The sequence below is a fragment of the Tauraco erythrolophus genome, chromosome 1, assembly GCF_009769465.1.
Source record: "Tauraco erythrolophus isolate bTauEry1 chromosome 1, bTauEry1.pri, whole genome shotgun sequence".
Classification (NCBI taxonomy): domain Eukaryota; kingdom Metazoa; phylum Chordata; class Aves; order Musophagiformes; family Musophagidae; genus Tauraco; species Tauraco erythrolophus.
In genome coordinates this window covers 201842-271100 of record NC_141465.1, presented here as the reverse complement: position 1 = coordinate 271100, position 69259 = coordinate 201842, and the positions used below count along the sequence as shown (strand labels likewise).

General features: G+C 48.9%; 4 protein-coding genes across 7 annotated transcripts; 2 read left to right on the top strand and 2 right to left on the bottom strand.

Moving 5' to 3' along the window:
* Positions 1 to 2256: 2256 nt before the first annotated feature.
* On the bottom strand, positions 2257 to 3447 carry TENT5C (terminal nucleotidyltransferase 5C). Its single transcript, XM_009977540.2, has one exon. It carries the CDS (start codon positions 3427 to 3429, stop codon positions 2257 to 2259), a length of 1173 nt encoding a protein of 390 aa, XP_009975842.1. The 5' UTR covers positions 3430 to 3447.
* Positions 3448 to 10675: 7228 nt separating this feature from the next.
* DUSP12 (dual specificity phosphatase 12) lies at positions 10676 to 14496 on the top strand. Its single transcript, XM_086631968.1, has 6 exons — positions 10676 to 10950; positions 11045 to 11158; positions 11232 to 11350; positions 12198 to 12294; positions 12994 to 13174; positions 14161 to 14496. The coding sequence occupies exons 1-6, from the start codon at positions 10676 to 10678 to the stop codon at positions 14320 to 14322; spliced, it is 948 nt and encodes a 315-aa protein (XP_086488094.1). The 3' UTR covers positions 14323 to 14496.
* Positions 14497 to 15147: 651 nt separating this feature from the next.
* ATP6V1A (ATPase H+ transporting V1 subunit A) lies at positions 15148 to 36393 on the bottom strand. Of its 3 annotated transcripts, XM_086616556.1 has the most exons (15): positions 36356 to 36393; positions 32861 to 32955; positions 31037 to 31165; positions 29306 to 29520; positions 28436 to 28573; positions 27771 to 27922; positions 26783 to 26945; positions 25495 to 25603; positions 24585 to 24707; positions 24382 to 24496; positions 23174 to 23237; positions 22230 to 22433; positions 20213 to 20307; positions 18819 to 18990; positions 15148 to 17096 (listed from the first exon to the last, which is right to left on the bottom strand). In XM_086616556.1, the coding sequence occupies exons 2-15, from the start codon at positions 32940 to 32942 to the stop codon at positions 17004 to 17006; spliced, it is 1854 nt and encodes a 617-aa protein (XP_086472682.1). In that variant the 5' UTR covers positions 32943 to 32955; positions 36356 to 36393; the 3' UTR covers positions 15148 to 17003. The 3 variants fall into 3 exon arrangements, with proteins under 3 accessions (XP_086472682.1, XP_086472688.1, XP_009975792.1); XM_086616562.1 differs by lacking the exon at positions 36356 to 36393 and having other exon boundaries at positions 26783 to 26963; positions 32861 to 33409; XM_009977490.2 differs by lacking the exon at positions 36356 to 36393 and having other exon boundaries at positions 32861 to 33409.
* A 7369-nt stretch (positions 36394 to 43762) lies between these two features.
* Positions 43763 to 65317, top strand: NAA50 (N-alpha-acetyltransferase 50, NatE catalytic subunit). Of its 2 annotated transcripts, none has more exons than XM_086616529.1 (5): positions 43763 to 43785; positions 57369 to 57505; positions 57957 to 58076; positions 59025 to 59091; positions 61447 to 65317. In XM_086616529.1, exons 1-5 carry the CDS (start codon positions 43778 to 43780, stop codon positions 61625 to 61627), a joined length of 513 nt encoding a protein of 170 aa, XP_086472655.1. In that variant the 5' UTR covers positions 43763 to 43777; the 3' UTR covers positions 61628 to 65317. The 2 variants fall into 2 exon arrangements, with proteins under 2 accessions (XP_086472655.1, XP_086472665.1); XM_086616539.1 differs by having other exon boundaries at positions 43767 to 43785; positions 57372 to 57505.
* The last annotated feature ends 3942 nt before the right edge of the window (positions 65318 to 69259 follow it).

Below are 69259 nucleotides of genomic sequence, written 5' to 3'. Positions count from 1 at the left end.
AGAAGTTACTCATGCCCAGGTTTGCACTCCCCCAGAAAGCTTGCACTAAGTTTAACACACATGACAACACTGGCATCATGTTAGTGCTTAAAAAGCCTCCCAGATAGTCAAAGTCTTGGGCGAGAGATGCCGTGTTTGTAAGCCACACCAAGCCCAAGCCACCGCCCATGAAAAAGGCTGGGTTCACTTTCAAGCGTGGCTACTTTGACTGACGACTCCGGAAGCCTTTAATGAAAAAAAAAAACCCACAACAGAAGACACCAAATTATTTGTCTACTTGCAACTGAAGTTGCTTGCAAGACTGTTCAAAGCAATAAAGCTAAAGCACGCTTTGCTCCACTCTGCTTTCTCGCTCGCATCCCTCGCTGCCCTCTGAGCTAAACGAAGAATTCCGAACAAACCGTTAGCGCCACTGCTGCACGGAGGGAGTCTTTGTGAAGCTGGTACGGAAAGCGAGAGAACCTGCAATGTAGCTAGAAGTTTTTGGTCCTGTGAGGCACAGGCAGGGTTTTTACTGCCATTAATCACTGCACTGCTCCTGTTTTCCACCCTGAACACCAACCACACGTCGGTGTTTCACCCGCTTTCTGCTTTACCTTCTAAGCTCAAATCGTTGGTTTGATCAGGCACTTTGGTCTCACAAGTCTGTAGCTACAAGTCACAAAAAGGTTTAGCAAACAAGTATTTTTGAACACTGCACCAGTACATACTAACCAGCTCCAAGATTCACCTCTCCAGGCTACTTCTCTGGTTAACAAAGGAAACTCAGGATCATTTGCTGTACGTATTTTACCATTGCAGTTCAGTGAAAATCACCCAGTTAATAGTTCTAATACCGCTATACACGTAACTGCGGAATTTTTAACCTTCCTTACAAAGCACAGGAGCTTCAGAGCAGCCAGTCCAGCACATACCCCCTCAGGCAGGTCAGTACCCTACACCTCCGAGGGAGTACACACTCTTCCAGAGGCTACTCTAAAACCAGGCAGACATTCAACACACACAGCTTCTGCGGAGGGCCCTGCTTAGCTTTTACACACCTCTTCAAGTGAGAATTCAGACCAGTAAAGAGGAAAAGTTTTACTCTAACCATTCAAAATACCATCTCATACAGTGACCAGGTGATAGTGACAAACCAGTGAGCTCAACCCTTAAGCAGCGACAGAAAGACAAGCCTTCAGGACCCGCCTGAAGTTGTGCAAGAAGAAATTCCTTTTAGGAGGCACTTTAAGAGTTTACACCATGGCAGGAGTGCACATCATCCTGCAGCTTACAGTGGTTTGGGGTTTTTTTTATTTTGATGGGTTTTTTTGGTGGTTTCCCCCCCCAGCCCGCCCCGCTCGCTGTGGACCTGTGAGGAAGAAAGTTGGGTCAAACCTCAGTGTAAGAGCTGTGCTGCTTTCAACTACGTCAAAAATTGTTTTGAAAGATGCAGTCAGAAAGGCTTTCTCTTGAGCCTGGACTCAACAGTATTTTTTCAATCCTAACTATTCAAATTGTGGTTCCAGTTCTATTTAAGGCTTCGATTCCTCATTTCAAGGACTTTTCACATTACCAAGTTTTAGATCGTGTTTTGGTGCATGTTTAGAGATGCCACCTTCCAAATTTTTGTACTCAACAAAAGTTTAGCCAGCTTATGCTTTAGAGATAGACTTACTAATCCATCTTCAACTTCCAAGAAGTTAATCTTGAACTTGAGGCGGGACCATATATCCTTAAGTACTACAGGAAACAACATTAAGGCCCTCTATGAGAGACAGTATCCATACAGTTACCAGTTCAACATAGCCAGAAAGCAGCAGCAGCCCAAGCACAACATGAGCCCACTCTTGCACAGTTAGTTCAACAGAGAGTTGGCCAGAACTTGGGCTGAGGAAGTACAGAGGAGTGAGGTTAGGCGATAGAAAGCAGAGTTTTGTGGCTTCTGCTCAAGGCATTTTACAGTCTTTCCTCTGTTAACTAACCCAGTTTGTGGAATACTCTGCTTAAATCACACATTAACAGCCATTTCCAGAACTAGTACAGAGTTTTGTAACTACTCCTCTAACGGTTCTCTTCCCCAATGAAGAGGTAATATGGCTTCTTGGCATTTGTAGAAATACACTGAAAGGTTCGTAGCAGGTCACCAGGAAACAGATAGTCCAATGTGGTCATTTTTCCAGTAGAAAACCTCCAACTGACAGTTATTAGTTATCTATAAACACTCGGCATCTTGGCCCTCAGTGGCCTCCATTCAAGAACGCTCAAGCGAAGCGATCAATTGCAAGGCAACCAAGTGGGGTAGGACTGGCCGTACGGCACAGGAGCATTTGCAAGATAGTAGTTGCTGAAGTTCACATCACTAACATAAGGTGCTGGCTGGTAGTAGCAGGTAACGTTTGTGGCATTAGGAATGATGTTTTGTTCTGCCAGTACTTTGAGCGCCAGCAGAGAAATCAAGTTGAGAGTCTGCCTTCGCTCGTGTCCCATGAGACAGACTGTGCTCTCATTCACCACCCGGCGCAGAATCATCAGGTAGTCGTATTTGCTCCTCTCTTCCTTGGAGAAGTGGTTCTGGAGGTAGGTCTCTAGTTTGCGCTGCTGATCCAGGATGTCTGGGAAGTCTATGAAGAATCGGGAGCACATGTAGCGCTCTAATGTTTTGATCTCATCCTTATCCATGGGCCTGAAGTCTCGTACTAAGAGGTTACTATACTTCAGAAGCCCACCACCTCGGATCTCTTCAGGATTTTTGGTAGCTATCAGCTTGTTCTGGAGGTGATCAAAAGCTGCTTCAAAGTCTCCATACATGCTCTCCCCAATCACAGTTGGATGGAAGTGCTCCGACATGGGGGTTTCAGAGTAGTCATAGTAGAAGAGCAGGGAGTCCAGTATGATTTGGAAAGAGTCCACACTGAACTCAAACTGTCGTCGTATACAGTCTACAAATTTCAGCTCCACGTTCTTGCCATGTTTGTTAGAAAGTGATATCAAGCTCCAACGGTCAGACTCCGTGTACACTTTGACTAGCTTCTGGATGTAGGCTTCCTTCAGCGTCACTGGACTGATCTTTAGCTTGCTTACTCCTTCTGGCAAGAAATTCAAGAGAGATCGCAAGACCACATCTCGAACTAACTGAAACTCTGCCTCGCTTGGAAGGGAAACTTGAAAAATGAGATCCAGGTCTTTGCACCCCAGTCCATTATCCTTGACCAGGACATGACCGGCTGCAGAGCCATTCAGACGGACATCGTGTACCACAATGCCTGCTTCACTCAGCCTGCCCCGCACGGTCTGAACAATGTCCTTCAGAGTTATCTTCAGCGTCGGGAAGTTACCTCGTCCATGGATCAGAACCACCTCTGTAAGAACCTCATGCAGACGGCTGACCTGCTCCCAGTTCAGTACACTGCATGACATGCAGTCTGTGTTACTTCCTTTGCCTGCCATCTTAAGGTTTTTCTTCTCCAAAGAAACTGTAGGGAGGTGCAATGAAAAAAAAGACAAGTCAGACTTTTACACTTCCCAGATATATCCTGTGCTCTGCTTTTCTGTCTACATATATAGATGCAAACTAGAAAGAAATAATTCTGTGTACTAATGATTATCAGCAAGCCTTTCACCCGAAACAATACTCAGCTTCTCTACTGGTACAGGCAGAAAATTTAGTTGTCATTGTCCTTCTTTTTGGTGAGACAGCATCAAGTACTTCAGCAAAGCAGTTTGTGTCCAAGCAAAATTATCAAAGGTGACACATAAGGTTTGCCCAAGTTTAACATCACCTGCAGCACCAGCTGAAGCCAGTGAGAGCCACAACTGCAAAGCACTTCTGAAAGTTAAGCTTTGAGCTTGCTTCATTATACATAAAGCTCAAACTGCTCACTTGAACTCACAGCAGTGGAAGACACTCAGGTGTTAGTTTCAGGGCTTAGACGTCCAGCCCACTGAAAGCGCTTTAATCCTGCCAGAGACACAAGATTTCTTCCTTTTTGTAGAAGTTTTTCTGTCCTCAAACACCCAGCATCTACCACTCATAGGACAATGGCCAAAGACACCTTGCTCCTGCAAAAAGCTGTAGCACTTCAGCATCCTAGACAGGATTTCAGCTGCAAAGTCAGATAAATTTGCACTCCAGTCTCTGTAAGCAACTCTACCCTTCTTCAGATACATTCACACTTGCCCCAAGCTTTTGCTCATCTGTGGAGGGCAAACAAGCCTGTAGGAGCAGGCATGTAGTCAGATAACGTATATCATGCTAGTGTTACTCTGACACTAAGGACTTTAGAACCCCACTGATCGGACTTGGTCACAGCCTAGTTTGAACTTCTTAGAGGGTCTTGTCACAGCTGACCAGATCATTCTCTTGTGCTTAAGTGGATCGTGGTTTTGAATTATGCAGATACTTACATATGTTCTACAGTCACCCAACTCCAACTGCTATTAATACACTTCTCTTTCTAAGCGTTCCAGGTTTCTGTTGTGGCCAGGTGCTTCCTGACAGCTACAGACTAATTGAGGCCTCACCTTCTGCCCTAAGTGCTTGTGAAGACTGCAGCTGCCAAGGTCAGACCCATCAGACTTAAGCCAGTTAACTCTTGCCTACCAAGAATTGTTTATAGACCCAACCGTACAGTTCCCTAACATGCCTCACCACAGTGCATGGAACACTTTTTAAGCAAGATTCAAAGAGGAGCTATTGTCATTTCATGCCTGTCCTCTTCCAGCTTTTAATTTTTGAGCAGCTCACTTGACCTGTTACCTCCTCTACAGAAGAGAGTCAAATCCTAGATAAAACATACAGCAGGATAAAAACGCTCCTGGTTTTTGCCAGTTTCCGCCCTCGAGCACGAGCTGCTGCATTACAAGCTCTGCTGCTGTGGGTCACCTCAGCTCCTGCAGGCACAAAACAAGCCTGCCATTCGTAAGATGACTAGTCCTGGACAAATCAAGAGGTTCTTCAAACTCAATCCTTACGGCTGCATAAACCCAGAGGCATCAAGCCTGCCAGCAGTTGCCCTCCGGCACTTCACTTTCAAGTGCATTTTCGTCTTAAACCCACTGTATTCTCACTAAATCCTTCAGACCGCTACAGAACACAAGAGGCTTCCATGACTTCTAGCTTGAGCTGCAAGTGCTTTCCGCTACGACCCCTGAAAGCGTTCCCTCTCGTCCTTCCCATCCGCAGCCTTCTCAGCAGTCAAGGCAGCAGGGACAGCCCACCCAGCGACCAGAAGGGACTGGGAGCACCACTCCCCACCACGCACACTCGGCTCTGCTCGGTGACCCTCATCGGGGGGTGAGGTGCACTGCCGCCCTTGTGAGGGGAAGAGGAAGGATTTCATTCCCAGCTCAGTGGAGAGTTAATCCTCAGGCTGCCAGCCTGTGAAGCCCTTCAGCCCATGTCTACCCACTCTGCCAGATTCACACTAGCGACAACGGGATGTACGTGGGATGCGGCTCGCGTGCCTCTTGTTTCGCCGCCAACATTTTCCATCACGAGAAGATCTGGTGAAGACGCACAGGGACGGAAACCGCTCTGCAGCCAAGACAGGCGCTACCTGTTTTTCACACCAAGCGTGAGGCACGTTGCAGCTTCACTTGGGTGCAGCCTCCCACGGGAGGCAGGAGCGAGGACGCGCTGAAGCACGCGACCCTGCGGCAGCGGCAGCAGCTTTTCCCCGCGAGGCACATAATTTGGCACAACGCCTAAAAACGCCTCATGACCGCACCTGCGGCCAGCGGCACCCGTGACAGGGCAGTGCCGCGGCCCCCCCCGAACGCCGGCAGCTCCCCGGCCTCACAGCTCGGCGCGCTTCCCGCGGGGCCGCTCCAGTCAGCGCCTCAGGGGGCTGCAGGCGCCGGCCGCCGCGCCGCGCGCGTAACTCACCCAGCGTGCGGCCTCCGGGGGAGCCCCGAGGGAAGCGGTGCCGCCGCTGCGGAGCCCGCCCGCCCTCCCGTGCCCTCCGCCCCGCCGCTCACCGGTCAGCTCAGCCGCGCCGCGCACCCCCAGCGACCGCGCCCGCCTCACGCACGCGCCCCGCTCGCCCCCCGCGCCGGCCCTTTATGGCCGCGCCGCCGGCCCGGCCCGCCCCGCCCCGGCCCGCCCCGCCGGGCGGCCACCAGTAACGGCCGCCCCAGTAACGGCCGCCGCGGCGGGGCTTCCCCTTGCCCTCCCCGCCGCGGGGGCGGTTTGGCCGCCGCTTGCGCCGCCGGGCGTTCGGCCCGGGAACCCGGCGGGGACCGGGATGGGGAGAGGGACGAGGGCGGCCCCCCGGGCCGCCGGGCGCTGGAGCCGCCGGGCCCTCACCCGCGCTCCCACGGGCGCCTCGCAGCCCGCCCCGTATATGTTTAATCTGCAAGAGGGGAGATTTGGATTAGAGATAAGGCAGAAATTCTTCCCTCTGAGGGTGCTGAGGCACTGGCACAGGTTGCCCAGAGAAGCTGTGGCTGCCCCATCCCTGGAAGTGTTCCAGGCCAGGTTGGATGGGGCTTTGGGCAACCCGGTGTAGTGGAGGGTGTCCCTGCCCATGGCAGGGGGGTTGGAACTGGATGATCTTGGAGGTCCCTTCCAACCCCAACCACTCTGTGATTGTATGTCCGACTGCACATGGAAGGGAAAGCAATGGGCTAAAGATGGGACGGGAATAACGGAAGACAGTGGGCTACGGGGAAAAGCAGGCTGAAGCACAATGTGGCTTTCCCAAAGGTGCCTTGTCACGGGCAGAACTGTCAGCAGAGAGCCAAAATTTCCAGGCTTTGTTAAAGGGTTTACTGTGGTGCCACATGGGGAACAGCCAGACTAGGAGTTAATCAAAAAACTGCAAGGACACCCTTGCAAGGACACAGCAAAGTGCTGAAGCGGGGTGGTACTGAAAAGCCTGGCTCCTGGGCTGTGGGAGGCACTGGAGACACGGGGCAGGATGGAACTGTTGGGCGGGAAGCAATGAATCACTTGGGAGATACAGAATAATTAAAACTGGCTAGGCAAGACCAAAAAGATCAAAAGCTACAATTTCTGCTGTAAACCCTCACCATTTCAGCAAAAGAGGAGAGAAAGGACCTGGTGTGTTTGCCTTTTGTAGGATAATCAGGACTCAGTAGATGAGGAAAAAAAGCCAAACGTATCCTAGGACAGGCCAGTTGACAGACTCCTCGTAGAGCTCAGAAAGAATGGACAAATTGGGAAAAACCCAACACGTGTTACGCTGTTGGGTCATACGCAGCCGAGGAAGATGAACTAACACCTGCAGACGTGTGACTGCGTAAGGGGAAACCGAAAAGCTCCTCTTGGCCGAGCAAACACAAACGGACCGGCCTTGTTTCACCGACACAGCCAAAGCCGAGCAGGAGCATGGGGGTGGGTTCGCTTTCTATTTGTTTGTTTGTTTATTTATCTAATTATTTTTTATTGTTTTTTCCCCAGTAGCTCGCCATTGGGATAAATAACACGAAAAAAAGGAGCTATTTAAATTAAAGGATAACATCAACACAAGCATCAGATTCAAGGCAAGTTACCGTCTTTTTGTCTGATGAGATAATAATCAATTCAGAGCATGGCAGGAGGGAAGGAAGGGGATAAAACTAACTGGTTTCAGGATGGAGCTAGAAAGGAAAATACGTAATATGATTGCCTGTGGTGGTACAGAGTTGGACGTGAGGATCCAGATCTCTCTCAACGTTTTTTTTCTTGTGTTTCTAAAACACGAAAGAGAAACAGGGAGCTCAAAAAGAAGCAGTAGCAGAAATGACGGAGGCATAACCACCAGTATGGAAATGTCTCACTCGGAGGTTAAAAGAGCCAGTGGTCTCACCTCTTAAGAATATTTCTTCAGCAGTATTTCTGCCTCAAATATTATTGTCCTATGACATTAACTGATTGTTTTGAGCAGTGTATTTTCTGTTGCCCCATGGGCAAACAGCAATTAAATGACATGTTGAAAAACACTTCCTATTTGTAATATTTATTAGATCTCAATAAAGGCAAAGACAAACCGCAGCACACACTGCTGTTACGGGTGTTAAAGTGTTAACAAAACACTTTATTTGTTTACAAGATCTGGTTTCACAAAAATGTTTGTAAAATCAAAGAGGTATCTCAGCTCTGTCTTAAAGGATACCCCAGGTCTTTCTGCCTCCTCTGATTTGCAGACCTTGAGTAATTTTCAGTGGAAGTGCAGCGCTCCCTGTAGCGAATTTCAGCCTCCTGACAATGCACTTGCTCTTTTTGATTGCTTTTCATTGATCCCACAGGAAGGGGTCGTGGGATGGGATTTTGAAATGCCATTTCACCGCAGGACCTGTTTCAAAGGGTTTTCAAAGAGAGGATGAGGAAGGAATAAGGACCAAATGACTCCTGGGATGGCAGTGTGACTGGGAGCAAAAAAGAGCTGCCAAAACAGAGGCAAGTACAGAGTTTTATGCACAGTGTGACTTGTTCATTTTAATCCAGTAAACAGGGAAGCAAATTTGGCAGAAGAAATCAACTTAAAAAATTGTAAGTCAGCTCAGTGACCTGGCACTGTCAGATTGGTTTCCTTACATGACGCATTGCTGAACGTAATGTGTCATCATAACTCTTGGTTGCTGCAGCTGTTCAAGCCATGAAGTGAACCAGAGTTATTAGTACACAGCAGTAGTGGCTGTCATGCTCCATTCCGTAATTGAGCATCAAATCTGCAGCTGGGAAACTCTTCTTTTTTTGTCTGACATGTGGTGTAACTGCATGTCAGCAGATGCCGAGAGCATGGAGCCAGGCAGGAACGTCCCACCCGCATGGGGCTATGGTGAAATCCTCCTGCAGGCTACCAAGAGTGAGCTGTTTTTCTGTTGCGAGCTTTTTCTGTTGCGAGCTGCCTTCACAAGCCTTTGAGGTTTCCTGTGGGGAAATGCAGCAATCCTTCCTCCCAGTGCATGGATAAAAGCAGGCACATCAAGTCCAGTATGGACATGGAGAATGTACCAACGCAGGGAACAGCAGTCTTTCAAAAATTTGAGGTTGAACTGGCCGCTAGAAGCACAACAACAGCTGGGAAGTTCCTGCTCCAAGGGATGTGATGCCTTCGTGTACGGCTTCCCAGCTCCCACCAAGTTCTGAGCTCGGCAAAAGCCGAGACACTCCTTCTCGGAGAGACAAGAAATGACACCAGGGCCCCTTCGCCAGCAGGACCTGTGCAGAGGGGGAGCTCCAAGCTCCTGCTGCGCTTAGACGCGAGGAGGACACACAAATCCAGCGCTGCCGTCTCTCAGGAACGTCTTTTTGAAGATGTCCCCACCCATCAGCCCTTCCACTGCTCTGCTGCGTGCCACCTCTGGCAACTGGGGCTGTGGGCTGCCGACTCTTCTTCGCACAATCCCCCGATGGATATGCCTAAAACTGCTCAAAAAAGGAACGGAGCCGCTTGAACGTGTGACAAAGTGCACAAGCCAAATTCTCCCAGTGGGGGAGAGACAGTCATGCCTCTGCCCAGGCCCCTGGCGCTTTTGCTTCCGCAGCAGGAGACCCGATTTTGCCAGTCTGGTTGTGCCGTGAGGCTCCGGAGCGGGCAGCCCAGGGAAACCCGGCATCTCCTTTTCCCTTAGGAAGCAGCAGAGCAGACACGCGCTGAGACGGAACGCACTCGCTGGAGCAAGTGGGCAGCGGCCCATCATCTGGTTTGATTTTTCCTTGCACCTGAGCTCGCCTCGGCTGCTTCGTGAGTCACACGGTTTCCTGGAACCTGGGGGGAGAACAAACTGTCGAAAATTTCGGTGGTGCAGGAGAAGACAAAGGCTGACGGGGGGAGGCGGAGGTGGGAGGAGAACAAGGGTTTGCAAATCAGACTGAAAAAAGCATTTACTCTAATTTGGGAGCCAGGAGCAAACTCAGGAGGCAGCGCATCAGGCTGCAGGTGGCAAACCCGGCGACGGGGGTACCGAAAACAGCGGGGTGGTTCAGGGAGCCCCAGTCGTGCCGAGCCCACGGATTTTGTACTTTTCCCTCTACTTTTTTTTGTACTTTTTCGGATTTTCTCTCCGAAATCACACCTTTTTCACATTCCCTCGGCACCCGCGGCTCTAGGAAGCGGTGCGGAGGATCGCAGCGGTCGCACCACGACCGGACCGGACCAGCCCTCGGGAGTCCGCACCGGCGAGCCCTGCCGCTCGCTCTGCCCCCGCGCTTCGCTGCAGAGGGCACTGCAGAGGGCACTGCAGAGGGCACTGCTCGCCCCGCAAACGCGGCTCCGAGGGCTAACGGAGGTGATGAACCAGCTCTCGGTGCTCACGGAACCGCCGGGTGACACAGTCCTGCCGGGAAACCCCCGCCCCCCCAGTAACGGGCATCCGCCTGCGGACGCGCTGCAGGGAGGGACGATCCCGCGTTCCCCCGTGGCGGTTCGCTGCGACTGGCACCCGCGCTGGCAGTCACGGCTCGGTGCGCGGTTCGAGCTGGTTTTCGTTCCCCCGGCCGCCTCTTCAGGCCCCCCGAGCCGCCGCCGCTGCGGCCCCGGCGGGGCGGCCCCGGGGTGACGAGCCGCGAGCGGCCCCGGCCCCGCCGCGCTGCCCCGGCGGCGCCCGGCTGCCCTGCCGGAGGGCCCGGGCCGGGCCCCGAGTGCCACCGCGCGGCGGGGCCCGCCGCACAGCCCCGGGAGGGGCGCGGCGCCGTGCCGGGGGCGGTGGCCCCGCCATCTTGTGGGCGGCGCCGCGCGCAGCCGCCGCCATGTCGGTGGCCGCCGGTGGCGGGATGGTGCCGGTGCTGCCGGGGCTCTACGTGGGCGGCGCGGACTCGTGCTCGTCGCCGGAGTCGCTGGCGGCGGCGGGGGTGGTGGCGGTGCTGACGGTGGACGCGGAGGAGCCCGCGGCCGTGCCGGGCGTGCGGACCATGCACGTCCGGGCGCGGGACGAGCCCGGCGCCGACCTGCTGAGCCGCCTGGACGAGTGCGCCGCCTTCATCGGCGCGGCGCGGGCGGGCGGCGGGGCCGCGCTCGTCCGCTGGTGAGGGCCGGGCCGGGCCGGGGCGGAGCGGGGCGGGCCGGTGGCGGGCGGCCCGTCCCGGCGGCGCTGCTCACGGCCCGGCCCTGCCTTGCAGCGCGGCGGGGCTGAGCCGCAGCGTGGCCGTGGCGACCGCGTACCTCATGAAGACGGAGCGGCTGGGCTGGGAGGAGGCGTACGCCGCCGTCAGGGCCGCCAGACCCGGCGCCGAGTGAGTCCCCGTCCCCGTCCCCCGTCCCCGTCCGCGCCCGCCGCCCGCTCAGCGCTCCCTCTCGCCCGCGCAGGGTGAACGCGGGTTTCCAGGCGCAGCTGGAGCTCTACGAGGCGATGGGCTGCGCCGTGGACCGCGCCAGCGCCATCTACAAGCGGTACCGGCTGCAGGTGCTGGCGGAGCGGCGCCCCGGTGAGCGGCGGGGGCGCGGGGCGGGCGGCGGGGCCGGTCCGCCCTGCGGGGAGCGCGGGCGGGGGGAGCGCACGGAGCGGTGCCCCGGAGCAGCCGAGCCGGGAGCCGGCGGGGCCAACCTCCGCCCGGGAGAGCCGGAGGCCCTCCGTAGGAACAGCGGCTGTGAGACGGGCCCGAGAAATCGGATCCATAAGGAGCTTCTCCTTAGCAAAATTGGGAAATGGGAGGGGTCAGTGTTTGGGGTTTGTGTACCCGGCTAAGCAAACTGAACATCCTCTAAAGAGAAGTCAGCGGAATTAAAAAATATAAAAATAACGAATGCAAAACTGAGATAAAGTTGAAATCAAGGGATGAAGTAAACTGTCATACATTAATTTGCAGCAGGTTGGCTGTCGTAGGTACGTGTGCATGTGTGACATTTTATAGCGTAGTCCGTAGCTGTTTTGCAAGATCTGTGTGGCGAATTCAGCGTGACGGCGCGCTCTCCGTCTGCGTCCTTCTCCTTAGCAGTTCCCGTTCATAAGCTGACCTGTATGTGCCCTCCAAGGTTGGCAGAACTGACTCCTCCTCTGCCTTTGCTTCATGTTCTTGTTTAAACCAAAAGTAAAATGCAACTATTTTACCATTGCTAAAGTGTAGATCCTAGCTCCTTGCGTTAAGTGAATCCCAGTCTTAGGTGTGGAGGGATGAGGCTCTTTCATTTTCAGCTTGTCTAATGGTGAGTGGACAAACGAACGCGAAGAAGGCGGCTCCTGCATGCCGCGACGCATGAACGCATTCTTGCCCCATGGAAATGCGGCGTGGCTGCGTTGATCTGATTCACAGCTTCGTTCTGACCTCTCTGCAGAACTTCAAGATTTGCCCCGAGAAGTCTTTGCTGTTGATCCAACCGATACAAGTCAAACTCCAAACACAGAGGTTCTCTACAGGTGCAGGAAATGCAGGTACTGAACCTTTTATATTTCTCCAAAAAATGTAATTTTGAAATCGACTCAAAGGAGAAATAGCCCATGTAAATCCATGGGCACATCACCATTGTCAGGAGGGATGAGCTCTTGCCTGAGTTTCCATACTGATATGTCACAACAAATTAGACAGATAAAACTATCTTAAGAAATACAAAACTTTTTGTTCGTTGAAGTTGTGCAGGACTCGTGCAGCCTGACCTGCAGGCACGATTCCGCTTGGCGCTGTGGAGTTGCTCGCTCTGAAACCATAACTTCTAGTTTGTTTTTGACAAGCAGTCTCTCCAGAAGAAACTTCTTGTAGATTTGGAGGTTTCCTGCATTTTAACTACCTTTTATGGATTGCTTAAAGTGAAAGTGAATAACCCTACTGTTTCCTAGGTGCAGGTTTCTTCAAGTACGTGAGTGTAGATTTAAAGTTTTAGTAGGCAGGAATTGTTTAAAAATGGATCTATAGAGGAGGCAGAGCCCAAAACTACACAAATCACTGGATCTGTTAAGAAGCAACCCTGAAGGGAGCTGGTGCCTGCTGGCCTGAACTAAATTAAACCCCCATAGGATTTGTGATCCTGTTGGTTTGCTTACCGCCAGGAGGCCCACCCCCTGTTTTTAACTGGGGGCAGGTTTCCCGAGTCAAACCGACTCTCTTGCTTCTCTTTTCCCCGTCGCGGAGGGCAGGCGCGCCCTGTTCCGTAGGTCCAGCGTTCTGTCCCACGCGGAAGGGAGCGGAGCGGCAGCCTTTGCCCACAAGAGGATACCGGACCCCGCTCAGCGGCGTGGCGGCGAGCAGTGCACCTCCTACTTCACGGAGCCGGTGCAGTGGATGGAGCCCGCGCTGCTCGGCGTGATGGAGGGACAGGTGACGGGCAGCGCGCGCTTCATTTTCTGCATGATTTTTTCTTGCAAAGGTTTTTTTTTTCTTGTTTCTGTTCCCCGATGCGAAAGTCTCCCGGCCTTCCTTGTGTGAATTTTGCAGCTTATGGACAGATTCTTAAAATGCTGAATATCCTTTTATGAGGAAACGAGCTGGTGATCTTGTTGGACTGAGGACACTAGCCTGGGTGTTGGACAGGCATTATCTGCTGTTTGTTTTTAGCATGAGAGCGTCTTGGCCCACTCCCTTCTGCGGGCACAGCTGCCCGCTGCGCCCCAGGGCAAACCCCAGTCGTGCCAGTTTAGCTTTTCTGCCTGTTTTTCAGCCCATTTACCTTCTCTGAAGTGTTACAAGGGAAGGAGCTGGCCTGGCGCAGGTTGCCACAATTTAGTGTACCGTGGAAGTTCATTTTAAATAGACCTACATCCGTGTGCTCCGTAGAGCAGGTCACTGCGTTCAGCTCTGGGGTCCCCAACACAAGAAGGACGTAGAGCTACTGGAACGAGTCCAGAGGAGGCCACGAAGATGATCCGAGGGCTGGAGCACCTCTGCTATGGAGACAGGCTGAGAGAGTTGGGGCTGTTCAGCCTGGAGAAGAGAAGGCTCCGGGGTGACCTTCCAGCACCTTCCAGTGCCTAAAGGGGCTACAGGAAACCTGGAGAGGGGCTTTGGACAAGGGCATGTAGTGACAGGACACGGGGCAATGGCTTTAAACTGGAAGAGGGGAGACTTTGATTAGATCTAAGGAAGGAGTTTTTTACAATGAGGCTGTTGAGGCACTGGCACAGGTTGCCCAGAGAAGCTGTGGCTGCCCCATCCCTGGCAGTGTTCCAGGCCAGGTTGGATGAGGCTTTGGGCAACCTGGTGTAGTGGAGGGTGTCCCTGCCCATGGCTGGGGAGTTGGAACTGGATGATCTTTGAGGTCCTTTCCAACCCAAACCATTCCATGATTCTGTGTGTTTTTCTTGCAGCTTCTGTGTCCCAAGTGCACGTCGAAGCTGGGCTCCTTCAGCTGGTGGGGCGAGCAGTGTTCCTGCGGCCGCTGGGTGACACCTGCCTTCCAGATCCACAAAAGCCGAGTGGATGAAGTGAGGACGCTGCCAGTTGGTACCTTCCGAGCTGCCAAAACCTGAACTTGTCCCTTCCCTCGATGCATTCCTTGGCTTCCACAGAGGACTGCTGGCGAGCCTGTGGTTGCCAGGAGCGAGCTTGTGACTTCCATCCCTTTGTAACATGGTGGAATTACGTGAATATCTGCTCCATTTGAGCTTGCTGTATCTCCAGTAGATATAAAATAGTGAAACAGCCTTCGGAGAGGTCTGAGAGTGGTCAAACATGTACAAAACCGCCTGAATGTGACGGTGTTAGTGTAGTCTCACTCTGTTGCTATTTGCAGAAGGCCTCAGCTCCTTCTGGAGAAGGACTGACTGCTAACGGGTCCCTGCCAGGCTGGGGCCAGCAGTGCCGCTGCTCTTCCAAGTCAGGAGTTCCGATCGGTTTGTCCGAAACACACAGCTGAGATTTTTGGAGGTGCACTCCATGACAGGAGGTATGTCCCGGGGAAAGATTGTAAGGCTTAGTGAAGTGCCATAAAATGGTACACTTACAATGGCTGAAGGGCAAGTCCACACTTGTACTTGCGTTACAATAAAAGTAGTTCTAAAAGTGCTCTACCCCAAGAATATTTACTACACTGTAGCTCCTCCTTTGATGTAACATCTGAGGATATGACACGGGCTGTACTGCAAGGGGAGAACTGAGGAAAAACGTTCTTGCCCCATTGCTGCTTACAAGTTCAAAGAGATCCCTAAGAAGTGGTGAGATTTTAAAAAAGCACAGTACGCTGTGTACACCACGATGGCACAGGTTTGGTTTGACAAATAGGACAGGTAAGACCTACTTTAAATCCATTTTATTTTCATTGACTTCAACAATTTTTTTTACTTCTTTTTTTTTTTTTTTTTTTTTTTTTTTTTTTTACACAATTTCCAGCAACATACATTATGAAATATACAAGATAAAGTAGGTGGTTTAATTCCTCCCACAGCTGTGGAGGGAAGACTTGCAGGACGCAGTGAACATCAGAATCTCAACACTGAAAACAGACACAAAACAGAAAAGACAAAAATATATATGAAACTGAACTGGTCACGCTTCAGGGCCAGGTACAGCACAATAAATATTACAACTGCATTATCTTAGACATCTTCTGTAAAGTTTAACACATCATCTACGTAAAGAGATAAGAACATCTGGCTTCTGGCATGAAATGCTACATCGTACAGTGGTGACGGGGCGGACGATGAGGGACCCGGCGAGGGCGTGGGGGCGACTGCTCATTCACACATGCTCATGGGGAAAACACGCGGCACAGACCAGTTTAGTGAGCTGTAAACTTCACCATTCCCTACCCGAACAGCAGCTGGAGAAGCGGCTGCTTTTGGGAGACCCAAAACCAGTTAATCCCTTTAAGTTTGAGCCGGGCTCTCCCTGACAAACGGTGAGCTGGGACTGGAATGGAAGTGGCGGCGTTTGGTCGGCAGCACGAGATCCCTTTGCGTCGCTGCTGTTCACCAGCTGCTCTGTGCTCCTTCCTCGTCTCCTGGCTTTGCCGATAAACACGCCCCAGCCAGCAGCTGTGGCTACCTGGCAGAGTGCTTCCGCAGCCCAACACCACAGCCACTGGTGGCCCTTGCACTGCCATCAACAAGGCAGGAGCAAACACATTCCGTACCTGTCAGCCTTTCCCTGTTCATCCCCCGCCCCCAGACGTGCAGCATCAGACATTCCTCCTCCACGAGAACCGGGCACCTTCTGTGCCAGCGCCGAAGGGGCCAGGTGAGCACAGGGGGAGGAGGAAGGTGAGGCACACGCTCTCCTCTCCCTTCCGTGACCGGGCGCTCCGCTGGGAGGGAACGGCCCTGGCAGAGCACCACTGGGGAAGGGCTGTGTTCCTGGTCCACGCGCACGGCATCGCTCGCCACGCACGTCCTGCAGTCCGGGCAGCAGTCACACGTCCTGCAAACTAAAGGAATGAGTGCTGTGCAATTTGGGGGGGGAGTGGGAGGCAGGAAGGTACCATTCTGCTGGAAGCTGAGCACCTATGGCTTTGATTTTAGCTGATGCGGAGTTCAACGGTGCCGTCTGAATTAAGTAGGAAAATAGAATTCCATTTCTCCAGTGTGCAAAAGTATCCTGGCTGCTTGGACCTGCTCATCTGCTAGTCAGTCCCTTCTTGGAGAGACCCAGGACTGCCACGTTTCAACACCAACAGACTCAGCTGAGGGCTGCAGAAGGGACAGAGTCGTGAAGGATTTCTGGTTTTATCAACGTGCCATCAGAATATGGTCAAAAACTCCGAGAATAGGGAGTTCTACATCACGATGGTCACTTAGCAAAGTGCCAGATGGAAACGCCCTTACCGCTGCCGGCCCAGAACGTACCGCGTGACGGCACCATCTGCACCTCCCCTGCCGGCACAGCTCAGCTGGTTACATCCCGGGGGAAGGACCAGTTACCACGAGAGCCGGGAGATGGAGGCGAGGTGGAATTTTTCCCACCCTGGAAGTGCACAACAGCATTTCCTCACTCAGCTGGGCCCACTCACACGTCACTCGCCTTTGCAGACACACCAAGCGATGCCAAACACAAACTAAGAGGAATGTTTTGAAGGACACTCTCCGAGTAGGAAGAGGGAAAATATGGGGCTATTTATCAACTCAAGTACTGTCGCATCATTCTTGTAAGGTAGGGAAGCAGAGGAGCCGAGATGAGGAACTGCGAGGACAAACTGGAGTGGTCACAGAGGTCGAGTCTAGTCTTCCAGACTGCGGAACGCATTCTGCATATCCTCAAACAGCTGAGCGTAGTCTGCCTTGATTTTCGTTTCACCATCTTTGACAGGGTCCTGAAAGACAACACACAAATGAGCAGATCCGTCGGGAAGAGCCTCAGGTCCGTAACGCAGCCCTGCTCTGCCAGCGCGGCCACTTCTCCACCTCAGGACTAACGGGTGAACTGCACAGCGGGCGTTACAGCTCCGTCTCCCACGCCTGTCTGCCTCGCCAACAGCCACCAGCTTTACATCTCCTCCTCCTTCCACGTTCAGTGAGCAGGAAGAGCGGACACGGGGCAAAACCCTTGTGACTCAGAAATGCTCTGCCGTACTTTTTGGGGCACATCCCCTATGCCATCACTCAGAGGTTGCTCTGCTTAAAGAAAATCCTGTGAAATCATAAAAAGCTCAAGAACATCTTCGTACAGCTTCGTTTTCTCACAATACTTCTCATGAAAGACAAGGGCAAACCGTAACCATCGGCTCTGCGCTGCGGCTGCGAGGGGCACTGACTGCCGCACTGCGCGATCCGTTCAGTGTCCCCACCATCGCCCTCTCGGCGGGACACGTTCCTCTAGGTCAGTGCAGCGCTCGGGGACACAGGACTCCTGTTTGGATGCTCTGCTCCCTCACTGTCTCTCCAAAGTGCACGGACCATGGGATGGAGGACATTTAAATTCTGACACCTTGTAGACTGTCAGCCAGGAACTACGATTGTCCTTTCGTAACAATCACTGCATTAGAGGGACAGCTCCACACGTGCTCACCCTCTGAATTCCCTTTTCCAGCCGTGCTGTCCCGCTCGGCTGCATGCCAGATGTCTTCTGGTGGCTGGGGTTTGTAAAAAGCGTATTACTTCCCCTATTTCTAGACAACCAGCTCTCAAAGAAGCTCATGTCTCCAAGTGTAGCTTGTTATGCTCTTCATGCTTTGAGAATATACAGCGGGGACCTGCCCGCTGCAGAAAGAAGCCAGTGCTCTCCAGGAACAGAATACCTCGGCACACCGGAACGCTTAATTTTAAACGTAATTTTATCTTACAATACTTGTTCTTGAAAGATTTGCAATATTGGCTTCCAAGAGTCCTAACAGAATAAGCACCATACCTCACAGAGAACTCCTTAGCTGCTTTAACACCAGCCAGCGCCACAGGTTACCGTCCCACCAGTAACTGCGACACCAGCACGCTCCGGATGAGCTTCAGGAAAGCCGTACTCTGAAGAGATGGCTACTGAAGTCACCCAGAGCAGATGCTCTGAGCCACTTGTTCTCTCCCAGCCCACGCTGAAGTTACTCCTCCCTCCCTCTCCTCGTTACCTGCCCTAAGCCCCGAAGCCAAGCACAGGGCTACGACGTGTTACTGCAGCAGTCCAGCACGTCTGTCCTCAACTCCTACTTAACACAGCTTGAGCAATGTTTCTACCATTCATTTTTTAGCACATTCCTGGATTTAAACTCCGGGCTGCTTTCATCTGCTAATAGTCTCCTTAGAACATGTTCTAATTTTTTACTGAATTCTACCACGAAGCCGCAAAACAAACAGGAAAGGTGCTTGTGCTATCACCGTGTTTGTAACGGAACAGACCGCTGACGGCGGCGCTGCAGCCAGCACCCCCCAACCAGGTTCCTGTGCTCACCAACCAAAACCAGTTCTTAAGTGCATTCAAAACGGCTGCAGAAAGTCTCTGTTCACGGACCTTTATCGAGGGCAGCTGATCACCACCTCTGGTAACAGCCTTCCAGAGCCACGGGCCGCTCACCAAAGCGGCACAACCCGGTTCCTTCCAAACATACCTTGAATTTCATGGAGGTAAGCCTGTAGAGGATTTCGCTCATGTTTTCTCGGATGATGGACCACGTGATCTTGTTGTCACTCTGGGCTGTGGTTTCTACAGCACGGCGTGCCATGTCATAGAACGCAATCATATTGGAAAGCATTCCCACCGTTTTGTAGAACGGGCAGAACCTGATGGAACAGAAGAGGATCTGTCAGGTGTCTTGGAACAGTTGACAGGACAAACCTTTGCTCCTGCCTTCACAGCAACTCTGAATCCTCACCCAAAAGAGCAAGCCCTGGCCTGCTTTACACCAGGTGGTTTTGATACAGCTGTCGAAGGGGAGAGACTGCCTCTAAGAGGTCCCACATTTTTAAAGAGGCAAATCATGGCCTCAGACAATCATCCTAAAGTGAGATGTCTGAAGCAGCACCCAAACACTGGGCAAACCAGGAGACAAGCAGAACCATCGCTGTATAAGTCTCACATTTCAATCTGTGCCAATACTAACGAGAAAGGGAAAACACTAGAGCAGCCAACAGAATTCCTCCTTCCTGTTTTGTCCACCACGGGAGCGGGGTTCCTCCAAGCAGACTGCGATGACCTGACAGCTCTGCAAGTTTCGTTGCTCGCAAGAAAGGGAGTGTTTCTGACAAGAGTACTCCACACACAAAAGATCCATTTTTTTCCTGGATAGATGACTTCCACAGAAGGTACCTCATTATTATTTATACACTCCATCATGCTCCTTCCTGTGCTCCCCCACGGCATACGAGCACACCTGCCCTGGTAACCTAACCCAAGGCACACACCACTACACAATGACATACGTCTAAGGTTTTAGTGATGAATTATTTCAAGACCTCCTGATCTACCTGGGCTGGGGAGCGAGACGAAGTACAAAGGGCTGTTAAAACACAAGGATAGCACAGAAAGCAGCAAAACAGACAGGGATCATAAGCATTGCACTAGGGAAAAGATCCAGTAAGCTTTTTTAATGGATCAAACTTACTCAAGAATTATGCAAGAGTAACTGAAAGCATGGTCTTGCAGTCCCCCATGCGTTCCTAGAATAAACAGGGTGACTTTGAGTGCTGACTGTGAAAATAAACTGGTCCTTTCCTCCTCCTCCTCAGGAGGACAGGAGGACATGCTGCTGCAGAAATACTGGCTAAAAGAACAATGGATGAGGGCCTGAGAAACTCAGAGGGCATAACTGCATTCAGAAAAGGTCTGTAAAAGCCTTGGGTAAGACAATGTGAATACCCTGTTTGATGGCCCACCTAAGCACAGTTATTCATTTGTTTACGGTGAGTAAAATTGATTTCTGCACTGGTCGGCTTCCCAGTAGAACAGCTGTCTAAACACGGACGAGACAGGACTATGAGGGCAGAGCGGCCAGTGAGATCTCACCTGTCGTAGGGTGTATAACCGTTCTGCTGCAAGAAGTCGTCCTTTATCAGCTTGGCAACCTCCAAGGTAATTTTATCTGTTTCTGCCAAGGAAGCCTAGAAAAATAAGGTACACTGTTAGTTGAGTACTCAAATCCACCAGGAATATGGTACATCCTGGCCAAGAACCATTATCTTTCAGTACCTGTTTTCTTCCCCCCCTCTTAAGATGGCTTCCAGCAGAACTTTGGCTTTTGGGTATTTCTCACTCCCTGCCACAGAACAGCCAATTAAATTAATTGCCAAATTAAGATGGGCCAAACAGTCAACAAGTCTATGCCAAGTCTACTTGATGATAAAAAATGGAAACAAAGTTATCCTTTAAAATAACAGAAAAGCGACCGGGCACAGGGAACACACCTGGCTTTGCTACAAGGCTCGTTGAAACATCACCTTCCTACATAAAGAGGTAAATTCATTTTTACCTTCCTCAGCCCTTATGTCCATGGAAGAAAAACTAGATCTCGGCATGCCAGCTCAGTCAGTAAGCTTAAGGATTCGATACCAGCCTCCACAACTGCCAGCGGGCTTTCCCTGTCCGGCGTTCAAGAAAAGGGAAGAAGATGGTGACGATGCCCGTCATGTTCTGCAGGATGGCCACAGCCCGGCTGCGCACCGCTGCTGTTGGCACCCAGGTCACTCTTCTCTGCCTTCACTGTCCTTTTGCTAAGGGGCAGATCAAGTTTTAAGTACCCCAGCTTACTTTCTGGACAGGAAGTTTGGACTTTCTTTCATGAGGAGACTAACAGAATTCAGAGCTAAAAAGAAAAGATGGTTCTTTTTCCACAATTCCCCCTTTCTGAAGGTTTGTTGCAGTTGTTAGCCAAGCCGGGACTAAAAGAAGTGTTAAAGATAACATCTTTGAGAACAGGATCACCGGTTCCGGTACTTTTATCACGGGAATAATGCCTAGTTACAAGCACTGGCTGATCAATATCCTTTCCCCACCAAGGAACTGATTCTACTCGCTTTGTAAACGAGGCTTTTAGAACATGGTTTTGTAAGCAGAAAACTGCAGAAGGCCCAAAGATCACATCTCCTTTCCTCTGAAGACACATCTAGAGGAGAGCGCTCTCCTACGCAAGATCTGGTGAACGGCCTCATCTTGGTTGGGCTAAAACACCAGTGAACAGGGAGCCCACCAGGAGCAAACCTCCTCCCAATAACTGTGGTTCATACGTGCTCCCACGCACTGCCACCACCTTGTACATCAGCACAGCTCATCCAAACATCAGGGGATTAAATTGCTCTCAAGCACGTGCTAGGCACCTGTCAGTTATCATATTCACAGTGCTAAGCTCAGAGTTTTCACGGGGTCCCTTTCGCGAGCTCTCACGGAAAATTCTCCTGTCCAAGTTTGGCTTTTTCTCCAAAATAGTGAAGTGAAGGAAGGAAATGAAAGAACGCCTGTAAAATGGAGCCATGTGTCACGTCACAGGTTCCCACAGAGAAACTAGGTAATCCCAGTTTTTAGAAAAAGCAGACATCACTTCTGTTTCTACAGGACGGCTTGTAAATACCAACACCTCTGTTCTGCAGCTGGCAACGTGGTTGCTAATAAACTGTAACCCTTCAGATGACTTCACCAGTAAAGACCAGTTTGCACCTTTTCTCTCACAAAGACGAATTCCAACGGAGCACTCGGCAGCAAAGGGCGTTCCAGCAGGACTAGGACACTGAAGCGAGTGAAGTTTAACTCCACCATCATGTGCCCTGCAATCTAATTCACATGAGAACAGCAGCCAAGGTTTATCAAATCTGAAAAAGTGTTTGTCATTTGAAGTCAAACGACATGAGAAAGCTGGAATAAAGCAGAGTTAGAGGCAGGAGGGTCTGACATCTCCCAGTGACCATTTGCCTTTTTTGCACCACGCAGTATCCATCGAGTCCGGTCTCAGACACGGTCAGAAGCCTGAGCTAGCAGTAAGGAAATGGAGGAGGGCTCAGACACCATTATTTCCTCACAGCTGGTTACTCACCTTCCCCACAAGCTGCACAATCTCTGCAAGGTCCTCTTCCTCCTGTAGGATCTCTTTGGCCTTTGTCCTGAGAGGGACAAACTCCGTAAAATGCTTGTCGTAGTACTCGTCCAGGGCGCGCGTGTATTTGCTGTAGCTGATCAGCCAGTTGACAGAGGGGAAGTGCTTGCGCTGCGCCAGCTTCTTATCCAGGCCCCAGAAAACCTGTCGGAAGCCAGAAAGATCAACCCGTGTTCCCAATCAAACCCGAACCAAAACAACTGAAGGCAATTACAACCAACCAATACAGAAGGCAAGTCTGAGCAAACGCGACATGGCAAAGGCTATCCCAAATGGGAAAGCCTGAGGGAGAAGCAGAAAGCTTTCCTCACAGTAACTATAGCAGTGACTTTGGAATACTTCTCTCAAAAAACAATGCATCTTTTAAGCTGAGTTCAGACTGATTCAGCTTGAGACTCCTCACGAGGGAGAAGTTGGCCGTAACCATGTCAATACCGGCATTTAATGAAGGAGAGCTAGCAGGTGTAAGTCCTTTTCCCAAAACAGGGCTGCAATCAGTTGCAACACATCCTTCTCCCAGTCAGCTGCTCTGAGGATTGTTTTGTGGTTTCAATGCACCTATTCAGAGTGGTTCACCTTCCATCTCAGCCCAGAGCAGACACATTTGAAGCGCAGCTCAGTGGGCAACAACCAGGAAACACACGGATATTCCTTGGCAGCCAGCGTTGGAAGGAATTGCTCCCTTTGCTCCCTCTTCCAAAGGGATCTCAAACATGTCAGTTCGGAGACCATCTCATAAGGTCACCTTTTACAAGGTCGGAACATCTTCCAAAGCTCCCTACAAAGCTGCCAGTGTCAAATGAGCCACTGGCACGAACGCACTGAAGCACAATCCCTGCGAGTCTAACAAAGTGACTGAAGAGCTGCGACGCCGGGGGACGTACCTGAACAATGCCCAGTGTGGCAGATGTGACAGGATCAGAGAAGTCACCCCCTGGGGGAGAGACACTGTGCAGGAAGAGGTAAGGAAAAGTTATCCGAATTGCTTTGACAGTTTAAACTGAAGTACCAAACATACAGCTGCACAGCTCAGGGATCACAGAAACCAGGGAAGTCAACACGATTTCACCTAAGTAACAACAAGCTTCCACTGCAGAGAGCGTCTGACGCACACCCACGCAGCTGTCACGTCCAGCATACCATGAAACATAGTTATATCAGCGACCGGTTTATAGTTATATCAGCGACTGGTTGACAGTACCAAGGTATGATTTCAGTCATTTTTGCTCCAGGTAGTAACTCCAGCTTGTATTAGTAAACCTGTCTCAACTGGAACAGATTCACCAAGTGTGCTGATAGGACACCGCGAAACACAGTGCAACAATTATTTGACAGAGAACAATATCCGAATTCGAAATTATTTCAGATATTCACCTATACAATAACCACTTCAGCCTCATTTGGGCTTGACAACGTAATATATGTCTTCCCAGAGATAAAAAACCCACCAAACTTCCAACTTCAAAAGAATGTGTTTGTGTACGTGTGTTGTGACCAGCAGAACTAAGCAGAGGAAAGAACACGCTCCAGATGTTCTTGCAGATGCTAGAGGCTCTCCTGACAACGCGTGGGCAGGAGATCCACCTTGCCCACAGTGCGATATACAAATCGGTGCAGCCTAGAAGAATGCCAGGGGACCACATGCTTTCCACAGCCCAGCACAGCCCGAGATACGCTGCTCCAGGTAATTCTACTCTATTTAAGCAAGCGAATCACGACTCATTATGCCCCCAAGGGCAGGCACTGCTGCTCTCACTGCCCCTTCCCTCCTGCCCCAGCAAGGTTTGACACACTTTTCAGTGACAGCTCTAACAACTTTCTTCCCTGAGCCATTTGCTCCGATTGCTGCCAGTGACTGCGACTCCACAGTTCGCAGAACTGCCTATCCACATTCATTCTTTCTGCCCCCACGCACAATTTAGCGGCAGTTCTGGGTGAACAGAGACTAAACATCTACCTACTCATTGGCATATTCTCAGCCCTGCAGCTGCACAAAGCAACAAGACCTTTTTGTCAGAAAAACAGGTACTCTGACACACAAAACCCCAGAGGAAGACGCAGCTGACGCAAAGCAAAGAACGGCAGCACTCACGCTCCAACGATGCTGACACTGCCTTCCCGTTCAGGGTTTCCCAGACACTTCACTCTGCCAGCTCGCTCGTAGAAAGAGGCCAGACGGGCACCGAGGTAGGCTGGATAACCGCTGTCTGCAAGTGGCGACACACAGAAGTTGAGTCAGAGGCTCAGAGCTTGGAGGACACATTTACAAGATGAGACTGAGAAAAGGCTACTCACCAGCCGGCATCTCGGCCAGTCGCCCTGAAATTTCTCTGAGGGCCTCAGCCCATCGGGAAGTAGAGTCGGCCATCATGCTGACATGGTAGCCCATGTCCCGGAAATACTCAGACAGGGTGATTCCTAGAACACAGACAACAGCGTGCTGCAGGACACAGTTCAGAGAGGAATTCTATGCTTGTACATTCTCATTAAGATGCAAAAAAGCCAAATTATTCAAGTTTACATTCTGATGGAAATACACAAACTTATTCCTTCTTCCCACTAGATCACATCCTTGCTGTCTTTTTTTTTTCTTCTCACTCTCCCCATTTTTGTTTATGAACCACTCTAGTTCATTTTACATTCCCATGTATTTCTTTGAAGAGACACAGTAACATCACAGATACTACTCTGCCTCACCAAAACCATGAGCAAAGCCTCTTCTCACCGTAAAATGTCTCCTTCCCTTTCAGACTACCAGCATACAACACTGAGAAAAGGTCATGTTTTGTCTTAATTATCTGAAACTTTTAATAAAAAAAGAATTTAAAAAAAACACCTCTAAGAGGCTGCAAAGGAAAGAAAACTAGCCTGCCAACTTTGAGAGAACTACTTCTGCCCATTAACTGGCTGTACTTGTCAGCAAAAAAGCTATTCACAAATTATTAATTGGCACATGGAGAAAAACTCCCTGAGAGCCAGGGCAGTAACTTCACCGTATAAGCACACTTAATATTCAGAAATGATAATTATATACAAGCAAGCCAAATTCCAGTAAGATATTAAGACTTCGTGCAGGCGAGGCCCAATAGTGCTGACTTCTAAAACTCGGCGGGTGTCTTGGCACTGGCACCTCAGGAGTGGGGATACCAGAGCACCATGGCTTGCTCTCCGCACACAGCCCCTTCCAGCCTCCTGTACATCTTACCAGTATAGATAGAGGCTTCTCTGGCAGCCACAGGCATGTTGGAGGTATTTGCTACCAGAGCTGTTCTCTTCATGATGCTTTCTACCTTGCCATCAACTTCCATTGTTAACTAAAATACAAGAAAAACAAAGGTAACCGTAGCAAGCTTTTTTTTTTTTTTTTACAGTATTACTCACCTTGTATCAGGATACTCTCCTGCTCTACCAAGAGCAGAGATTACATGCATGATTTCAGGATACGATGCTGGTTTGCCATTCAATTGCACAAAACTTAACTCTTTAAGGTACATGCCTCAGCCTCATCTCATCTTCTGCAACCGGTAAATCCTTACTGATCCCGTCAATTGATTAATAACAAATCCACTGCATCAGGAATACATTATCCTCTCTCGCCTTACCAGGTCGGAAGAGCCAAAATAATCTTAGCCTCCTGTCACAAGTCTGTTAGGGATCAGAGAGCGTTTTTTCCGCCATCTACACCGATTCAAGTTCATCTTCGACAACTGGACATACAACCACTTACATAACCCCGGTGAAGCCTCACGAGCACCCGAACAACGGAATGCACACGCTGACATCTGTGCAGAATTCCACTTATGAATACCCTGAGACTTACCCTTTTCATGGCCACCTCAGCTTGACTTTCTCACCTTGTAATCACTCAACACCCCCAAGCCTTTTACCCCTTATTTCTGACAGTGGAGTTTCAACCTAACAGTTCAGACTATCTGGATTCTTTCCCATATTTCAGAAGACTGTGCCACAACTAATTCACTAACATACAATAGGTAGAAGGATTGGTAAATCTGTTGCCTTTTTTTTTTTTAAACTTTAAACCAGGCATTTTCTGCTTCCTTCAGAAGGTATTCTAAAGCCTAACATGTCAAACTAGTACCTGGTAACTGCTTGTGTCACCATGCTGCACCCTGTAATTACAGGTGCTGTATTTGCTATGCACAGTTAAGTTAGAAAAGTTAGAGACGTTACCAGTGAAAGGTAAGGTGCTTATTAACTGTGCTAAATTACAACTTGGCATTCATTTTGGCTTTATTTTAAACAAGTCAGAAGGTACACCCCAGCACTAGTCCAGATGTTTATCGAGGGGCCACTGAAATCATTCTTGAACAAGCCAAAAGAGATTTCTGCGACTACAGCCAGAACTTACCGCAGGGAGGCAAGAAGATCATTTCAAGTCACTCTACCAGTATGATAATTTATTCAGTTACAATACCAGTACAATAGCAAGTCTTCCAAAGAAGGCTTACTCCCCATGAATTTTCCATACTAACCTCAGGGAAGTCTCTCAGTACTTCAGACATTTCATTCCCTCGTTCCCCACAGCCGACATAAATGATGACATCACTGTTGGAGTATTTTGAGAGAGACTGTGAGATCACAGTCTTCCCACAACCGAACGCCCCAGGAATCGCTGTTGTACCGCCTTGCACACACCTGAGTAAAGAAAAGAGACTCTGGTTTGCAAGGAACTCAAAACCAGCTTGCTCTCCTCTTAGGATGTTTTCCAATAAAACTCCCTAATTAAAAGCAGAGTGACAGGAGTCACGTTCCGTGTTCTGGGTGGGAAGCACAGGGGTGTATCACTACACCAAAAGACTGAGGGAATACACCATCCTTATCTCCTACTGCCCCTGAAGTAGGTGAGCTATGCTGGTACAGCAGCGAGACTTCCAGCCTTGGAACACAGCAGCTTCCACAGCTGGAAGCTCTGACGGAATGCAAATGCTGAGAAAAGAACAACTGTACTTAGCTGTGCATAATAAGAATAAGCAGCACTATTTTACGACCAAAATGATTGAATTCAGTGTCTTGGAAGTTAGCTGCTTAAATAAGCATTTTGAGTTGCAGTTAAGCGCAACAGTTTATGTAAGCGGTGACCTCAAAATGACTAGGAACTGCACATCCTCAAGACTATGGAAAGAGATCTTACTTATGCCTTCAAACGGAGATATTAAGCTTGAAAATTCTAGCCTTTCTGTAGACTTGGCATGGTTATGTTAAGTTTATGCTTGTCCATTCTTTTCTAGATTAATGCATTAGAACCATCTTGTAAAACTTATCTTCCTTTTTCTACTAGTAGGTTACCCTGCCAAATACAGAAACATGAGGAATTTAGCTAAATATTTTTTGAGATTATGCTGTGATACATAGTGAAAGCTTGGGGTCTGTTTGCCCTTTAAAAAAAAATAAATTTGAGGCCTCCCCCCTCCACTTCCCCCCAAAAGAGATTTCTTACATACTAAAAAATGCAGTACTTACGGGAAGAGGGCATCCAGGACCCGCTGGCCAGTTAACAAAGGATGATTGGCTGGTAACTTCTCAGTAACAGGACGAACTTGACGTACAGGCCAGACCTGGACCATAGTGAACTTCTCCTTCACACCTTCGAACTCCAGCTCTAAGACAACGTCCTAACGCAGAGCACCAGACATCCAAAGTAAGCAAACAGCTGCACACTGGACCAGCACGCAAATTCTCATCAAAACTACCTGGCACAGCCAGGTCTGATACCACCACAGATTTCTCAGAATCTCCACACACTGTCATCCCCTCCTGAGAAAAGGCTCTTTCCCATATTTACAATGCTACTGGGGAAAAAAAGTGCAAGATGAAGCTCCAACTGAAAATATGCTTTCAGAGAACAACTGAATTTTACATAAAATACTGTGGATCCCCACAGAGGTCAGCAAGCACAGCATACTGGGAAAGCCATAAACACAGAAAGTAACTGCACAAGATAATCATGCGATGCCTGCAGGCGGCGTAGCAGAAGCAATGATTATCCAGAAGCAATGATCATCATTAACCCAGACATCTTGTTGCATGAAACACTCTCTGTCTGGCATCATGCAGATCAGAGAGAGCACATCAACTTCATGAAAGAGGCACGGAACATACCAGCAACTGCTGTCTGAGACACTTACTGAGGCGTCGTAGTTTCCCGGCGGAGCAATGTATGTAACCGTACCCCTGTTCCGTGGGGGCAGCATGATTTTGTGTTTGATAAGAGAGTTTTCATTCACCACACCATAAATATCTCCACCAGTGATGTGGCTGCCAACCTAAAATCAGAACAGGTCTATTAGTCACAAGTGAGAGCTCCGGCTTTAAAAAAGAACCTGGACAAAGAACTGTATAAAATAACTGCAGCTATCAAGTCTGGCACCGTGACCACTCGCTCTACAAACGCGCTGTCCCAGCAGGGCAGCCCATGTACGTGGCTCCCTGCACTGACAGCACGCTGCCAGCAGCACTACCTGGGCTCAGGCACCTTTCGGGCCGCACGCAGTAGCAATTACCAAGGCAAGGAATTTTCCTTGTTTCTCTCCTACCGCTCAGTTTAATGTGTTAAGCAGAGACAGGACAGTGTATGTTAGCCTGCAGGGCTGGGACAAACAAGGCACCAAGGGCGAAAGCAGCAAGGTTTTCCAGCGCTCAGGCTATCTTCGCCGTTCACAAAACGTGTGCTGCAGTTATTCTTTTTGCTCAGGTAACACCTGCTCCTGCTAATGCCCAGTGCAATTCCCCAGCTTTTTTATGGCACTGCAAATACATTAAAACTTTGCAAGTTTCTCATATGCAGCAGCAGCACACAGTAAGTCATACTGAGTAAGTTCTGGTGATCCCGTTCGGTCCTCACTCTCATACGTTGCTACCACCTCGTAGTGCCCCTTTTCACAAACTTAATCCAGCGTTAACCGTAGCTCCCCGCAGTCACAGCCTTGGCACTCTGCTCTGGCTCCAGCTCTGGGGGTAGAGGAGAAAGAGGGGAAGAGAGGCTTGTCAGAACTTACCCGCAGATTTTTGGAAGGCGTGAAGTCCCATTTGACATCTCGGCTCAACGCTGACACATTGACACCTCTAGGGATATAGATACTTTTGGTCAGAGTGCTGATGTCTGAGAGAGGCCTTTGGATACCATCAAAAATAGCTCCCATAATGCCAGGCCCTAGTTCCACTGACAGGGGTTTGCCAGTTCGGAGCACAGGATCTCCTACAGAGACACCAGCTACAGATTTGCTGAGGAAAAGCTCATCCGGAGGAAGGGAAAGAAACGGGACGGAAGGCACCACGTTCACAACATTGTGCTCTTAAACCTCCTAACTTTACGGTAATATTTTTATTACTGTATTAAGCATCATCGTTTGAGAACCATGTAGGCTTTATACTGAACTCAAGCTGAAACTGCTAAAGCAACAAAGTTGCTCAATCTTTCAGAGAGGTGAAGTAGGGTAAACATTCTGCTTCCTGATCCTCCGTTCAAGTCAACTACATGGATGAGTTTACCGGCGTGCCAAGCAGCAGGACGACAAAACGCCAGGCACTTCTTATATCTTCAAGCCTAGAGAACAGGTTGGATTATTAAAGTCTGACAATGTTAGGAAATATATAATTTTTCGCTTCAGAATTTGTTAGAGAGCATAACTCTTTTGAGCTTGAACCTTGCGCAGTCTTTTTGGCACGGTCTAATTTTAAAGGGAGTTTGTCCAAGATCAGCATTATTCCCTTCTCTCTGAAATCAAGTTGTCCAGTCTATGCACTATCTAAGCTCCGAAGATGGACAACAGACTCCTCTAAAGGCCCCAAGCCCCTATGCAGAACTCAGAGGTGAAAAGCAAGTTGACTTCAGAGAGCCCTGCCGCAGAGCCCTCTCATTAGGAACCCAAGAGTAAACTACACTCAAACTTGTTCCAGGTGCTGACAGAAGGCTACTAGATACTGCAATGATGACGCCATCTAAACTGATGCCATCTTAAACGACAGGTTTTTAGGTAGAGACAGGAGCTAGTCACCAGTCTATCACCCAGCTTCTCAGAACAAGGCTCTGGGAGCCAGCACAGGCCTTTTCCCAGCCTCTACAGACACACGGAGCCAACTCTTACATTTAAAAGAATATGAGGGAAAAAAAGAAGGTCTGGCTTTAAGTTTCATGACTTCTTTTCTAACATGCTCTGAAAACATCTTTTGTTTACACATATGTAAGGTAACTAGATTTTAGAATGTGTACTGCATCCTAGCTGGACCAAGATTCTGTGAGCACACTGCAGAACCAAAAATGTAATCTACCCAGAGGAAGGTATCCTGTCCACTTCACAATTCCTATTTCAGTGTTACACAAACATAGTTTTCAAAAGGAAAGAAAAAATGCAACAAATACTGCTTGGTAGTTTTGCCATTTATGGTCAACATTTGTCAAACACTTCCTTAACAAGGAGCTGTAATATTTAATTTAAAATCAACTTAAATTCTAAGATACTCATTATTTGACTTCCACATAAACTCAAAAAAGTTCTCCTCAGTACACAGCTAAACTAATCGAGCTAAATTAAGCTAATCTAATCTAAGATTTACCTCTAAACAATCAGAATTTACAGAAGATGTGCAGAACAGATATTTCTTCCTGCTGGCATCGGAAGCACCAAGCACTGGCCCCAGGCAGCTTTGCTCACCTTCTTCACCCTAACCACCACTGTGCTCTGGACCGCGCAGCCTGGCAGCCCAGAGGGACTGGTGAAAAAGGATACACGTTTCTTCGTACACCTGGACAGTTGCCAGATCGCCTTCCAGGCGGATAATCTCTCCCACCAGTTCACTGTGGCCTACTCGTACCAGCTCGTACATAGCAGCACCGGCCATGTTGCACGCCGTCACCACTGCGGAAGACAAGCACACAGGTGAGTGTTTTTGCTGTAGCTCAGGACATTTCCTCATCAGAAGTCAGCAAGAAAGAACGGCATAAGCCAGGTACCCCCCCAAATTAGAAGCACATTCTTGATTTCAACAGAAGGGATAACTTGGCTGCCCCAAATCCTGATATTTCTAGTTTAAAAGCCAAAAGAAAAACGTTTCCCTATACTTTTCAGCCTGTTCCCTTATGCTCAGGAAGAGGACACTATCAGAACGTAGCAGTTCAGACAATTCACACCGTAATTTCTCTTATCTATCTTGACAGAGAGCAAATGTTTAGGGTTTTGGAGATGCAGTGAACACAGGCACTTCTCCCTGTCGTTTAGCTGGGCCACAGTCCCATCTGACTGAACTAAAAACGTACAGGAAAACAGCAAAAGCTCACCCAGTAGCTGGTAGCTACATAAACTGTGGCTGGGGACCACAGTTTACCTGTTTACCTCGGTAGCACCCGGATGCTAACACAGCAAACTGCTTCCGTGCCCACATCGAGCCACAGCAGCTGCTAAAGGCAAGGCATGCCCTGGTATCTAGAGCGGCAGCTGCCTACAGAGCTTTTAAGGAAGCACTGAAGCACTGTTTTGACACTTTATTTTGTAGAAGAGGGATGTACATCTTAAGCTATTTAAGTTAACTTTCAACAGATGAAGACTCTTACAGCATGCTTTGGGCCTGACAACTACCATTGTGAGTCAGATTTCACAGCAGGTCATGCATGAGGCTTAGATGCTTAAGGACTAAATTGATCAAGTCTTTAATATTATAATAACAATCTTGCACACAGGTTTCATGTATTTACACAAAAATACATTTTCCATTTCTCAGGAAAGAAAGCTGTATCAGTTTAAAATTGTTTTTAAGTATCACTTCTGCAGTTAAGGAACTGGCATTTGTTTAGGTAGATACAAACCAAGTGAGTTTCTCCTTCATCAAATAACAAAATTTTGCATTAACAAAAATAAATGCTATTCTTCTGTTCTCATACTCCCATCCTTTTCTTCATCTCTTGAAGAGAATGCAGGAGGGAACAGAAAAGCCAGTAGAGTCTGCACATATTCAAAAGCTGCTACCATCAGAGCCTGAAGAAACTATTTAAGTTGATAAGGAAGGAGGAAGAGTCCTCCTCCTCCTCCCAGTTGCACTACCACCACGCTCTGCCACCTCCCCTGACCCTGGCAGCTGCTTGCTGAGCTCCTCCAGCCCGCAGTGCAGCAGCACAGAACAGCCTGACACTGACAGGGGACTGAGTATTCCAGAGAGCACCGGGTCCAGCTGCGTTTCAGTGAGAATGGACTATGCATCTCACACCCTTTTTGAGAAGCTTAATACACTGGGCCTGCATACGTCTGACCAAGTGGCTTTATCTCATCCAGAAAGTTCACTACCTTTTGTTTTTATCATTATTATTCATCAGCCTGCTTCTGCTCATTACATCTTTGAATAAGACTAATTAGTAGTAATATCTTGTTAGTATACTACTTAACATTTTATCAGACTAAGTTAGTGATCCTTCTTAAAAAGCCTCTCCCTGAAAAAAAAGAAAGCAGAAAAACCCCATCCAGAACTCTACTATACTTCTCTACTTCGCTTCCAAGTGAACACAATTAACAAGAGACTAGATGAAACAGAATCTATGACTTCCTTTATAAAAGAATACCTACCAGGTCCCGAGACTCCGTAGACATAGCCAACAAAAGCCTCTCTGTCCTCATCACGGATTTTGGGTAGCTTGGAGAAGTCCATTTTGCCTGTTCAACTGTAGAGAAGGAAAAAAGAAAAGAGTCAGTTCTGAAGCACACACACATGTAATAAGTTCCTGCCCTTCCTCCCCTCTGCTCTCTCCTTGTTTCCAGTTACAAAGAATTCTGAAGAATTCTGTACTCATATAGCCCCAAGCACCTCAACCATATCGATCGTAAGGCTATAAAAGGTTAAAAAGTAACTCACTGAAACAAACAGAAGAACTAACATCTGCTGTTGCAGAAATACAGGGGTGGAACACCACTCCATAATACTTTCCACAAAACACTGCTGAGTGAAACAGTTACACTCCAAAAATGCCAAAACAGTGCTGGACTATTTTCAAGCCCAATAGCAAGATATTTAAACCAGGGAGAACCTCTTCTGTCTTCCATATCTCATCCACCTTCCTTCAAAACACGGAGTTTTTCAGGATTCTGAATGATTTCCAGGCTCCTATGCGCAGACAGAAGAAGAGAATGTTCTGGGGCTGCTTTACTGCCACCAGTCTCTAGAAGGCAACGCTACCAACATTAACTGTGGCAGTTCTGGTTTTGCTCTCTCAAGCTGCTGAGTCAGGGTTCAGAGAAAGAAACACACATTTTCACAAGCACCAGCGCGTGAACACGTGAGCCCTCTCCACGTGCCTCGCAGCTGGCTGTCATGCAGCCTGTGCTCCCAGCGAAACCCGTGGAGCCTTACAGGAGAACTGTGCTGACTAACAGCCAAAAAACCCAACCTGCAACAGCGGAACACCGACATCTCGTCGGTAGCCATTTAGAGAATCCCAACAACGGACACAGGAAAAGCTGTTTCAGGAGCAGCCCTCCTTGACCCACGTTCATCCTGCAGTCGACAGTTGGGCTGTCCTGCTTCTGGTGCCAGTAAGAGCATGTAATGGTTTTGCTTTGTCAGCCTTACCGTGCTTTGCGTTCCCTTGGAAACCGATCAGTGTTCGAGAAGGGTAAGGCAACTCTCTGCCCATTTCTACGGCATTGCCACACTGAAAGGTGCGGCATGGCCATCCCAGCACACAATGCCCTCCGCTTGACAACAGGGCCCATCCAGCACAAGTCCGTGGCTTGGCGACACGAACCGTGTGAGGCACCTGTTGGACATCCCTGCAAGATGCTCAGCCTACGCCGGCGTCATCTGCAAGGCAGCAAACACAGGGGCATACTCGGGCTTGAAAACCCGCCCCTGTACAATGAGGAAGGCAACTACGTTGCCACCCCTTCCATCACCATCGAAGAACACTTTTCTGCCTCTTCTTCAGGAGCAGTAGGTAGCTGGCATCTGCTATTGTTAAAACCTTATGACTGTTTTCCAGCTTTTTAATACCATAAGACTAATCCTCCGCCCCTCAGCCTCTTTACCAAAATAAATGTTTTCAGCCGGTGGCTTTGGTCTGTAAGAAAAGGATCTCCGATGATACCAAACTCCTACTCCTCCTGAAGGAACAGCTTCTCCCAGGCTCCGTGTCTCACTGGAGCGGACTATGTGAGATGGCCACCAGTGACTCACTTGACAGCGGCCACGGCTCAGTCACCAGCCGGGAGCGGGACTGCCAACTGCTCTCCAGCTCGAAGGCTAGCTCAGGTGTTTGTCACATCCCTCTGCTCCCCATAGCGACAGTTGATCCTTTGAGTTGCCTGCTCTTTAGGCCCAGAAGACAATTTTAATTTCACTGCTCACTTCTTGAAAGTCTCCTCTGACAACAGCAAAGCGGAGGTCCTCGCAAACCCATCTGCAGCTCAGCTGGTAAGAGCGGTTTCCAATCAGACTAATGTAACTACCTCATCTTTTTTGCTTTTAACAATTAAGAACATTGCAAAACTCAACTGAAAAAAGCTGCTGGTCTTTTAAACGCACCCAAAATATTTACTTCGACATACCATAATGTAGAACAATCTCTAGAGTCCTACTACCAAAACCTTCTATAGGAGAAGATGAATGAAATTCTCATAACTGAATTAATGACGCTGTTCGGCAATGAGACAGCGCAGGGTCCCCTACAAAAGAGTCCATTTACAAAGGCAAGGAAAAGCAGGAAGAACACTGGCCAGCTTCAATCCAAATTAACCAAAACCTGCGGGTCAGCTGACCACCACTCGAAGCAACAGTTTATCTTTCAGGGAGGCAAATAAGAACCTCAAAACCCCCATTCTGCAGTTAAACTGGCAACACTCAGATGCCCAGCACCTGCCTCTCCCGCTCCTGCGGCGGCTCTGCTCCCCCTCTTCCAGCAGCCACCTTCCCCGCTTCCCGGAAAAGCCAACCGGCAGGGAACGGGACTCCTCCGGCAGACCACCGAGGAACACACCAATACACCTTGTCTTCGCCCTGATCTTCAGCATCTGCACCAACTGCTTTCAAACACCTACTGTCAACTACCGCAAGTGTCAAAGGCGCAGGGAATTCTTTGTTCCGTTTCCTACGCCCCTCCGAAGCAGGCACACACACTCTGAAAAGCCAGTCCCCACCCAGCCAAGCTGGCCTCTTTTTTTACGGGGCTACACGTCTGCTAACATTGAACAAAAATTCAAAATAAAAAAATGCTGCTGTTTGCCTCTGCATAGTTTATTGTGCCTGCATATTAGCATCACAGATTTTTGGTTTAGATGGAAAAGTCCTTGAGGGCAGAAACGGAGCCTTACCTGCCTACGCTGTTAAACACCTTCATTGCTAGCACTCGGGATAAACCCAAATTCTCCAAAGCACGTCAGCATTTGCTAAACACAGCGGCGCGCGTGCAGACAGCACGCGCTCCCCAGGAACCAGGGCGGCGAGCCGTTTCGGAAACCCACCGCGCTCCTGCAGCCTCTCGCCAGCACTCCGTGCCGTCCGCTCCCGCAAAGCTCGCCAGCGCGTCGACACAGGGTACCAGGTTAATTGTCACTCCCTACCAGCAAAGATGCATCCTGATATCCTTCACAGCTTACGTACAGGAACCTTCCTCGCCTTAACCAGCTCAATAATTGATTTCAAACATGCTTTTAAGCTCTAATATGGTCATATTTTGACTAACAGTGTCAGAAATCAAAACATGACTTGCTGCAGAACCACCTCTGACTGAAAGGTGATTTATTAAAGTAATTTTATAGTCACAATTAAACAAGAAAGGGCTAATGACCTGAGTTTTCCATCTTGGTTTTTCCTCAGCACAGTCATTTTGCCACAGAGTAACCCCATGAAGGTAACTGTCCTGCTCTCATGCCAGCAAAACCTGCTTTTTACCTACCACAGTTCCTTGGTTTTGCTTCAAACGTTTCATCAGCACCTGAACTTACACAACGAACTGCCTTACCACAAAGATGTCTCTAAAATTAAGACTCCGGTGAGATTTTCAGACGGAACCTTCTTGCAGCAAGGAAACAAACCCACGACTATTTTACCACATAAGCACAGATTCTTACCTTATTTTGCAGAAACAGGGAGCAGCAAAAATCCACAGGGCCAGTGCAGCACAGCCGGAATTCAGCAGCCAAGCACCACCGCTCGGGAAATAACTGTCCTTGCCGTGCCCCTGCCCAGGGATGAGGAAGCCTGCTGCAGCGGGGAGCGAGATTTCCGACACACAGCAGAGGCACAACCACCTGACTTGATGAGTCACCAGTCTCTCCCTCTCCCACCAGCACCGGGAATGCCGCAATAGCAGACCCAGCTGCCGAGCGCCCGACCTCCCCCCCATGCCTGCCGTACCGCGCACGACCCGGCACAAGGAATTAGAAGCAGCATCAGCGCTCGCATGAAGGGCCTCCTATCAAGCCAGTAATCCCAATAACCCCAGTGGTACACAGTACTGCATAAAAATCCTCGAGAGATGCGTGCTTTCTGCTGGAACCCATTTACCCACCAGTCCTCCAGTGCCATGTACCCGTGTCAGCACGCTCTGTTCTGGAAGAGCTTCACCAAACACGCGTTTTAGGAGCCTGCACAGGGCGGCACTGGAGACCCTGCCATACCCACTGCCCGAGCGTGTAGAACAGGCACTGATCCTGCCAAAGCAGAGTCTTGCGGGGCCGTCTGCTGCCAAAGAACCCCTTCCCCCATCAGCAGAAACATCGGTGCAACTGCACAACACGCCGCACCTCGGCAGAGCAGCCGATGTGCCCCTCGAGTGACAGCTGCTAAAGGTGTTGGCAAAGCTGCCAGGCACTGACACTGCCTCGGAGCAGCTCTGCCATCTCTCCCCGAGAAGCCGCAGGAGTGGAGAAGTCGCAAAGACCGCGGGGAACTGTTCAAGATTACCTTTGCAAGTTCTAGCATCAGCAAGGGATCAAGCTGGCACAAAAGCTTAAACGTACCAACCAAACTTGCAGTAACAGCACCAGACCAGCGGTTCGGGAGCACCAGTACTACACTAACGAGTCACCAGTGCTGCGGTTCATCCTGCTGGAGTGACTCTGAACTCAGGTCACAGGCTTTACTGTATCTGACACGGACTAATGTGCTTTGACTTCCTAAGGCAGAACAACGGAGTCAGAACATACCTTCAATACCCAGGGAAACTTAATACACATACACAATAAAACATAGCCAAATAAAGTTTTCCAAAGGAAATCCCTCCTCCTCTTCTAAGTAAAAACCTTAGATGTTTCGGGACAGTAAAGATCACAACCCACACTGGACAATCGGCTTAGCGTCACGCTTGCGAATCAACACCGCCACCAGGCACTGTGTTCACCTGAGCAGTTTGGCACAGCGCACAAATCCCCTGTCCAGCTGCACGAGGATGTGCTGCAAGGGCCTCAGAAATAACAGGATAGTCACTGCCACAGATTTCCTGTAACTCAGACAGCTTCTATCTCCCCTTCCCACAGATGATATTTTGAAGAGGAAGTATTAAAAAAAAATACAGTGCCTAAGTTACTAGACAAATGCAGAAGTTGGGCAGCATTTCTGCATCTAGAATCCGGGACGTTGTCCCAGAAGGAACAGCGCAGCCAGCACTCTTTGCACAGGTCACTTGGAAGGGAAGTCAAACAGTATTCTCAGGAAATCTGGTCCTTCACACTATGCAGAGCTGTAACTTTACTATAATACGGCAGAGAAAATGACACCAGCTTTCTCAGCACCAAACAGAAGTGCTGAGGCTGGAAGGTCCCTCTGGAGACCATCTGGTTCCAAGGCCCTGCTCGAAGCAAGCCAGAGCAGGCTGCTCAGGGCCGTGGCCAGGAGCGTTCTGACCACCTTCGTGGATGAAGACTCCCCAGCTCCCTGGGCAACCTGTTCCAGCGTTCAGTCACCCTTACAGTAAAACGTGTTTTCTTACGTTTAAAAGGAAATTCCCTGTATTTCCATTTGTGCCCATGACTTCTCCTTATTTCAGCAAATACCACTGGCTCCATCTTCTTTGCCCCCTCCCACTAGGTATTTCTATACTTCCCTTCCCAAGGCTATATAATCCCAGCTCTCTCAGCCTCTCCTCACATGAAAGGTGCTCCAAACTCTTAATGGTATTTGTGGCCTTTTTCTGGACCCACTCCATTCAGTCCATGTCTTCCTTCCACTAGAGAACCCAGAACCAGACACAGCACTCCAGATGTGCTTTCCCCAGAGCTTAATCAAGCATAAAACCCACCTCCCTGAACCTGCTGGCAGCGTACTTCTATCTACCCCTGGCAGACCGAAGCACTCTTCTACAGCACGTTGGTATAATGAAGCACCAGGTTGGAATCACAACACACGTATGGCACTGGATTCCAGTAAAAGGAAATTAAGTGGAGGTTGACTTTTTCTGTAATGGAAAACTTCATCTTTATGTTTTAAAGCAAGTTAAACCCCATTTGGAGATTTTACGTTCAATTACCTGAAGTATTTACAGCTTCTTTAGAGTAGGCAGAGTCCCTCCAACACATTAAAATTTAACATTGCTTAATCTATGTATTGCAGTGGTTTCTGAGTATCTACCAGGTGATGCAAATTTATCTCACAATAACAAAATCCTCAAGATTTCAAGGATCTAGACAAAATTCACATAATAGAATTACCTTTCTAAGAAGTCCTTACCAATGTTATCTGCATTTGGCCAGCAATGCCATTTTATTTTTTTCTGAAGAGCTGCTTTTTAAGGTATGACTTTTCATAGTGGGACACCAAATAATGATATAGTGCAATAGTGAGAAGGACCAAACATTTGTCCCACTATCTGAACTTCTCGGAAGATGCAATTTCTTTGCTAGAATATTAAAAAACAGTCAAGTCATTCTTCAGGCCACTACAGAAAACTTGCACTCCTGAAAGTTTTTGGTCAGCTATAACAAACTATTCCAATAAAGGCAGTTTTCCCTCTGTAAAGCTAATACCTTTTCCCATAACCTTTCTATCTCTCATCAAACCCGACCATCCCACCCACAAAGGGACTGCTCTTCATGCTTAGGGCCCAGAACGCAGAGCAGCCACGCAGACATTCAGACGATCTCTCTCTTACGTAGCCCTAAATGACAACAAGCCTCCCTAACAAGTCAGCAGAGCTTACAGCATCCTAAAGATGGGACACAGCGAGAGGAACACTGCGTCTTCGCAGCGCAGATCCTGGCATTTTTCTTGGGATGCCATCTGGCAGAAAGAGTTAGTCAGACACACCAGTCAGCTGAAACTCACCAGCACACCAACATTTCAACTTGGCCATGAGAATCCATACAATATGAGTGCTCTTCAACTGCTTAAGAAGGACAAAGGTAAGAATTCCACATTACACAGATACCCTCTCTAGGAACACCACTTCTCTTGAGCGTTTGCATCTGCAATAGGTCTATTTTCAGCAGAGGTTTTAGTTCATTTAACTGTTCAGCAGGATGAGTCTTGGTTAATGGGGTAGCAGCAGTCTTCAAAATTATTCTTCTCAGGATCAGACAGATGTCAGACAGCTAACGCAGAAAGCCCAGTGCTCCAAAAACGTGGTCACGACGGCAGCTTCCCGTACTAGTTTTAGTACTTGCTGATTACTTCTGATTTGAATGTTCTAAGACACCCACAATGCACTCTCAAAAATGCTGTAAACCATGACAGAACTAAGGAACTGTCAACAGGCACCATGCATGTATTAGATCACTGTCAGACAAATTATTTCTGAAGAGAGTGAGCAGTGACACTGAAATTTACTGTTGCACAAGCTCAGAGGAGTAATCGAGCTGATGAACCAAGAAAATAAATTCAGCAGCTCGAGCTGATGAACCAAGAAAATAAATTCAGCAGCTCGAGCTGATGAACCAAGAAAATAAATTCAGCAGCTCGAGCTGATCTTCATCTGCCGTTTGGTTAAGTGATAGTAGTAATGTCTGTCAGACTAGGATTTGGAGGATTTACCCATATACATCCTGCTGGTTTTCAGAGTAAGCATATCAGTTCAGTAAAGACAGACCTTGTAAGGCAAAGTTTGTTATAGCAGCCATGTAACATATGGAAGTCTAAGAAGCTAGCAGCAAATGGTCAATCTTTGTAAGAACTAGGGGACTTTAACTTGAGAATTTGACAAAAACAGGAGAAATAAATGCATAGATGAAATAAAGTAACCAGATCAAAAACATTCATGAGTGCATAGAACTTATTGCTGTGAGATATGACCAAACTCAAGAATTCAGTACAAGCCTAGATGTCCACTTTCAAAGGGGAAGAGGGAGTGAGCACAACAAAAAGAAAAAAACCTTCTCAGAACATAAAAGAAGGTACAACAACGACAACCAGAAGATGCAGTCTAAGCCAGTTTTTCATGTTGACCTTTAAGTGATTATTGGCTTAATCTGTAAAGGAAAAAAGGTTGAAAAGTTTAGATTCATTCTGCTTCCTCTGCTGGAGTGGGTCCCCATTTCTTTCTGCCTCACTGGGAGGCTAAAGAAGTCACATGCTTTAAGACAGTGAGTAAGAGTGAAGGAGTGTGATATTCCAGTTGACTACATCGTCTGTTTTCCTTGGCACAGTTCTGGTCTAAAAAAAAAATCATGTGGGTACCATTATTCAACAATACCTCAGTATTTCCAAGCCTAAAAGCCCCCACTTTTCTTCATAACCAATGACACAAGTACAGAGGAAAGAAAATCTGTTCCAGTTCTAGGCAACGTACCATCAACTTGTTGCACGGTTTGTTTTGTGGTTTGTTTGTTTCTTTAAAAAAAGAGATATAAGGAAAAAGAGGGACTATTACTCAGCCAGCAATAGCTGGTTAACATCAAAGCAACCATGGACACCAACTAGTAATCTTTTCACTCTTTTTAAAAGAGTAATTGGGAACACAGCACGAGGGAAACACGTCAGCAGGAATTTTCAGGGCTCAGGAACTCAAGAGAGACAGCACTACAGTATCAAAACGCGAGAGGTGAAGCTTAGTGCCTCTAACTGTACCTCCAGGGGAATCCTCTAGCAATCAGCTGGTCTATAGCAGCTTTAGGTGACAACGATAACACCAGTACCTGTGTGTGCCTGGAAGATACAACACACAAAGTCATACTGGGAAAATGTGTAGACAACAGAAGCACACTGAAGCCTGCAAACTTTGTAAGCCAGGATTAATGAGGTACAATAGACACTTAGACCAAAACAAAAGTTAAATTTAAGCTAATGCTGTATAAAAATTAAGCAAATAGTACTAATTGTTTGCAGCTCAACCCTAATACCAGCACTATCTGTAGGAAACAGTTCCTGATTTGGAAAATGGAAAGGCTGCATTTACAGGAAACAGACATCTTGTGTTCCTATTGCAACACCAGACTTCAGCTCCCGTTTGAACAGTCAGCTGATGCCAGCAGTCATTTTCCAGCCTCTCTCAATCTCTCCTCCCCATCCTCTCGCGTTGATGTCCATGGTGGTTTATTATTTCTGAATGCCACGCTTTGTCCCCTGATTACAGAATTAAGACCAGTTTTTTCCCCACATAAGAGAGTGGGGCAAAAGCAGGGAAAAGTCTTCTTTTCAAGAAGACTTGACATAATAAACTGACAAGCACAGCAAAAATAATCTGCAATATTTTTGGTAATTTGAAGACTTTGAGACACTGATCTCAATTCAAGTATTTTTAAGTAGAAAATAATAAAACGTAGGTACTATTAAATATTTGTTTGCTGCTCATTGAAAAGACTTTAAAAGCACTGTACAGAGAACACAAACACTCGGCTGCTGCAGATCTGCAGAGTGCCAAAGTCAGCACAAACACAGCACCTTACAACACACCGAGGACCTGCCTCATTTATTCAAACTTCCACTTGTAAAAGCCAACCCACACTCGGCAAGTTCTCGCTGAAGTGCTCCTAAGGTGGGCTAACAAGCCACCTCGGGCAGGCTGTCAGCAGGTTTTCCTCCTTTTCCACCCCCTCTGCACTCCATCAGGCGGTATCAGCATTTCAAATCCCACACTGGATCACATAGCCAGTGTGCCCCACTGAAGTATTGCATTACAACGAACAGAACTACCACCAAAGGGCTTTAATTCCCAGTCGGAGCGTGTGCTCTCCGAGGGAAGCCGGTCAAATCTCGAGAAGAAGTCACTCTAGAGAACTGCACTGAAGGCTCGATCGCGACACGGGCATGTCGTACTGCACTGCCACAGCTACCTGTGACACGCATCACGTCACCCAGAACCGAGCCGCACAACACCTGTTTCTTGCCTTTCGGTGAATTCCAAGGGCCACGGTTTGGAACGCTTCAGGTGAACTTTGGCACGGGCCAGAGGAGCAGGAACCACGTTCCATCCGCGGAACAACGGCGGGGCCCTTTGGCTGAGGCGGGGCCGCGCTCAGAGCCGGCAGCTGCTCCCGCTCACCGCGGCGCCGCGCCCCAGACGGTGAGGTGACCCGCACAGGAGCCAGCCGCTGTCACCGCCCCTGCCGGTAACGGGCCCCGGTACCGGCCTGGGCACCTTCCCGCGGGCTCCGAAGGTTTCCCGGCCGGGGAAGCCCGGCTCGGGACTGCTTGCCTTTCCGGGCCTTTTCTCCCCGCGGAACCGGCCGGGAAGAGCACGGCCGCCACCAGCGGGCTCTCCTGTCGGGGAGCGGCTCCGCGCGGAGCCGAGCGGGCGGCGGGCTGGGCCTGCGCTCACCGCGCAGCCCTCCGCCCCGACCGCGCCCCGGCCGAGCGGCGAAGGTCGGCCGCCCGGGGCCGCGGCCCCACCACGGAGACACGTGCTCCCCGAGTCCCGCCGCCCCCTCCCCGCGCCCGGGCGCCCCGTGAGGCGGGGGCGGCCGTCAGGGGCTGCGCGCGCTCCCGCCGCGCGAATCCCGCCGCCTCCCCGCGGCCGGTAACGGGCCCCTCCGTGCCGCCACCCGCCGGGCGTGCCTCGGGCGGGGAGAGACGGAGGGAGAGGGGCGGCAGACGCCTCACCTGCGGCCGGCACCAGCGCACCCGCAGCCCTGCTCCCCGCAGCGGCGGCCCTCGACCAGCTGACACCGGCCCTCCTACGCATGCGCCGCGGCCCACGCCGGAAGCCGCCCCGCTCCGGGCGGAGCTTCACCACCTCGGCCCGCGCGGCTTCCTGCCGCCGAGGCGCGCGATTGGCTGCGCCGCACCAATGACTCCGCCCCCCCAGTCACGCGCGCCGCTGCTCCGCCCACGTCTCCCCCCCCCCGCCCCTCGGGGCGAGGGGGCGGGAGCGGCGCGTGCGCGGCGCGGGCGGGGCGAGGGGGTCGAGGCGGCGGGCGGGGGCGCGCGCGGCGTGAGGTGAGGGGTCACGGGGGCGGGGCGGGCGGCGGGCGGCCCGAGGCCCATGTGGAGCGGGCGCGGGAGCAGCAGGCCGGGCACCCCGCGCTGCTCGCGCCGAGGAACGGGAGGCCGGACCCGCACCCGCACCGCCGGGCCTTGTACGCAGCCAGCGCGGACGCCGGCGCCGGCCAGGCCGCGGCCGCACCATGAAGGGGTGAGTGCGGGCCCGACGCGCCCCGCGGGGCCCGGCCCGGCCGTGACAGGGCGGCGGCGCCCGCCCGGGCCTGCCTCGGCCGCGCCGCCTCGCTCGCCGCGGGGCGGGCCTGGGCGGCGCGGCGGGCTGAGCGCGGGGCGGCGGGCGGCGCCGCGCCTCGGCGGGAGGCAGAGAGGGCCGAGCGGTGCCTGTGCCATCCCCGCTGCTATCCCCGCTGCCGCCGGGGCGGCGGGATGGGGCGCGGGGGGAGGAGTGGAGGTCGCGGCGTCTCTCCCGCCCTCCGGGAGAGGGGCCGCGCTGTGCGCGGCGGGAGGCCGGTGTCGGGGGAGGCGAAGCCGGCGGAGCTCCCTTCGCTGCGCGGCGGTGCTTTTCCGGCTGAGCGGGAGCCCCTTCCCCTCACATCGGTTCTGCTGCCGGAGCGAGAACTCTCCGTGCTGAGCCGGTGGGACGCGGCGGCTCGTCGTGCTCCGGGGCGGTTCCGGCTGCAGTGGGCTGCGAGGGCAGCGGGGAAGGCAGGGGGCTGGCGGGGCTGGCCGGTCCGTCGTGCTTGTCCGGCGGCGGAGGACCCCTGCGGGTCTGCGCGGAAAAGCTGCCGGCTTCGGGCGGGGGGTTTGCAGCGCTGCTGCCCGTAACTCCTCCTGGCACTGTTGTTGGCGTAAGGCTTCACGCGGTTTGCCGGCGGGGAGGCTCTGCGGCGGGGATGAATGAAACGAGCTGCGGGTTTGCGTCCGTTTCGGGCCTGGCTTCGTCTCTCTGGAACACATCGAGGTTTCAGACGCGTCGGCTGAAACGCTCCGGTTCCTGCTCAGCAGAGGCGGTGAGGTGCAGTGCGTGAACACGAGATCGGAGGCCTTCGGAGTCACGGCCCGCTCCGGAGGCAGACGATCCGCCTGACCTTGTGCGGGTCACTCTGGGACGGGTTCTTCAGTGTTGGGTAAATCACCTCATGTTTATTGATTTCAGCGTCACCTGTGCTCCACGAAACGTGATCCTTCTGCTCCGTGCCTCAGTTTCCTCGTACACATGAGGGAGGTTTTCCACAGCAGCTTCTCAAAGGAGTATTAAACCAGTCCCCTTGAAACTGGGGTTATGCAATGCTGGGTGTTATTATTCCAGTTTGGCAGCTTAAGGCAGGGTGAGTGGAAGCAGAAGCACTTAAGCTTTACTAAGAAATGGTAAGGGGTTTAGCTCATTAGCAATTGGGGTGAGGTCACACCGCAAGACTGCTTGATAACAGACACTGAGCTGTTTCTCGTAGCCTGTGCGCAGCTTCGGACACAGCGAGGGGCTGGCAGGTATCCATAGATAGAGTTCCTTGATGATTGCAAACAGGCTGACTCTCAGCTGGCATGGAACAGGCATGTGTTGGATACTGGGCAGTCCTTTATTCGCCTGCACCACCCTACATGAAACAGGGATTCCTGCCTCTTAGTCACCACGCAGTGAGGGTGACAGAGTTTGGGAAGGGCAGCAGCACTGGTCAGCCAGAATGAAGTGGCAGTTGAGGTGACTGGTGTGAGCAGCGCTCCTGACAAAACTGGGTTTCCTTTTCTCCTCCATCCTGCTTTGGCCGTAGGTCAGACGTGAGCTGAGTGGCAGGGTTACTGGGCTGTGAGGTGGAAAGCGGCCCCACGTGTCAGGCCGGAGCTGTGGAGCTCTCCTGGCAGGTCGCAGCCTGCGCTGTCCGCTGCGCTGCAGTATTCCCCGAGAGGCTGAGCCCTGGCTTTGCTTAGCAGTTCCCATTTCAAAGAGCTTTTTTACTTTTTGTAACTTTTTTTTAAATAAAAAGCTATGGAGGGAAAAACCCACGCATCCCTCTTCTGTTTTCCAGAGCACCAAACTTTGCTTCTGTTACTTTATTTTCACTTACACGCAGCTTTGTCACTGACTCAACTTCAGAACTGATCGCTTTCGATTATATACTTGTGTATTTCTGCTTTTCTGGTACTCCTTCATCTCTTTGAAAGAGCAGCATATTCCTGTCTTGGCACCACACTGTTGGCACCACACAGCAAGTTCTGGTGCAGAATAAAATCTTCATATTGAATCCAGGTGTTCTCTAAAAATTCAGATGGAGGCAAATAGGCCGATAGAACTCAAATTGAAAAATAACTCAATTCAAGTACAACGAGGGACTCAAAGGACTAGATGAAGATTTCAGAAGGAATATATTACATTACACAGGGGTACTCTGGAACAAAACCAAACTCTTTTTCAAGCTACAAAGAGCAGAGAAGATCCTTATAAAGCGAGCATTGTCAGAAGATAGATCTAAAGCTTGAACTCCCAACATGCAGAAACCAATGCGGTGTTCGAAGGGATCCGTCTGTCTTCAGTATCGAATCCAAGATTGTGGATCAATTTTTCTGAACAAACTGGCTCGGTCTGAGTACTTTTTCTGGGAGTGTGTGCGTTGCATAGTAACCCACACCACAAAGTGCAGGGAGAGTTTTGGAAGCACTGAGATCAGTAACATTGGCTGTAATTATGAACAGCCTGCTTTGGCAGAGAAAGAATTAGAAAAGAAACTAGCAAGTTCACTGATGTTTTGGAATTTCAGATCTAGAAGAGTTTGTGCAGTCAGCGTGCTGCTTGCAGCCCTTTCTTGGCGCTCTGGATTCAAAACAGCAAGTAGCAGTGTGCTACTAATGCACAGAGCGTTGTAGGGTCTCTGACATCAGGGGACTTCTTTTGTGAAGGACCTCTGGTTTTAGAGATAGGGAAAGATGGTTTTGCTTTCTCAGCTGCTTAAGATTTTGTGGGTTTTCTTGCATTTGATGAGTTAAACACAGCTTCTGAGCTGGTAATTGCTATTACCTCCCACCTGCTTTGGTGATACTTGTCTTTATGTTCACTCTGTCCTCATCTGTTCAATGATTTTAATAGTACAGAGACTCGTTATGTTTCTTTTTTTTTTTCTTAAATGGGAGTTGAAAAACTGAGGTAATTCACTGTTCCGTTAGTGAACTTCATGATTCTCTAGAGATTAATTTATTTTTTCTTTTTTTTTCCTAAATGTTGTTATTATCAATTCTATCAATTCTGGAATTTAAAAAAACATTTTAGAACTGGATTTGCTCTAGGAAAAATACCAGTGGGAGGGACTCAGGTCCTACTGTCTGTAGTAATTTGCCTGTTTTTGTAGAGCAGATGTAAATAATACTCCCTGTGCTTTACTGCTTTCACAGTGTTGATTCACTTGTTGCTCAGTGTTTTTGTCTTTTCTTTACAGTTGTTGTGCTACTGCTTTTAAGGAAAGAAAAGGGAAAATCTTGCATCAGTTCTCTAGCATTTGCTGGGCACTGTCTGTGGCCTTTTGATGTCTTTCAGTCAGGGTGCTCTCCTGACCTGTTTCAGTTCAGCCGAAGCCTGTAGGAATAAGTCATCCAGCCTTTCCCGGCTCCCTCACCCAAAAACCACGTTACACACGGGGTGTAACGCAGGACACGCGCCACTGTGTGCTCGTACCTGCTGTGTGATGGAGTGTCAGCTCCTCTACAGAGCATGTGTCGCATACCGAGTGCGTAGCGCGCGTTGCGAGCGGGGCCCGCTGCCTGTGCTCCCGTGCACGTGTGTTATTTTGTCACACTGACCAAACCCCTCTCCATTTTGGATGGGAAGCACCTCTGGGATTGTCACGCGGCAGCATGCGTTGAGCCGTGTGATGACAAACGGACTGGAATGGGGAGCGGAGTGACACACACGTTGTCTGCCACTGCCTTACAAAGTAACGTGCGCTGCTTTTCTGGAGGAAACCTCTGGGAGACTGCCTCTAAACCCGTGAGTGTTTGCAGGTAAGGTACCTTTTGTAGCTTCCGAGGGTCTTGACGTGTTGCAGAAGAGCCCTTCAGACTGGATGCTGCACAAAAGGTCGCTGCTGCCACGGAGAACTTGGTAATTCAGGGGCTTTGCAAGTGGAGAACTTGGTAGTTGAGAGGCTTTGCAAGCTGCTGCTGTTCCAGCTGCCTTTATCGAAGAGACTTCGCAGCTGGGGAACACTGAGCATGCCATAAAATAACAACGGTGTTTTCAAAGTGTGCCGAGTTGTTACGGATAAGCTCCGGTATCACTGCTTGTTTTGCCTGGATTCACCAAGTAAACCCTTCAAGGTCCTGAAGAAATGCATTTTTCTCACGAGAACAGGGAGGGTTTCTTTCTCTGCTCTTCCGAGTTGGCGTTACAGAGTCTGTGCAGAACTCTTGATTTGTTTCCATCCGCAAGGCCCAGTGCTAAGCTTAACGTGTATGGGAGGAAGTTCCAGGTTTGAGAAAACTGCTGGATTGTCATATGTGCTGGAGGCAGGACAAGAAAGGTAATTGAGCCTGAAAATCACTGTTTGGTTTTAGGATTATTCTGAACCTAGGAATGTCGAAGCGTGCGCTCTACTTTCTGCATTTAATTTCATGGGTAGTAAATTTAGACCTTGCTTATATGTGTGATTACAAATGGCTTGATATCGTCTAAATTAGTTTGTGAAAACTGAGTGTAGTTTATTATAGGTACTTGAACCCAGGTTATAACTCTTACCACTCTGAGTTTCAAAGTCCATAACCAGATTAAGACATCCCATGAAGCAGGAAGGATTGGGAGGATAGGAAGGTAGTTTTGGGATTGTAGCCGTTTTGTTGAAGCGCTCTAGAACCCAGCCTTGGGTTTTCAGTGGTGCTTGACCATTCACTTCTTTCTACGTGTACATGTGGCTTGTTAGTGTCTCAGTTGGCTCGTTAGGTTGGGACGTTTCCTCTGTGAAATATGTGTTATCCTTAGTTAACCACCTCATGCCACAGGCTCTGCTGCCATCTCCTGAGGACAACAGAAACGATGCACCCTCCTTTGCCACATTAAATCTCTGCTAAAATGGGGAATAATGGGTGATGGTTGAGCCGGAAAAGTACTTTTATCCAAGTGGAAATGATTCAGAACTTGAAGAGCCTGCCCATTTGGCAAGCGTGAGAATTGTCCAGACCAATAATCTGAGAAGGCACCAGATATTTTTATCCGGAGGAGGAAAGGACAGGAGAAGTGGGATCTTTGTATTTGTTTGGGAATTGATAAAAGCGCGGTACCTTGTTGCATCCCCTCTGCTGTGAGGCAGGCAGCGTCAGGATTGCTTCCTGCTCCCTGCTGCAAGAGGGGAAGGGATAGGAGTGACCTACGTGGGAGTTTTAGAGCAGCAGAAGTTTTCCAGAGGGGCATTTGAGGTGGGAAGGGGTGGGGGAAGAGAGCAGCAGTCTGTGCGTAGAAGCAGTGCTGGTTATTTGGAGGCTCTTGGACTTGACCTGAGGGCAGAGAAGCACGGCATTGAAATGGGGTAACTATGTATTTGTGTCAAAGCAGATGGAATTAATTCATTATGGGAAGGAAATGAAGTGGAGCTCTGTAGAAAATAGAGCCAAAACCATTTCCACAACACTGTCACTAGGTGACTAAGATTAAGACACTTGAATTTTCCTGGAGGCAGAGTAATTTTTTTTTTTAAAATGGATTGAAAATACCATGCTGCGTGGTAAGATCTAGATGCATGAAGTACTTCCTGAGCTCACTTGGCCTTCCTCCTCCCTCTCCCCATTCTTTTCCAGGCTCAGTGTGATTTTTGGCCCTTAGCAGACTAGAATCTCGATCCCTGAAAAAAATTCCCTTTTCAAATTCAAGTTTTCTCTTGGCACTTGAAATTTCTTGTCAGTAGAGGTCACAAATTAGGTTGAAAATTGCAATTAAAGGAGATTTGTTTGTTTCTAGCCCTTTAGCACTAATTTTTGTTTGAGAACAATTCCTTCTTATGGAAAACTGGGAATAGGTGGTGGTGGGGAAAATAGCTTTTTGTGCCTGTCAGTTAGGTGCTCGCAAGGATTGTTGCCTTGGAAGTGTTTGAAGGAAGGTGCCTAAAACTCACAGCACATTCTGTTGCTTTTTCACAGTATGTTGTTTATATAACTCATGATCTGAACATCTCAACAAACCCCGCCGACCCTAGCACTGAAATCTGCAAATTATAGGTAAAAACCCCAGTGATCTGCCGTTTTTTCCTTGCTAATCTAATGGATGCAGACGTTTGTTACGGAAGGTGTGTCGGTGATCTGTAGAAATAGTCTGTGCGGAGCAGAGAAGTGCCTTTCTCCTGACACGTCAGTTCTATAGGTTGTTACCCAGTACAGTACAAGAAGTACCCTGGAGCTGTGTGGATTTGTGTAAATCCAGCACTTTGGGAACCCAGCATCACTTCTGTGTTGAATTGGAAGGTAAGCCTCTGCCTCTGCTCTTACCTGAGGGTCACCAAGTAGGTCCTGAACGCTAATTAGTGAAGGCTCGTGGTCTCTTGGGAGGCAAGTAAGGGTTATGATTGTTCTATCTGGGGACACTGAGGATGTGAAGAGGGGCAGTAATTCATAAGATGTCTCAGGGTGTGGGTAATAGAGACACCAAGCTCATTTTGGGCTGACTTGTTTCAAACTAGTGGAGCAGTTGTGCTTTGCAATCGTGGTTCCCAATCCGAACGTTCTCACGAGCGTACTTGACAAATAAGGAAGAGTGGTCAGACCAGCAATGGAGAATGGGGACTTCTGGCAGCTCTTCACCTGCTGTGTGGTCGCAGGCAAGTGTCTCCTCTCTCACCTGGCTCTGATGCCCCTGGCATGGGCAGATGTCACTTCTAAGCCTTTACCCCGTGAGGAGCTCTGAAGCAGCAGAGTGCTACAGGCTACTGAGCGATGTATGTGCGGCTGCTTTTTCTGTTCTAGGCCAACTAACTACGTTTGTTTCTGATATTTTAGAGTTTGAAAATGCTGTCAGCTGGGCATGGTGATTCCTGCTCTTTGTGCCCACCTGCAGCATCAGACAGCTTTCCATTTTCTTGGGAAAGTTTATTTTTATTTGACACTTGTTGAACTGACCTCACTGTCTCCTCCTTGCACTTGCATAATCAGACAGCTGAGATGCTTCATGCTTGTATTTATACTTTAGCTTTAGGGTTGTCTTTTTTGTTTCTGAGATCAGAGTTGAGTTAGGTTATCTAGGTTGAAGCACAGTGAATTATCCAAATGTTAAGAAGAAGCCTTGACTGTAACGCACTGTGTATTTTCTCGTTACAAAGGAGAGAGGTGAGGAGGGTCTGAAGTGTGCCTTGGGGAATTATGATGCATGCCAGTGAAACCTATTCACACTGAGATCCATTTGAATCACAAATCTTGAGTGAAGTCTTCTGTTAATTCTGATCTTAAAATTGCTTAGCTTGCTTCTGTACATCACTGCGCCCTTCTGCAGTGCCGCCCGCAGCTGGGGGTAACTTCCAGCAGGGTACCAGGTGTCATGCAAATACGTGTTTGCAGTAATAAGGGGAGCTAAAAAAGATCAGGGGGACGCAGAAGCAAATTGGTAAGACTTTTTGCATGCTAGGCTTGTATTTATCCTTCTGGTTTTCGACAAGTGAAGCAGAGTAGATTTACAGCCCACAGGTCTTCTAGATAATTGGAAACGTACTGGTCTGCCCACAAGAACTACACGAACTTGTGTGCCTAGCAAGACAGCTCATCCGTGTTTTTCTTTTTTTTAAAAAAAAAAACACAACAAAAATCAGAACCAACCTCAAAACACTAGAGAGACTCTTGGCTTTGGAGTTCCAGCTAAGCAAAGCCACACCTTCCAGGTCTGTGGCTTTCATAGCTCTGGTTTGCTTTTGTTTTATGAGTGCATTATCCTGTCTAGACTCCTGCTTTGACTCGGAAGCCAGAATAGGAGCAGTAAAGCTCGTTGGCTGCTGAGCGGGTGACAAACCTTCTCTGAAGTCCTCTAATTTATTAGGGCCTTTTTCTCTCCTGATGGATGATACCTCAGTAAGTTCTGCGAGTTGGAGATCCAGCTCTGCTAAATTTAGCACGCCAGATGCCTTCAGCACGCCTGAGCCCAGCGATCGGTTACACCGAGATCTCTTTCAGTCAGGCACATCCCTCTGGGGAGAGACTCGCACTATTTAAAGTTGAATGAGACTGAGATTCTTACAGCATTAAGAAACTCAGAATTCCCCCTTTTCCTCCCTGATGTTGGTTTTAAACTAGTGTTCAACACCTGCTCTTTCCTGGGACTGAATTTGTTTCCTCTTGAATTGTAACTCTGGAAATTGGTTTCCTCTGTAGCTGTCATTCTGTGTAGCCCTTCTCCTTTGGTGTATGTTGAGAGGCACAAGGCAGCCTTAGCATAGCGAACGCTGCCTCATTTTGCCTGCGTTACTTCCAGTCTGAATGTGAGCCATTATAGGAAAAGAGCGTTCAAATCCCAGCCCTGTAGTAGGCTACTGGTACAGGAATGCAGCTGCAGTGGGTCTGATCAGGTTGCATTCAGTCCTACAAAAAGCACGGGGTTTTTCCAGCAAATGCTTGAAGGATCGTAGGGCACTGGCGTGCCAGAGCAGGAGCGTTAGTGCTGATGTTTCGGGCGTGCATCCACGTTCAGTAACTGATGCGTGTCACCTCGCTAGCATCCCGCTGCCATCCGGATTTCGCGGCTCGCTCCGCTCTCGCATTGCTGGGCAGCATCGCTGCACGCATTTAGTGAACAGCAGCCTTCTGCCCCAGGAACCGATCCCCTCTGCTAGTGGAGTCTGGGTGCATGTTTTCCCCAGTAACTAAATCGCAGTATGTTGCAGTTGTGACACAGGCAAACGTAGTCCTAGGCTATGTCAGGAAAATGCTTTCGGTAGAGATGGGAAAAACTTAACTGCCATTGTACAAGGCAGTAGTATTTGGGGTGCTGTAAGCAGTTTTGGTTCACCGTGCTTAAGGAAAAATTAATCTGAAGAGTTGGAAAGAAGAGGCAGTAGGAGTTAAGAGCTAGTCTTAAAGGAGGAGGCCAGGAGCTTGGCTTTAGTTAGAAGAAGGAAAGTATAAAGAGGTCCTGGTAGCTCTCCGAAAAGGCATTGGGATGGGGCGTATTGGTACCCATCAAGCACTGAGGCTAATGAGCAACAAGAGGCAGCATATGGGTAGAACTTGAGTACCTTTAGGATGGAAATCGGGAGAAAGCCTGACTATGAGGATGATGATAGCCTGGGAGCAGCCTTGCCATGAAAGGTAAGTTTAAGTGGCTTTAGAGGGCTGGTATTCCATCTAGGAAAGGGTATGGATTTGTGGAGCACTCGTAATGAGAAGCCTGATACGATCAGCCAAGAGTCCCTTGTTCCTCCACATTAAAAACAATGGCTTGGGATTGGGTGGCTGTCTCGGTCCAGCAGCTTTGACACCAAAGGTGAGTACAGTTGACCACTGCGTGCTTCACGGAGTGCCATTTGAGATGTAGGACGGCAGTAATGTGTGTCTTCTTAGGAATATTATTGGAGTAACAGGATAAAATAATCCGTTAAGGAAGGGCATGTCCCTTCAGGGCACTTGAGGCTCTGTACACATCTTTATGCTCTCTCATAGGCTAATTTGAGCTCATGATATAATTTTTTTCTTCGCAACAGCAGAGGATAGGTATTTCCAGTACAGCCCGTACCCAGCCGGAACGCGGAGGACTGGCTTAATCGGACCTTAGCTGATCCAGTGAACTTGTGTTACGGATTTGGCTGAGAGGTAACTTGAAGCAGTAGGTCTACTTGTAAATAGCAATTAAAAGAAACAAAAACCCAAAGGTATTTCCATTACTCCAGTGACAAGAAATGAGTGACCACCTCGTGCCCTTTGTTACGGGTGCTTTGTCTTGGGTCTTTCGAGGCTGAGGTAGTTTGAAGCCCTTAGGTTCGAAGCGCATGTTGTTCCGTAGATGATAAGGTGGGGCACAAAATCATCTGGGCGCTGAATGATCCCTGTGCTCCTCCTGCACACTGCGTCCAGTTTAATCGAGGGTAGGCTGGCTCTTCTGCGGAAGTGAGCGGCTCGGGGATGGCAAGGCTCTCGGCAGCAGTGCCAGCTTTCCCATGGTTTTACTCGAGGCTCTAGCGGCACTTCTGCTGCCTGTCCTCAGGTGAAGCGAGGAACTCTCATGATGTGCGTCTTCCTTTCCATGTCCTCATCTAGTTTACTTACTAAATGTTCTTGTGTGTAATAGATGTGGAGCTGATTTAATCGGCTCGTGCGATACGTTCAAATAATTTATAGTTTGAGCATACAGTATTTGAACAGGCATCTTTAGCATATTGATTTACGTGTCCTGCAGTGTTTCTCAAACCTTTTTCATATTATCCTCCAGGATAAGTTACTGGCCCTGGTGCAACTCTCGAGCAGTGAGGAAGCAGCTAGTGACAGAATGCAGGAGGCAGGCAGAAGGAGGTGGCAGGAGGCAGCAACGAATGTGGCAAGTGGTGAGAGATAGAGGGGGGAGCTCAAGAAAGTCTGTCAACAGCACCTTTTAGCCACCTACTGCTGGAACTTGTTCCTCTGCTTGGCCGCAGAGGTGATGTCTTGGCTCAGCAGGACGAGCAGCCTTAGCCTCTGCTTCTGCACTTATTTATTGCCTGTCTGAAACCTTGGTGAAGGTCCATCTTCTGACCACGTTCCCTTTCTTGTCCTGGCTGCCCCGACAATACGTTTTTGCACTGTTGCGCTGTCAGCATGAATATTCCGTAGTGACTGTCTTCTAATGCCTGATTTCTTGCTTCATTAGTAAATAATTAATTTGAAAATAATACCAGAAAACGCACTACCTGATAATAGTCTGCATCAGAGATTTTTGCTCAATTGCAGAGGGACATGCTCTGTAGCAACTTTGCCGTGAGTTCATTGTGAGCGTTCACACTAGTGTTATGGGCCTACTAGTACAAGAAAAAGTGTCACCAAGGTTAACATACGATTAACTCTTTTGGACAAGAGGTCTAGACTTCCAAGAGACAGAGCGTGAATGTGAGATTTTTCTCTTCCCTTACTGACCTCCTACTGTGCAGCTCACCTGATCTAACTGGGCTGTTGAGACCGGCTCCCTTTGATTGCCACTCTGATGCAGACTGCAGTAAAAGAGGCAGCAGGGTCTTCTCTTCACTCCTACTATGAGGTTACTGGGGTGCTCTACTCCAGCAAAACTCTCTCCCAGACACAAACACACCCGGGAACTCGCATGCCACTTTTATTCCTACCTTTTGTGAGAAAAGGGTAGCGGCCCTGCTGGCTGGGATTAGAAAAGGGCACAACTTGCCTTCTGTGTGCCTGAAGAAGCCCTGCCATGCTAGGCTGAACAGCTGTGCTAAGCTGGGCATAAACCAAGTATTGCAGTTACTCACCGCCTAATTACTATTATTTGATAGCATGCCTGTTTACAATGGGAGTACTTAGTGGTGTGAGATCATCCTTACTAGCTCAATACTTCATGTTGGAATACAGTTATCAAAGGGACTTGCGCACGTGGTGAAACATGAAGAAGGAAATATTAATGTCGATAGCAAAAATAATCTAGAAGATGGAAAAGGCTGAGAAACAAAGGGCTGGTGGAGGTAGGAGTCGCGGAAAAGAGAGCCTGCAGACTATTTCAGTACAATGTACTGGTTCGTAAGTAGAAACTTCAGAAATACGTCCCGCTGCTGTTGCTTGTAGTATGCCTGGGTATCTTGACATGGACGAGATGCGAGAATACAGGGACTTAGAACTTTTGACATTCTGGAGATCACTGTTGGAGAACATACTCTCCAGTTCCAGCGAGATGTCCCTCAAGAGACAGAGCCTGGGGCAAGCTACGAGGGCTCATGGCTTAGCAATTGCTCCTGCAGTGAGTGAGGGAAGAGACTGGTATGCTCAATGTGGTGAGGGGAAGATGAAGGGCTGCCTGGGACCACTCGCAAGCACCCATGCTGGCATGGGATGCGTGACTGCAGAGGGCTCTGGCAAACGCGCCATGAAACGTGAGACAGTAGTTCAATAGGGAAATGTCATCATTAAGTCCTAACTACTTCATTCTAAGTAGTTAGGATAATTAACTGGCACATATTAAGCTGATGGAGAATTACAAACGCATGAACAATCCACTAGTCAGTGCTAGGTGGTGCTCTGAAAGGTGGGCCCTGCTCAGGGTTGTTCAGCTTCTGCAGGGCTCACTGGGGACATTGTCTGGCACCGTCACGCCAGCGCGGGCAGCGATGATCCTGAGGCCTTTGCAGAACCGAAGGCTCTGTTCTCTGCTGTGAAAGAGAAAGAGAAAATGGGTGTAAGGGCAAGTTGTGTTTCTTGAAGTAAACGTTAAGTGCTCCGTTCCTGTGGCTTTTTCGGATGGTTTTGCAGGCTGCAGTGCCACGCCTGGAAAGCGTCGTGCATTTATCACCCGCCGTGGTAGCACCAACTAAAACTGATACATCTGGAGCACTAAGTGTTTAAGGGGTTTTGAGGTATAATAAAGGTCAGTTAATAGAGAGAGATTATACCCGGCATTGTTTGCTCCAGTTCTTGAAGAAAACAGTTATTGATTCTTTTTTTCACTGTATTATGTAAATTCATCTGGGCAGTTGTGTCCCAGGCGTCAACCGATTGGAAAAAACAAGCTGCCTAGGCACAAGGGGCATTGGGAATGGAAAGCACCTACTGCACTGGAATGAACTTTGAAGCCTGGCGTATGAGGATCTTAGAAATATGATCTTTTAAAAAAAAAAAAAAGACAAACAGTATCTTTACCAAAGTGTTCAGGCAGAAACCAGTCGGGTTGCCTGAATGTGTTCAGTAAAACAAGGCTGAGATGACCCCAGAATTGTGTCTGTTTCTAACTCAACACGCATTGGCTTTACCTGCCTGTGTGGTCTGGTGACCATTTGGAAAGATGTTTTGATTATTTGGGGGTTTTATGTTTCATTCTTGTAGTCTTTGTAAAACTGTCTACCTGCACCCATGAAATTGGCTTGGGGGAATATGAGCACCTATTTTATTTGTTCTTAAATTTGCTTCTGTATATGTAGTGTTCCTGTCAGGAAGTTAGTCTTAGAAAAGGGAGAAGCCTGATCTGTTTCTTTTCAGAATAATTCGGTGCAGTACTGGTATTTTAAAGTTGTGATTCTGCTCTCAGTCAGCAGGAGGAATGACTTGAGTGCTGATCGTAACAGATGCTTTTTTCACCTTGAGAGTGACATGCGTGTGTATTGACAGGCTTAAGAGGAGCTTGCTGCACATAATATTGTTGCTTTTTAGGGACAGATGTCTAGTAATGACTTAGTCTTTGCCTAAGCACAAGCTTTATGTTGATAGGTGTAAAATTAGGGCTGTCTTTGAAGCATGTGTAAGGACTTAATGTTCTTGGTCACTGTTCTAGCCACATGTCACTCACATCTTTTTCTTATTTCCCTCCGTCCATGGTCTTGATGATCAATGAGGAAATGAATGGGATAAAGGTTAAACTAATGCTCCTACAGAGATTTGTGTTTTCTTGTCTCCCACTCGATAAAACCACACGTGCACAGTGTGTTAAGTGTGGCCTGAGAAACTTGTGACTGTAGAGTACCAGCTGAAATGGGGTTGGGGGTTAAAACAGAAGACTTTAACTGTATGGGTTGAACGTTTCAGTTCAGCTGTGGATTGAACTGCTTGTTAGGTGAGACAGTTCTCTAAGCATAAATAAAATAATTTCTGGTATCCATAGAAATTTTGCGGTGTGTCAGATGTTAAGCATGTTTTGATTTGTTCCAGTAGCCGGATCGAGCTGGGAGATGTGACGCCACACAACATTAAGCAGCTGAAGAGGCTAAACCAGGTCATTTTTCCTGTCAGCTACAATGACAAGTTCTACAAGGATGTACTGGAGGTTGGCGAACTAGCCAAATTAGGTACAGATGTTCTTGCCAGTAATTGTGGGCTATGGTGGCAGAAGCGTTCACCGTTGCTGTCCATAATGGTTTTGAATAGTAGATCCTTCTATTTTGTTGTTTCACATAATGAAAAATAACTGTTTGGGAACCTCAAAAAGCCACAGTCCCAACCTCAGAGGGTTTGTGTCCTAAATAGATTCCATTTTGCTGGGAATAGGCACGTTTTCTGTTACAGCAGAAAGCTTGAGATGTGTGTTGCCAGTTTACCTCCTGATGCCACTGTTAGTTGCTCTGAACTTGTCAGAGCACCGTTGGTACCTTCACTCCAAGTGTTAGCCACGATCCGTCGTTTTATCTGGGTGGGAGAATTAGGAAGAGGGATGGAAAGAGGATACAGGGCCTACATGAAGGAGCTGTGTGTATGTCCAGTTTGAGACGTGTGACTGATAACACTTTGTCCCCCCGACAGCCTATTTCAACGATATTGCCGTGGGAGCAGTGTGCTGTCGGGTGGATCACTCCCAGAACCAGAAGAGACTGTACATCATGACGCTCGGATGCCTGGCACCCTACCGAAGACTAGGAATAGGTAAGCAGGATCCTTAGGATCTGAGTCATCAGAGAGCCCGGATTGCCGTGCAGCCATCCAAGTGCTCTTTCAGAGTTTCACCAAGACAGCGCACTTTCAGACCACTGATTTGTCTGGAAGGGACTTTGGGGAAAGAGTATGATTTATGTTGCGCTCTTTTCTTCCTGCCTTTCAGAAACAGACTTTTTATACAACTGTCTAATTCAGGATTTCAGATTATTTTAATCTTAATCAGATTATCATACTGTGATGTAAATACTCTGCTTCTATAGATGTGAAAATTGATGCAGAGAGACATGAAATAATTTGTCAGAGGTACGCAGTTAGTATGCAAGTCATGTGTAAGTAGAACACAACATTCCTTCATCGGGTTATCTCTTCATTCTTTCAAATGAAGGTTTTCTTCTCTCTATTCCGTGTTTTTCACTACTGATTATTGCTGCTCAGGGCAGTACCTGCTTTCTGTCTATACTGCAACTAGTTCTTTTCTCCATGTTGCAAATCCATAGGCCAGATTAATCAAGACCTTACTGTAACCTGTTTGCTTTGACAAACTGGAATGAAAAGATAACTGGATTTTAAATAATTTTACCAGGTCTTTATTAGAAAAACTTACCAGTGCTCTCACTGCATTATACATTGCTTCGGCCATATTTTGAGTTGGGTTTGAGACCTTGGAGGTAGTATTTAAATAAGCTGCTTTATACAGATACTTCTGTGCTGTTGTTTTTTTTTTCTCCAAAGAAACAATGAATTAAATTTTGCGAGCAGTCAGAAGGATAGTGAAATCCTTATACACCATGGTTTATTTGCCTTTCCTAGTTTTCACAAGCTCTGTAATTTTAGCCTACCTAGGGTTAACCCACCTCTCCTCAAGAAACCCCTTAGCTAAGTACAGACTTGATTGTGCACTTCTGGTTTTCTTAAGTATCTCTTTATCTTTGGCAGGAACTAAAATGTTGAATCATGTCTTAAACATCTGCGAAAAAGATGGCACTTTTGACAACATCTATCTGTAAGTAAAGGAGTTACTCTCATGCGTTTGTGGAGGGGTGATAGAGGCATGTGTGGGAGCAAAGGGAGGGCGATGTACGAGCACTGTTGGGGGGTATTTCAGTGGGGTCATGGGACACGCGGTAAGTACTAGCAAGAAAGTTGGGGGTCATATTCTGGGCTTGTCGTGTGATGCTGAGAACCAAAAGCTTGTGTGCTTTAGCAGGGCTTCTACAAATTCGCCGAATTTAAAAGTGGTTTACTTACAAAATGATGTTCTATAGCAGAATTACAGTGTATGACTAAAAAAAAAATTTTGTGAACGATTTTTTGGTTTTCACCGCACAGTGTTGTCCTTAGAATGGAAAATACTGCGAGTCTTGCAGGCAGTTGTGATGCATTTGCTGTCTGTCTTTTGTGACAGCACCCTGTGGGTTAGAGCCCCAGGTGAGCACCCCTTGGGAGCACTCAGGTTCACGTTCGGGCACAAGGCCCAGCTGCTCGTTCCTGTTCTTGCCCTCCGCCAGGTCAGCCGTGTGCGTGGCAGCACAGCCAACTAGGGCAGTGACCTGACCCAGCTGGGGAAGCTACTTTCTGTTTGGTTTCTGGGTCTTGGTTTTGGGTTTAGTGTGGGGTTTTGGGGTTTTCTTTGGGGGGAGAGGTGTGGTGGTGTCTGGTTTTTGTGGTTTGTTTTTTTTTTTTTAAATCAGCTGCATGTCTGCGTACGCACTTGGCATGATGCAGACCTGAGAACAAGCACTGGGGTAGAGGACGGGGCTGCCTAAAAGAGCACCACCATCCTAACAGATCCCCGTGGAAATAGAGCCTAAAATCCATAGATGCCAAAGCTCTGCCTTCCCTTCGCTGCTGGCTGCATGCTTATACTTCTTGTGCACTGCCAGGGATAATGCCACGGCAGGTCTGGCTGCCACAGAACTGCACCCCGAATTGTGGCCAGGGCTGCTGAAGGTGCTTGGTGAGGAGGGTTTCATGTGCTGGTGTCACTGCAAACAGAATGACTTTTTCCTCGAGCTTAGTCCACCTCTGCCAAGGAGGTGCAAACTCTTCCAGGTCCTCTCCTGCTGTAGCTTTGTGCCATCTCTGTGGGAGGAACCGGTGTTTTCAAGAGGAGTCTGAGTAAAGCAGCTTTTGGCTTCTCTTGCTGCCCTCCTGCCCCGGGAGTGGTGACGAGCTCTGACGCCTGCTGGTTGGCACAGCCTTTCCTTTTCGCTTTTGCACATCGCTGTGTGCACAGTGGAGGAACTGTTTGCTGGTTTTAGTGCAAAACCCAAATCCTTCGCAATCCTTCTTTCACTTCCCAGGGTGGGACTCTGAGATGACAACAAATAGCCCCGAAGTTGGTGTAACAAAGTTGTACAAGTGGCCCATTGATTTTATTACTGTGCCTGTTGCTTCTGTGTTTTCTGCCTGAACACACTGTGCAGCTCAGCACCGAATTTGATATCGGTGGCTGAATTTGTCGTTATTATGAAGTTTCCTTTTAGCTATTTGGTGTTTATTGGGCTTAACAGGAAGCTCTCTTTATTTTGTTCTGCTGTTGCTTCCAGAGTTGCTTTGGTTCTACGGTTATGTGGCATGTTGTCATGACAGAGTGATTCATGAGCTTGTGCAGTGTCCACTGAATTTTGGGAGTGTTTAATGAATGCCTTTTGCTGAGCCAAACCTTTTTTTTTTTTTGTTTTTTTTTTTGGATAGAACTTGTGCAAATAAATGTTCTGGTCGCTTAGAGTGAAGAATCGAGGGCTGTTTGTTCTGGAGGCCTTGAAATTCTTGGAATGTACTAGTAAGATCTGTAAAACTCTGGGAAGATAGATAAAAGAGAAGCGACTTTGTAAGTCCATAGGGCTTCTTCGTGCTGCCATAGGCTTTTGGGTAGTTAGCAGTGAGCCAGGAGTTAACATCTTCTCAAACACCACTGCCAGTTTTCATGTTGCGCCATGCAGGGATCATCCCTCAGACTGTTCTGGTCATCCAAGAAGTGTCACTGCAGGAAGTTTAAATTGGCTCTGCAGTGAAACTTTTTTATATATTTCCACAAAATATCTGTCAGTTGGAGATTAAGAAAGATTGAAATTACTGAGCTAGTAATGCTTCAGAGTCTCTCTGCTATTTGTGTTCCTTAAAAGAGCTTCACCGAGGGGAAACGTTTGCCGCGTCTCAGAACGATTGCCGCAGGCTGTCGGGGCGCTGTGCGTTAGCTCAGGGTTGCTTTGGAAGGACCAAAATTTCCAGTCCTGCATTTACACCATCGTTCCTGTCTCTGTCTGATCCCTGGCTGTTCCGAGTGTGGAGGCAGACCGCTGTCCCGCCGAAAGTCTGATGCCTGTCTGTCTGTCTGTCCTGCTCTCTGTCCCAGGCATGTCCAGATCAGCAATGAGTCCGCAATTGACTTCTACAGAAAGTTTGGCTTCGAGATCATCGAGACGAAGAAAAACTACTACAAGAGGATAGAGCCAGCAGATGCTCACGTGCTGCAGAAAAACCTCAAAGCCCCTTGTCTTGGCCAGAACGCAGATGTGCAGAAGACCGACAACTGAACAAAACCCCAATGAACACTTTCTTGCACTTGCTTGTCGCCAAATAAGGAAAGAGAGGCCTCTTGATTTTTTTCTTTTTTTTTTTTTTTTTATTCTACCCCTTCATCCTCTTAATTTTTTTTTTCCTTGTCCTCTCTCCAACAAAATGTAATGCTTCTTCCAAGGATTGTCCAATCATGTTTGGGGTTGGGTGGGTTTTTTTGAGCTCTTCTTTCTGTTTTATTTTGGGGGGTTGGGTTTTCTTTTGGTTTGGTTTTGGTTTTTTTTTGGTTGGGGTGGGAAAAGGCGTGCAGATCTCTTAAGTTTGAGGTGTGAAGGGCTTGAGCGGGTTATCCTGATGACAAGTTTCCTTCAGAATTATCTCTTTCAGTAAGCAGAATGTAAATCCAATGGGGAGAAAAAAGGAAAAGCAATATCTTATCCTTTGACTCCTACATTATTGTGTTTTTTTATAACCTACAGGGTACTTTACTCCCCGCCCCCAACCTTTGAATGTTACTTCAGTACTTCCCACTCTTCCTCTTAATTCCCCCCGCCTCAAAAAACTGTGTTTAGTTCTTCCCAATTTTTTTTTGAGTATGGCTTTTTCCTCCATCTTTTGCTCAGAAGGGCAGGCTACTTTACCATACGTTTTCACTCTGCCTGGGCTGATCTTTTTTGAATGCTTTTTTTTAAATACTCCTCACCCAAGCTGGTGCTACACTTCTTAACTGACCGAGAGGAGGGTTCGGAGTGGTCTTTGTTTTTTCTTATTTTCATTTCCCCACCTCCCAGCAGACTTCTGCCAGAGTAGGAGCTAGATCTGGTGTTGGCAAGAGTAACCTTGTAAAAATATGAACCCTGAGGCAAGACTCTTGCTTTAAAAATGGGTGAAATGCTGGAGAGCTCATCGAGAGTTAGTTTCGTCTGTGGTGTTGGGATGGGAAAAGTGACTGTGACGACCTTAGCGGCTCTGATCCCATAAGGCAAGCACCCATCTCCAGATAAATTTGTTACAGCTACTAAAATCTGTGGCGACAAATCTGAGATGAGGCAAGGGCTGAGGAAACCAGGCAGCGAGGCTGAGAAGGCAGACACGAATCTGACCCTAACCACGTAGCTTTGCAGGGGTCTCCTGGATTTGCTTGGGATTGGCTTGGCTTGCTGTGTTCGTGTGCTCCTTCGGGAGCAGGTGGGGAAGGACTGCACAGTTCGCTCCTTTGAAGGTTCTTTTCCTCTTTCCCTGTTCAGTGGTGGTAATGCAGTTCTCCTCTCGTGAGAGGGTATTCCTGGAGCATCAGAGAAAGCAGCATATATTAGAGCATTTTATGGGTTTGGAAAATAGGCTGACTGGCTTCTTCCTAGTACTGTAACCTCAAAGCTACGGAAAACTCTACTAAGCTCTGCTTCGCATCCTTTCATGCTTTGTTTGCGCGAATACCAGTGCTCCTTTCTACGCACTGTTGCCAGCGATTTTATGTATGCCAATACAAACACCAACGTGAGCTTGGACTCTTCTCCAGGCACCTGGGAAAGTGCACTGAGCTGAGACAACACCAACCTGGCCATCCCCCCGGTACACCTTGAACTGTATTCCTTTCCTGTTTGTTTTTTAAAGTTGAAATCTGCATCTTGGATTCATCCGCTTGGAAAGCCTCCGACCTGCCATGCACGCTGTGGCATCCGTCTGGCTCGTAGGTGCTGCCCCGTCGCTCGAGGGTGACGTGGGAGCCGAGGATTGCGAGACGGGAGCTGCGGCGAGGCGAGGGGCGGCAGCCCTGGGCGCGCGTTACGTGGTCTCTGATGCCCGAGGGGCGGCTATACAAGCTGCTCCAGAATTACTCCTCCTTTCCCAGAGGCGTGTAGCCTTTGTCGAGAGTGCATCTTGACAGACCTGCGCTGGAAAATGGCTGCTCTCATTTGCTGGGTTTGCACTAACTGAGTCCTGGGGATGGGCAGGTCTCTGACAGCAGAAGCCCCTCCGCGTGGCCTGAGCACCCGTGTTCGCGGCGCTCGGTGGCAGACTCCGGCTAGAAAGATGCAAATGGTTTCCTCGGCCAGAGGCAGCCTGGTTCTGACAAAAGCTCATTTTTAGTACTGCCAGGGCCTGCTCGCACTGGTTACGGTGGCAGTTCCAGCATCTTTCTAGAAAGGGACGTCCTGAAGCACAATGAGCCTGTTCTATGCCAACATAGTTTCCCTGGCCATCTGTAGACCAAACCAAGAGAAGTATGTGGGGGGAGAGAGACAGTATTGTACTCGAGGATGTGCGTGCAGCACAGCTGTTACTCAGACCATAGCTGCCTCTGGTGCCAAGCAAAGTGCTCTTCATTCTTCTAGAACTAAGTGGTAAGTGTGTGGGTTGGGTAGCTGGGTGTGGGGATATGGACTCTTAGGATTTGCTGTTGTCGTAGGCTTCCACGAATCGGTGTGTTTCACAGACAGTTTTCCTTCAGGTTTAAAAGTACGAGTCTGATGTCTGAACTTACTTGGATTAACCTTTGTTTCTGTCTCTTCTTTTTGCTTTGGGCTGCCATCATTCTATGAATGTATCCCTGAAAAAAATTCTTAAAAGCTCCTATTCCACAGCAAACCTGCCTCATTGTAACTTCCAATAAAACGTTTTGTGGGAGGTGGAAGAGAGAGTAACCACGAATCTAAGACTCCCTTTTCCCAGGCTGTTAATCCTGGAAAACAGTTGTTGAACCTTGAATACAAGGTGTAATCTAAATCTCACAGAAAGCTGTGTTCCCTGTACACGGACGAGGGCAGTGAAGGTCAGCAGTTCCGGATGACAACCAGTTGTATTTGATTAGTAGGTCGTGCTGAACTGGGAGAAGAATGCTGTACCTGAGCGCTGTACCCAGAGACACCGCACCTGTGTGCAGTACGGGCTCGCTGCAGAGAGCCCCAGTTGCTGTGGTTGTTGCTGCGGCAGGACCTCCTCTTAGCTTGCAAATAACAGCTTATGAACAACGAAATTTTTAGAAGTTGGGAGTCTCAGTGGGGGGAAAAAAAACAACCCACCAGCACTTCCTGTTCTGGATGAAGATCTAGCAAGGAAAATGTATATGATTGACAACTTTAGAGTGTAAATTGTGGGTATACGAGTTATTCCGGAATCTCTGCTACTGGTTTTGTCATACCTCAGTTGAACGATGAAGATATTGCCTACAAAAAGACTCCTGGTAGAGGAGACCGTGGTACGGGGGGAAAAAGAATCATCCAGGAGAGAGTTCCCTCATTTTGGGGAGGGGGAAGGGAGAGGTTTTATTTTGTGTACACAGAAACTGGCTGAGTTTACATGATGCAGCTAATGGTTAAACCCACCACCTAAATATGACACACTGTTAAAATTGAAACAAACTTCTGTGATATTTCATTAAATCTTGATGGTGCCCTGTGTCTAGTGAAAATCTGATCCCCCAAATGGTTTTATGCTCCCCCGTGTTGTAATCCAGGGTCAGCTGCTATGCACAAAGTCTGTGTTGTGTGAAGCATCTGCTGACTTGGATGTTTCTTTTGAATCTGCAACTGCTTCCTGGTTAATTTGGCCAAGACCAGCCCGGTCTCTCGGGTTACCGTTTAGTGGGAGGTGTGCTGTGTGCAGTTTACAGATGCATTCTCGATGTTATGAGTTAAGTTGCAGGGGGAGCAAATTCTTCACAATAAAACGGTCCATTTTTAATCTGTACCATTGCCCTTGTTGTACATCAGGAGCATGTTTTTGTTTTTCTCAAACTCTTTAGAAATACCGTTCAGAATAAACGTGCACTATTTGAGTTACGTCATTTACAACTTGTCATGTGCATTTTTTTTGCAGTCCAGCTGTTTCCCTCTGAAATCAGATACAGAATATTCCTCGGGTGCTTCCTGAACTGTGTGGCTCGGCAGATTTCTGACAGGAATTGAGAGCTGGGCTGCTGTGGGGAATGCCATGGGTGCCGGACAGCTGCGGAGAGTGGGGTCTGTGTGTTTGTTTTCCCTGAAGTTAGGAGCCTTTTCTCAGAAGTCCACCACCTTGTGGGGTGGGGGGGAGGACAGGAAGAACAACTGTCCTGGAATATTTTTGCATCGACTAGTGAACAGTCTTGAGACAAACAGACCAGGCATCAAGAACTCTGTTTTGGGGTTTATAGGTTAAATGTTTTAAAGTATTCAAATTAATTGCTAGCTATTGCAAATCTTGACAACGGTCTTGGAAAAACTGTGGTCTGTACCTGTAAAAGTAGCTAGTCTTAAGATGCAGCGAGTACTCTTCCATACTCACTTGTCTCAGAAAGGTGTTTAAGTAAAACTCATCTCTCTCAACTGTTCCAGTCCCTTCTGGTTTTCATCTGTAGCCGTTTTTCATCTGTAGTTTCTTTCCACTCCTCTCCTGCCTTGAAGTGCCATTTCCAAAGTGATAAAGTTGCACTGTGGGGCAGTTTCTGGGGAAAAGTGTTATCCCAAATACTCTATAGCATATTCTATATTCTGTTGATATAAATATCCTGTCTGCTTATTTAAGTTCTAGATACTGCTCTATCAGTAGGTGGAGTCGCCGCATCCGTCAGGATGGCATGCAAACAAAGCTCAGGCCCTGAAACTGGGCTGTGGTCTGAAGCTGCTGCTAGCAGCTGTCTTCCCTGACCTCTGCGGGAGGGCCTGGAAGGCACAGCTGGAGATGGACTGCTTCCAGGGGTGCAACCTCCATCACTCCTGCCTCACCAGCAGCTGCAGAAGCTGGAAAACATTTGCTGTACCTGTTGTCCAAACCACTTAGCTTTCAGTGATCCCTGTCATGTTTCTTTCCTTCTCCACCCTCATCCCAGTCACCTCTCTAGTAGGCTGCAAGGTTTTAGGCAATTCAGTTGTACTCCTTTACAGGGAAACTAGCTGATACCCTGACAGTCTGTGTTGCCCATTCCCAAAGTTTGGCTGGTTCTACAGGAAATTCCATTCCCCTCACTGTATTCATTCAGAACTTGGGTATTTAGGGGGTCCTTGTAATAACTCCTGGTGTGCTCTTACCTCTGGTTGTAACAGTTTGCTTTTTTATTACTAAGATGGTTTACTTAAAGAACACTTACGATGCCAGGATCTGATGAGTAGTGGTAAGCCAAGTAATTGGCTTCATGTGAAGAACTGGGCCTGTTGTTCTGCCCCAGTGTGCACATCACTCTCTTCCTGTGCTGGGTACAATCAGCTGTTACTGGGCAGTGGCCCAGCCACTCAGTGTTAGAAGGTTCACCTGTCATTCCTCGTCCTTAGTACCTTGACTAACCTCCAGCAAGTTTTCACCTCGCTGTACTTCCTTTTTTAAAATACTGTTGAGTACAGACCCCTGCACGAGTCATCCTCGGCTCCACCGTTGATCTCCCGTTAGTGTGAAAACTGATCTTTTATTCCACACCCTGCCATTTCTGTCTGCTCACCAGTTTATCCTGTAGTAGCTTACATGACTTGTAGCCAGTAGCTTTTGGACAGGGATCTTTTATTCGAAGTCCTTTTGAATGTCTGTCAAATCAGTCAGCTGAGTGCTGTAATCTGTTTCTGGCAATATTACTTTTCTTCCCATAGGGGTTCTCCCAGTCCAGCCCAAGCGCTCTGTATGGGACATGAGACCGTTGCCTTGCGTCCTTTTCTCTTGCCCCCTGAAGAGGCTTCAGTTAAAGCAGATGATGGAAAGATTTCCCTATCCCTCTCTTTTTCTCCTGCCTTCTTTCCTCCTCCCCAGTGCTTTAGGACTGTACAAGCAGTCAGCTTTACCACCCTTCGGCCCAAAGGCTTTGTGGCAACACCACCTCAGGGGCTCCTGGCCGGCGAGCCAGTTGCCAGCTTTCTCGCTCACTCGTGTGCACGTGGCCCGCGGGCCAAGGAACTCCTGCGCCTGGGCAAGGACGCGCCCGCCTGTCTTCTGAAGCGCTTCTCATCAGCTGCTGCATCCCCTCGCACGGACTGGGCCACCTCTGCTCCTGCGCTGCGGAGTCCAGACCTGCCCTACCGCCGCGCAGCATGCCGTCATCCCGAGAAACGCACGCACGCTGCTCTGGGGTTAAAATGAAGCTGCAGAAACTCTTCCTTCTAACCTGTCACACTAACAGCAAATCGTCTCATCTAGTCAGTGTCGAGCTTTTCTAAATATTTATGCAAAACCTGTTTGGTTTGGGGTTTCTTTTAAGCTATATTGCCATATAATTGCTAGTCCGTATTCCCTACCAGAAGCAGGCTACTGATACTCAGCTATTTCCTGTTACATGTGATTTCACCAGTGGAGTTTTACCTGCTGCTGGACTTTTGCTCCTGTATTTCAGCTATCCAACACTGTACTGGTAATCTGAAGGTTTATGAGCTCAAGTTCCAGGGCACAACAGGGCAGCAGCAGGTAAACCTGGTTTTGCTACTTTGGACAGGGAGGGAGTACCTCTTTAGTGAAAATATTCACTGAAAAGGCACAGTACCCTTTGAAAGGGAGGGGGGAAGTAACTCAGTTTGTATTGGAACAAATTGACAGAGCACAGGTATTTCAGATTTTATTTGTTTTCCACTTTGGTTGTGCCATGTCAGAACTGAAAAATACAAAAACTGAAGAAGTGCATTTTTTGCAAAAGCAGCCAGGGCCTTATGTTTCTTCACCGCAGGCAAACGGGTCTTCCTCGTCATGTCAGCTGCAAGATTGTTTTGCAAGCTGTTCAAAAATGAAACGGTGGTTGTTTTTTTTTTACATCTGATTGCTACTATGGCTCATTTCAGCGGCAGCAAAGTTCTTGGGCACGGCTTCAGAAACGTCTCCCTGCTCTGTATTATGTAACATTTTAGGAAGGTACACGGATGAAGGATGCTTCCTGGGAAAAGGCGTCTGTGTTTGCTGTAGAGCCTGAACATCGCAGCTCTGCCTTTGGAGGTGGTCTCAGAACCAGTATCCCCTGCAGGCGAGCGGAGGTGGGATGCGCTTGTAAAATAGAGTTTGTGCGTGTGTGACGTACAGTGGCGGGGGGGTTCGGGCAGGAGCTGCCGCCGAACGGCGGTGCAAGGAAGTGACCGAGGCTGGAAAGGGGCAGCAGCTGCCCCAGGGTGACCGGGAACGGGAGGAGCGGGCTGGTAGCCGGAGCAGCTGACGGGGGGAGCCCCAGTCCGCCAGAACCAACGCTTTCGCTGAGCTCCGATTTAGTCCCGGAGGAAGCGGATGGCGTTGCCGCCGGGACCGCTCGTGCGCCGCGTGCCGCGCCGCTCGCTCGGCACCTCCGGTTCTGCTGACGGGTAACGGCGGGCGCGGGCGCTGCCGGGCGCCGGCAGCCGCTCGTTGCGGCGCGGAGGAGCTTTCGCCGGCCGCCTTTTTCCCCCGGCTCCGCGTTCCGGCCGGGGCGCTGTTCCGGCGGCTCCGCGCGGTGCCCGCGGCGCTCCGCCATCACCGGCGTCCCGCTCCGGCGCCCGCCGCGCCGCCGTTCCGACAGGGCCGTGTCGCCAAGGACAGCGCGGCCCGCTCACCGCTCCGCCCCGCAGGGCCCCGGCCCCCTCCGCCGCTCGGGCCGAGGGAGCGCTGCTCGGACCGCTTCGGGCCGCCCGGGGAACGGGCGGCTTAAACCGGCGCTGAGGTGGCGGCGGCGCGGCACGGCACGGCTCCGCGGCCGCTGCCCCTTTAAGAGTTTCCGCCCGCCTCTCGCCCTCTTC

Bases quoted from the DNA above. Each gene is read 5' to 3' on its own strand.
- TENT5C (XM_009977540.2), bottom strand. From the start codon at position 3,429: ATGGCAGGCAAAGGAAGTAACACAGACTGCATGTCATGCAGTGTACTG.
- DUSP12 (XM_086631968.1), top strand. From the start codon at position 10,676: ATGTCGGTGGCCGCCGGTGGCGGGATGGTGCCGGTGCTGCCGGGGCTC. The intron at 10,951-11,044 runs GTGAGGGCCGGG...CCTGCCTTGCAG, and splicing joins GGGGCCGCGCTCGTCCGCTG to CGCGGCGGGGCTGAGCCGCA. The intron at 13,175-14,160 runs GTGACGGGCAGC...TTTTTCTTGCAG, and splicing joins TCGGCGTGATGGAGGGACAG to CTTCTGTGTCCCAAGTGCAC.
- ATP6V1A (XM_086616562.1), bottom strand. From the start codon at position 32,942: ATGGACTTCTCCAAGCTACCCAAAATCCGTGATGAGGACAGAGAGGCT. The intron at 29,521-31,036 runs GTATCCTTTTTC...GCAAATCTGTAG, and splicing joins CCAGGTGTACGAAGAAACGT to CTGGTGTCTCTGTAGGAGAT. The intron at 24,497-24,584 runs GTGAGTAGCCTT...CGCCACTTGCAG, and splicing joins ACTGGCCGAGATGCCGGCTG to ACAGCGGTTATCCAGCCTAC.
- NAA50 (XM_086616529.1), top strand. The intron at 58,077-59,024 runs GTAAGCAGGATC...TATCTTTGGCAG, and splicing joins CTACCGAAGACTAGGAATAG to GAACTAAAATGTTGAATCAT. The intron at 59,092-61,446 runs GTAAGTAAAGGA...TCTCTGTCCCAG, and splicing joins ACTTTTGACAACATCTATCT to GCATGTCCAGATCAGCAATG.